The sequence below is a fragment of the Bison bison genome, unplaced genomic scaffold (genome assembly GCF_000754665.1).
Source record: "Bison bison bison isolate TAMUID 2011002044 unplaced genomic scaffold, Bison_UMD1.0 scf7180017864506, whole genome shotgun sequence".
NCBI classification, from domain to species: Eukaryota; Metazoa; Chordata; class Mammalia; order Artiodactyla; family Bovidae; genus Bison; species Bison bison.
The window spans coordinates 84,069-135,656 of NW_011495063.1; the positions used below are offsets into that span (position 1 = coordinate 84,069).

Sequence of the window (51,588 nt, forward strand, 5' to 3'; positions counted from 1 at the left end):
TGAAGCCTGGCTTAGGGAATTTTGAGCATTACTTTACTAACATGTGAGATGAGTGCAATTGTGTGGTAGTTTGAGCATTCTTTGGCATTGCCTTTCTTTGGGATTGGAATGCAAACTGACCTTTTCTAGTCTTGTGGCCATTGCTGAGTTTTCCAAATTTGCTGGCATAATCAGTGTAGCACTTTTGCTGGAGCAGCCGTGAAGAGATACCCCACGTCCAAGGTAAAAGAATCCCAAGTATGACGGTAGGTGTTGCAAGAGGTTATCATAGGGCAGACACACTGAAGTCATAATCACAGAAAACTAGTCAATCTGATCACATGGACCACAGCTTTGTCTAAATCAATGAAACTAAACCATACCATGTTGGGCCACCCAAGATGGGTGGGTCATGGTGGAGAGGTCTAACAGAATATGGTCCCCTGGAGAAGGGAATGGCAAACCACTTCAGTATTCTTGCCTTGAGAACCCCATGAACAGTGTGAAAAGGCAAAATGAGAAGGTACTGAAAGAGGAACTCCCCAGGTCGGTACGTGCCCAATATGCTACTGGACGTCAGTGGAGAAATAATTCCAGAAAGAATGAAAGAATGGAGCCAAAGCAAAAACAATACCCAGTTGTGGATGTGACTGGTGATAGAAGCAAGGTCCGATGCTGTAAAGAGCAATATTGCATAGGAACCTGGAATGTTAGGTCCATGAATCAAGGCAAATTGGAAGTGGTCAAACAGGAGATGGCAAGAGTGAACATCAACATTTTAGCAATTAGTGAACTAAAATGATCTGGAATGGGGAAATTTAACTCAGATGACCCTTATATCTACTACTGTGGGCAGGAATCCCTTAGAAGAAATGGAGTAGCCATCATGTTCAACAAAAGAGTCCAAAATGCAGTACTTGGATGCAATGTCAAAAACGACAGAATTATCTCTGTTCATTTCCAAGGCAAACCTTATTCAGTATCACAGTAATCCAAGCCTATGTCCCAACCAGTAACACTGAAGAAGCTAAAGTTGAATGTTTCTATGAAGACCTACAAGATCTTTTAGAGCTAATACCCCAAAAAAGATGTCCTTTTCATTATAGGGGACTGGAATGCAAAAGTATGAAGTCAAGAAACACTTGGGATAACAGGCAAATTTTGCCTTGGAATATGGAATGAAGCAGGGCAAAAGCTAATAGAGTTTTGCCAAGAGAATGCACTGGTCATAGCAAATACACTCTTCCAAGAACACAAGAGAAGACTCTATACATGGACATCACCAGATGGTCAACACCAAAATCAGACTAGGTGTAAAGTTAGATTATTTATTTTTCTCGTTTCTTGAAGTAAGCTTGTATTGCTAACCCTTCCCCTTAGCCCTGCTTTTATTGAATCCTATAGGTTTGGGTTGTCTTGTTTTCATTTTCATTTATTTCTATGGATATTTTAATTTCTTTTTTGATTTCTTCTGTCATTTGTTTGTTATTCAGAAGTGTGTTGTTTAGAGTCTATATGTTTGTATTTTTAATAGTTTTTTTTTTCCTATAGTTGACATCTAATCTTACTGCATTGTGATCAGAAATGATGCTTGAAATGTATTCATTTTTTTTCTTTTTTTAAATTTACCAAGGCTAGATTTATGGCCCAGGGTGTCATCTATACTGGAGAATGTTCCGTGTGCACTTGAAAAATAGGTGAAATTCATTCTTTTGGGGTGAAATGACCTATAGATATCAATTAGGTCTAACTGGTCCATTGTATCATTTAAAGTTTGTGTTTCCTTGATAATTTTCTGTTTAGTTGATCTATCATAGGTGTGAATGGGGTATTAAAGTCTTCCACTATAATTGTGTTACTGTTAATTTCTCCTTTCATACTTGTCAGCATTAGCTTTACATATTGCGGTGCTCCTACGTTGGTTGCATATATATTTATAATTGTTATATCTTCTTCTTTTATTGATCCCTTGATCATTATGTAGTGTCCTTCTTTGTCTCTTTAATTGCCTTAATTTCAAAGTCTATTTTATCTGATATGAGCATCGCCCCGCCTCTTTTCTTTTGGTCTCCATTGGTGTGGAATATCTTTTTCCAGCCCTTCACTTTCAGTCTGTATGTGTCCCCTGTTTTGAGGTGGGTCTCTTGTAGACAGCATATATTGGAGTCTTCTTTGTATCTATTCAGCCAGTCTTTGTCTTTTGGTTGGGGCATTCAACCCATTTACATTTAGGGTAATTATTGATAAGTATGCTCCCATTGCCATTTACTTTGTTGTTCTGGATTTGAGTTTATAAGCCTTTTCTGTGTTTCTTGCTTAGAGAAGATCCTTTAGCATCTGTTGAAGAGCTGGTTTTGTGGTGCTGAATTCCCTCAGCTTTTGTTTGTCTGTAAAGCTTTTGATTTCTCCTTCATATTTGAATGAGATCTTTGCTGGATATAATAATCTGGGTTGTAGGTTTTTCTCTTTCATCACTTTAAGTATGTCCTGCCATTCCCTTCTGGCCTAAAGAGTTTCTATTGAAAGATCAGCAGTTATCCTTATGAGGATCCCCTTGTGTGTTATTTGTTGGTTTTCCCTTGCTGCTGTTAATATTTTCTCCTTGTGTTTGATCTTCGTTAATTTGATTAATATGTGTCTTGGGGTGTTTCGCCTTGGGTTTATCCTGTTTGGGACCCTTGGGGTTTCTTGGACTTGGGTGGCCATTTCCTTCCCCATTTTAGGGAAGTTTTCAACTATTATCTCCTTAACTATTTTCTCATGGCCTTTCTTTCTGTCTTCTTCTTCTGGGACTCCTATGATTCGAATGTTGGGGCATTTAACATTGTCCCAGAGGTCTCTGAGGTTGTCCTCATTTCTTTTAATTCCTTTTTCTTTTTTCTTCTCTGCTTCATTTATTTCCACCATTTCTATTTCTGTCTTCCACCTCACTTATCCTATCTTCTGCCTCAGCTATTCTACTGTTGATTTCCTCCAGAATGCTTTTGATCTCAGTTATTGCATTAATCATTATTGATTGACTTTTTTTTTTTTCTTCTAGGTCCTGGTTAAACATTTTTTGCATCTTCTCAATCCCTGTCTCTAGTCTTTTTACCTGTAACCCCATTTTGTTTTCAAGATTTTGGATCATCTTTACTATCATTATTCTGAATTATTTTTCAGGTAGACTACCTATCTCCTCCTCTTTTGTTTAGTTTGGTGGGCATTTATCATGTTCCTTTACATGCTGAATATTTCTCTGCCTTTTCATTTTGTTTCGATTGCTATATTTGGGGTGGCCTCTCTGTATGCTGGAAATTTGTGATTCCTCTTTATTGTGGAGGTTGCTCCCTGTGGGTGGGGTTGGACTAGTGGCTTGTCAAGGTTTCCTGGTTAGGGAAGCTTGCATCAGTGTTCTGGTAGGTGGAGCTGGATCTCTTCTCTCTGGAGTGAAATGAAATGTCCAGTAGTGAGTTTTGAGGTGTCTATGGGTTTGGTGTGACTTTCGGCAGCCTGTATTTTAATGCTCTGTTCCTGCAGGGCTATGTTCCTGGATTGCTGGAGAATTAGTGTGGTATATCTTGCTCTGGAACTTGTTGGCTCTTGGGTGGAGCTTGGTTTAAGTGTAGGTATGGAGGCTTTTGGATGAGCTCTTGTCGATTAATGTTCCCTGGAGTAAGGAGTTCTCTGGTGTTCTCAAGTTTGAATTTAAGCGTCCTGACTCTGGCTTTCAGTCTTATTCTTAAAGTAACCTCAAGACTTCTCCATCCATACAGCACTGATGATAAAACATCTAGGTTAATGGTGAAAAGATTCTCCACAGTGACTGATACCCATTGAGGTTCACAGAGTTACATACAGAAGAGAAGAGGGAGGAGGAAGATGGAGGTGACCAGGAAGAGAACAGGGGAAATCAAAAGGGGAGAGAGAAATCTAGCCAGTAATCGATTTCCTATGTGCTCTCCACAGTCTTGAACACCCAGAGAGGTTCACGGTGTAACATAGAGAGGAGAAGAGGGAGAAGGGAGATACAGGTGACCAGGAAGAGAATAGGGGCAGTCAAAAGGGGAGAGACCAATCTAACTAGTAATCAGTACCCTAATTGTTATCCACAGCCTGGAACACCCAGAGAGAGTCACAGAGTTAAGTAGAGAAGAGGAGGAGAGAGGAGATAGAGGTGACCTATCTCTATTAGGGGGGAGAAAAGCGAGAGTCAAAAGGGGAGAGAGCGATCAAACCAATAATCACACCCCTAAGTAAAAATGGGTACTGAAGATTAGATTCTTAAAGGTACAAAATTGATAATACATACCAAAAAGCAAAAATTAAAAATCTAGAGGTTAAATTCTCAAAAATACAATATTAAAATTACAAAACAAAATCGATCACAAAAATTATAAAAAATATATATGTGAAATTTGCTTTAAAAATAGGGTCTTTTTTTGCAAGGTAATTGTTCAGGTCAGTTCAGTTCAGTCGCTCAGTCCTGTCCGACTCTGTGACCCCATGAATCACAGCATGCCAGGCCTCCTTGTCCATCACCAACTCCTGGAGTTAACCCAGACTCAGTCCATCGGGTCAGTGATGCCATCCACCCATCTCATCCTCTGTCGTCCCCTTCTCCTCCTGCCCCCAATCCCTCCCAGCATCAGAGTCTTTTCCAGTGAGTCAACTCTTCGCATGAGGTGGCCAAAGTATTGGAGTTTCAGCTTTAGCATCATTCCTTCCAAAGAAATCCCAGGGCTGATCTCCTTCAGAATGGACTGGCTGGATCTCCTTGCAGTCCAAGGGACTCTCAAGAGTCTTCTCCAACACCACAGTTCAAAAGTATCAATTCTTCAGCGCTCAGCCTTCTTCACAGTACAACTCTCACATCCATACATGACCACAGGAAAAACCATAGCCTTCACTAGACGGACCTTTGTTGACAGTAATGTCTCTGCTTTTGAATATGCTATCTAGGTTGGTCATAACTTTCCTTCCAAGGAGTAAGCGTCTTTTAATTTCATGGCTGCAGTCATCATCTGCAGTGATTTTGGAGCCCCCCAAAATAAAGTCTGACACTGTTTCCACTGTTTCCCCATCTATTTCCCATGAAGTGATGGGCCCAGATGCCATGATCTTTGCTTTCTGAATGTTGAGCTTTAAGCCAACTTTTTCACTCTCCACTTTCATTTTCATCAAGAGGCTTTTGAGTTCCTCTTCACTTTCGGCCATAAGGGTGGTGTCATCTGCATATCTGAAGTTATTGATATTTCTCCTGGAAGTCTTGATTCCAGCTTGTGCTTCTTCCAGTCCAGCGTTTCTCATGATGTAGTCTGCATATAAGTTAAATAAGCAGGGTGACAATATACAGCCTTGACGTACTCCTTTTCCTATTTGGAACCAGTCTGTTGTTCCATGTCCAGTTCTAACTGTTGCTTCTTGACCTGCATACAGATATCTCAAGAGGCAGATCAGGTGGTCTGATATTCCCATCTCTTTCAGAATTATCCACAGTTTATCGTGATCCACACAGTCAAAGGCTTTGGCATAGTCAATAAAGAAGAAATAGATGTTTTTCTGGAACTCTCTTCCTTTTTCCATGACCCAGCGGATGTTGGCAATTTGATCTCTGCTTCCTCTGCCTTTTCTAGAACCAGCTTGAACATCAGGAAGTTCACAGTTCACGTATTGCTGAAACCTGGCTTGGAGAATTTTGAGCATTACTTTACTAGCATGTGAGATGAGTGCAATTGTGCGGTAGTCTCAGCATTCTTTGGCATTGCCTTTCTTTGGGATTGGAATGAAAACTGACCTTTTCCAGTCCTGTGACCACTGCTGAGTTTTCCAAATTTGCTGGCATATAGAGTGCAGCATTTTCACAGCATCATCTTTCAGGATTTGAAATAGCTCACCTGGAATTCCATCACCTCCACTAGCTTTGTTCATACTGATGCTTTCTAAGGCCCATTTGACTTCACATTCCAGGACGTCTGGCTGTAGGTCAGTGATCACACCATCGTGATTATCTGGGTCGTGAAGATCTTTTTTGTACAGTTCTTCTGTGTATTCTTGCCACCTCTTCTTAATATCTTCTGCTTCTGCTAGGTCCATACCATTTCTGTCCTTTATCCAGCCCATCTTTGCATGAAATGTCCCCTTGGTATCTCTAATTTTCTTGAAAATATCTCTAGTCTTTCCCATTCTCTTGTTTTCCTCTATTTCTTTACATTGATCGCTGATAAAGTGATCTTATCTCTTCTTGCTCTTCTTTGGAACTCTGCATTTGGATGCTTATATCTTTTCTTTTCTCCTTTGCTTTTCGCTTCTCTTCTTTTCACAGCTATTTGTAAGGCCTCCCCAGACAGCCATTTTGCTGTTTTGCATTTCTTTTCCATGGGGATGGTCTTGATCCCTGTCTCCTGTACAATGTCACGAACCTCATTCCATAGTTCATCAGGCACTCTATCTATCAGATCTAGGCCCTTAAATCTATTTCTCCCTTCCACTGTATAATCATAAGGGATTTTATTTAGGTCATACCTGAATGGTCTAGTGGTTTTTCCTACTTTCTTCAATTTAAGTCTGAATTTGGTAATAAGTTCATGATCTGAGCCACAGTCAGCTCCTGGTCTTGTTTCTGTTGACTGTATAGAGCTTCTCCATCTTTGGCTGCAAAGAATATAATCAATCTGATTTCAGTGTTGACCATCTGGTGATGTCCATGTGTAGAGTCTTCTCTTGTGTTGTTGGAAGAGGGTGTTTGCTATGACCAGTGCGTTTTCTTGGCAAAATTCTATTAGTCTTTGCCCGGCTTCTTTCCGTATTCCAAGGCCAAATTTGCCTGTTACTCCAGGTGTTTCTTGACTTCCAATTTTGCATTCCAGTCCCCTATCATAGTAATAGTAGGTTATAACAATGAAAATTAAAGGAGTAATAAAGAACTTAAAAATAAAAAATTTAAAAAATGATAATAATAAAAATGTATCTAGGAATTTCTCTGGAGCTATAGAGGGCAGTGCGAGGTCAGTTCAGTTTCAGATAGTTCCTTGTTCTAGCTTATACTTCTTCTCAAGGTCTATAGGTCCCTTCCAGTGCTTAGTCAATGCTAACTACAGTGTTTTAATCCGTTGCACTTGTCACTTCCAGAGCAGCTCCCTCTTCTTTGTTTATTTTGTCTTCCTCTGTTTGCAAGTCTCTTTAGTGCCTAATTTCTGCCCTGATACAAGGGGGCAAAGGTGGTCATTTATTTAGGCTCACTTGTCCAGTTGTGCTGTGCGGAGGGAGGAACACTGCAAACAAATATCACTGGCGTGTGTGGGGAGTGCTCACAGTGTAGGGACCACACTGGGTTTGCCCCAGCTCATGGCACCTGTGTTTTCCTGGTCTACGCTGCTCAGGCTCCAGGTTGCTCTGAAGGGGAACTGTCCGAAGCGGGCCCTGGTTTGCATGCACGTCCCAGGTCTAAGCTGCTCAAGTTCAGGTTCTTGCGTACTCCACAAAGGCACAGACTGGTTGGGCCTGCGTTTTGTGCCCTTCCCAGGTCCAGGAGCTCAGGCGACCAGGTGCTTGGCAGGCGCACTACCCTAGGTGTGTGCATCTCATCACCTCCCCAGTCCCAGCTGCCCAGTTTCCTGGGTGCACCACAAGAGCGCCATCTCAGCTGTGCCATGTGTCTCCTCTGGGGCGGTGATCTCAGGCTGCGACCCTCCTTGCAGATGGCAACCGTCCAGGATCCCAGGAAGATGTGGTTAGCAACTGGGAGCCTGCTCACAGTTTGGTGGAGGATGCCGTCTCTGGGCCCGAGATTTTCTCTCGCCTTCTGTCTCTGGCTGTCACCCACCTGCCTCTGTACTACATCTGGCAGGGGGATGGGCCAGGCCGCAGCCAGCTAGCTTTCCTTTGGTATTTGCTCAATCCTTTGTTCTGTGAGCCAGCCAGGCTGTACCTTAGGTTAGAGCTTTTTGCGGGAAAGTTCTCTCTTTCTCTCTCTCTCTCTTTTTTCTCTCTGGCTATCCAGCAGTTTGGATTGCTATCTAACAGTTGGCTCCTTCATATTGTCCTCAGGGCATTCAGGCCTGGTGCTTACCCTAAGTATGCACCCCACACCTACCCTGCTCGCTGGTGGCAGACAGGAGTGTCTGGACTATTTCTCCTCTGGGAGTTGTGGTTAAGGGATATATTCTGTAGGCTTTGTGTTTGTTTGTTTGTTTTTCTTCCCTCCCGGTTATGTTGCCCTCTGAGATTCCAAAACTCCCCACAGACCCACTGGTGAGAGGGTTTCCTGGTGTTTGGAAACTTCTCCTCCTTCATAACTCCCTCCCCGGGACGGGTCTCTGTCCCTAACTCTTTTGTCTCTCTTTTTGTCTTTTATATTTTGTCCTACCTCCTTTCGAAGAGAATGGGCTGCCTTTCTGGGTGCCTGGTGTCCTTTGCCAGCATTCAAAAGTTGTTTTGTGGAAGTTGTTCAACATTCAAATGATCTTTTGATGAATTCATGGGGGAGAAAATGGTCTCCCCGTCCTATTCCTCTGCTATCTTAGGACAGCCCCCATGTCTTTTTCAATTATGGTTTTCTCAGGGTGTATTCCCAGTAGTTGGATTGCTGAGTCAGTGGTAAAGAACCTGTCTGCCTGCCAATGTAGGAAACAGATGTAGGTTAAATCCCTGAGTCTGTGAGATACCCTGGAGGAGGACATAGCAACCCATTCCAGTGTTCTTGCCTGGCGAATCCCATGGACAGAGGGACCTGATGGGCCACAGTTCATAGGGTCACAGAGAGTCAGACACAACTGAAGTGACTTAGCATGCATGCATCCACAAGGGTTTTTTCCCCCAGTTTTTAAAGAAATCTCCGTACTGTTCTCCATAGTGGCTATATCAATTTATGTTGCCACCAACTGTGCAAGAGGTTTTCCTTTTCTCCACATCCTCTCCAGCAATTATTGTTTGTAGATTTTGATTATGGCCGTTCTGATTGGTGTGAGGTGATACCTCACTGTAGTTTTGATGTGCATATCTCTAATAATGAGCTATGTTGAGTATTTTTTTCATGTGTTTATTGGCCATCTGTATGTCTTCTTTGGAAGAATGTCTGCTTAGGTCCCCTGCACATTTTTTGGTTGGGTTGTCTATTTTTCTGACAGTGAGATGCATGAACTGCTTGTGCATTTTGAAGAGTAATCTTTTGTCAGCTGTCTCATTTGCAATATTATTTCTCATTCTGAGGGTTGTCTTTTAATTTTGTTTATCATTTTCTTTGCTGTTCAAAAGCTTTTAGGCTTAATTAAATCCCATTAAAAATTTTTTGTTTTTATTTCCATTACTCTAGGAGGTGGGTCAAAGAAGATCTTGCTGTGAATTTATGTCAAAGTGTTCTGCCTGCGTTTTCCTAGTTTTATAGTTTCTGACCTTAAATTTAGGTCTTTAATTTGATTTTATTTTTGTGTATGGTGCTAGGAAGTGTTCCCATTTCATTTTTACATGTAGCTGTCCAGTTTTCCCAGTACCAGTTATTGAAGAAACTGTCTTTCCTCCATTGTAGAATATATTCTTGTCTCTTTTGTCAAAGATAAGATGCCCATAGGTGTGTCAGTTTATCTCTGGGTTTTCTATCTTGATCCATTGATCTATATTTCTGGTTTTGTGCCAGTACCATACTGTCTTGATCACTGTGACTTTGTAGTATGTTATGAAGGGAGGAAGGTTGATTCCTCCAGTTCTACTTTTCTTTCTCGAGATTGCTTTGGCTGTTTGAGGTCTTTTGTGTTTCCATAAAATTGTGAAATTTTTTGCTCTGGTTCTGTGAAAAATATCATTGGTAATTTGACAGACTTCATTGACTCTATAGACTGATTTAGGTAGTACATTAATTTTCACAATATTGATTCTTCCAATCCAAGAACATGATATATCTCTTCATCTGCTTTGTGTCATCTTTCATCAATATCTTATAGTTTTCTGCATACAGGTCTTTTGTCTCCTTAGGTAGGTTTATTCCTAGCTATTTTATTCTTTTTGTTGTAATGGTGAGTGGGATTTTCCCTTAATTTTTCTTTCTGATTTTTTGTTATTAGTGTATAGATGCAAGGGATTCCTGTGCGTTGATTTTGTATCCTGTGACTTTACTAAATTCATTGATTAGCTCTAGTAATTTTCTGATGGTATCTTTAGGGTTTCTTATGTACAGTATAGTATTTGCAAAGAGTGAGAGTTTTACTCCTTTTCCAATGTAGATCCATTTTATTTCTTTTTCTTCTCTGATTGCTGTGTTTAGGACTTCCAAAACTTTGTTGAATAATAGTGGTGAAAGTGGCTACTAATTGTAATTGTCTTCTCTTGTTCCTGATCTTAGAAGAAATGTTTTCAGTTTTTTACTATTGAAAATAATCTTTGCTGCTTTTTACACATTACTTTTAAAAGAACTTTATGAAGTCATTTTAACAGACAAAAGCAAATCAAAGGGAAAATCCATTATCCCCCCACAACCACCAAAAAAGAAAAGAAAAACCTTCAACACTAAAATAATAAATGCATATGTATTATTAGATATTTCAGACATAACAGAAGCATTTGGGAAAGTCCCCAGTTTCCAAAGTTGTTTACTAGTAAGCAAACCCTGCTGGATCTTCCCCATCGGCTCCTTCAGATCCCTACTCCATCCCTCTGCAAGTTTCTCTGGACCCCTCCCTGAAGGTTGGCTTTTGTGGGCTACATCAGGGGCTCCCTGGTTACCTGGTGTTTACTTGGGAACTGTCAGGGGAGGCACTAGCTGAGAGGGAAGAAGGGAGGGGAAAATTACATTCATGGGACTAAGACATACAAACCACTAGACAAAACAGAGAAGCATATATATACAAGAATATATTGTATAGTAATATATGAAGACTTAAGAAATCAGGATGGTGAAACTGGGTACTGTGATGTCAATACTCATGACAATGAGAACTACCACCTCACTGACATAGATGCTGGTATAAGAGAGTTGGAGGAGTGGGAGGATGTCACACAGGTAATGGTTGATGACATTCACATTGCAGAAGGTTAGTCTAAGCATGCACCCTGTGTGGGCAGATGCTCCAGCAAACCCCATCACATATGCAGCCAAAGAGAGCACCAAACAGACCTGATGGGACATGGAGACCTTATACAACAAGGGGTTACAGATGGTCACATAGTGATCATAGGCCACTGAGGTCAGCATATAGCACTCAGAGATGACAAAAAAGAAAAAGAAAAACAGCTGAGTCATGCACCCCACATACAAGGTGGTATTCTCACTGAATACAAAGTTCATCAGCATCTTGGGGGTGAAAACAGAAGAGTAACAGAGATCAATGAAGGACAGGTTGAAGAGGAAATAGTACATGGGGGTGTGGAGGTGAGAATTTAGACCAATAAGAATGATCAAGCCCAGGTTGCCCACCATGGTGACAACAAAGATCACTAGAAACAGGTGAAAGAGGGGTTGCTGGAGCTCTGGACAGTCTGTTAATCCAGCAAGAATAAATTCAGTCAATGTCGATGGACGTGAATCTGAGTGAACTCCGGGAGTTGGTGTTGGACAGGGAGGCCTGGCATGCTGTGATTCATGGGGTCACAGAGTTGGACATAACTGAGTGACTGAACTGAACTGAACTGAAGGAGTCCTTTACAGCCAGCTTTCTATTCTTAACTTTGGAAACCTGTGAGAACAGAAGAAAATTTCATTAGTAGGGAACACAGCTCTGTCCTTACAAACTAACTTTTATATGAGCTTTATTTATGAGAAAGAGTCTCAGACTGGCAGAAATCATGTAAGTCCTCCTCTGCTTCATAGTGTCTGAAGGCACACACATTTCAACATTTAAATCACTGTCTTTTTATTAAATTTATTTTTCATTGAAGGATAATTGCTTTACAGTATGGCATTGGTATCTACCGAACATCAACATGAATCAGCCATAGGTTTACCCATGTCCCCTCCCATGTCTTTTGTTTTCATGAGTTGTATGGGACAAATCATAGCTCTAACTTTACTAAAAGATAGAGGGATGGGATAGCTGAGGAACAAACCTACCTGTTGATGAGTTTCAGTAGTAGAAATGTATCCCCATCACTGCAACCAACTCATCTGACCAGTCACTTTTTCATTTCTACTCAAGTTTCCATCACTCTACTACATATCTCAGTTTCCCTATGATGACCTTCAAGAAAGAGAGAACTCATATAGAGCAGAGGTCACATTGATATTTTGCTTCCTGGAAGGAAGTTGTTAACAATCCATAGGTGTTGAGGTCCTTTAATGGACTGGAACCTGGTTGTCCGGAGTTGACAATAAGAAAGTAAAGGAGAGAAAGAGGCTGATATTCCTTGGTTTATGCAGAAAGCCAATAAAGCCCCTGGCACAGGGCTTGCTCTGTTCACGGAGGCCTCAGGCACCCTCTCGATGGGGTGAAGGCACAGAGCACCTTCTCGAGAGGGTCTTAGAAGCCCGGGCAGGAAAGTGAACTCAGAGGGCCTCTGCACTCTAAAGAAATAGCCTGAGAGAGAGAGAGAAAGAAAGAAAGACACGGGGACCAGAGCTCTGATGGAGCAAAGGTGTTTTAATCAACATGGTGTGGGCATATATACTGTAGTTATTTTCAGCAAAGATAAAGGTTAAAATTCCAGACTTACAAAACACAGGCGATCCATATTAAAGAGAGAGAGAGTTGTAAACGATGACTTTTACTGTATGGTTCACACGCAGGAAGAGGTACTTATCACTGTATAGAAAAACTAATGGAGGAAATGCCTGGATTCCTCAGTCCCAGGAGAGGCTTGCCTCTCTTCTTAATTCCTGAATATTCAGGAATTGATAAGGAACAGAGAATTTCTGACAGATCCAAAACAGCACACAGGAAGCCTCCTGTTAAAAGCTTCCTGACATATAGGATTTACAGACATTCTGCTACAAGATTCCATGAAATCAGTAATTGGTAACAGGTCTGGAGGAGAGCCTTGGTGGCCTAAACTTTATACTTAACCATATACTCCATTGCTTCTACACATTCTTCTGCTATATTCCATCCTAGAAGAACAGAAGATGAATAAAACAAGGTGGATATACTTTACCATGTTTTGTAGGATGGCATGAAAGAGAAATAAATTCATTTGGGTGCTAATTAAATTAGCTGTTAAATTAGTAAAAACATACCAAGCTGTATTCTTATAATGACATGTAAAGTTGTATAATACATGTATTTCAACAAAAGAATTTTAGGAGAAAAACAGATATTTTCTTCCTCTGATATTGCTATGCTCTGGATTTGTCACTTGGAACTGCTATAGTTCCCCTGCTACCAGAACGGGGACAAGGCCAACACAGAGGATATGCTCAGAATACAAGCAGTCAAGTTAGAGATCCAGACCTTGGAGTTTCTTGTTATTCAATAGAAATGTTTTTCCTCATTTTTTAGCGATGAGGGAAAAAGAAACCTGGTTAACTCACATTCCTTCCATTGAGGGAACTCAGTGCTGAGGGAGCTTCATATGTGTTTCACCTCCACTCTTCTGGAAGAGCTGGCTTTGGAAATATCAACACTGAACAGATGCAGTCACAGAATCTTCTCCCTGTGTTGGCAAAAGAGTCAGAGCACTGATATGACAGTCTGAATTACAGGAGTTAGTCTAAGGTTCAGGTTAAAGTTGTACCTATAAATCTATTAGGAGACTGTAAAGGGAAACCATAGACTTGGCAGGTACACCACCATATTATAGAGCACATGGCATTTGCTTAAGGCTTGGAATTTTTTTATACCTGATTAGAAATCCAGGCATAAGTCTCCCTTAAGACTTTTCCAACAGGATAAGCTCTGCAGGCAAGAAATTGGTGTCTGTTTTCACATCCTAATCATTTCCTTCAGGGAATGTACATTCCTGAGGCATAGAAAAAGATCCTTTCTGTTCTTCATAAAAATGAAAATAATTAATGTCACTGAGAATTTCATTAACTGTCATTCCAGATAACATATTAATTTTTGTAAAAATTTATAAACACTTCAGTAAAGGTTATTTATTTTGCTTTATGAAATAGTTTGAGTATCTTTAAATATTTATGAACATTTTATAGACATATAGAGAAAGGATATTTTATTGCTTTTAAACATTATTGTTTCAGTAAAATGCTATTAGGTATAATTCTAATCCAATATTCCATTAAATTTTTCTTTGGGCTGTTCTGACTCAATATGTCTTTGCTTTTAATAAATTAAGTCTATAAGAAAATCAGGGGCTTCCCTGGTAGCTCAGCTGGTAAAGAATCTGCCCGCAATGAAGGAGACCCCGGTTCAATTCCTAGGTCGGAAAGATCCTCTGGAGAAGGGATAGGCTACCCCCTCCAGTATTCTTGGACTTCCTTGGTGGCTCAGACAGTAAGGAATACATCTGCAATGTGAGAGATCTGGGTTCAGTCCCTGAGTTGGGAAGATCCCCTGGAGGAGGGCATGGCAACCCACTCCAGTATTCTTGCTTGATGAATCCCCATGGACAGAGCAGCCTGGCAGTCCATGAGGTTGCAAAGAGTTGGACATGACTGAGTGACTAAGCATAGAGCACATAAGAAAATCACTGTTCTTAGACTTCTATTTCAAGAAAATAAGACTTTAGAATTCCTCAGTTCAGTTCAGTTCAGTTCAGTCACTCAGGCGTATCTGACTATAATTCCTAGATATGTATTAATTTGTACTTGTGCTTACGAGATTTCAACTAACATTTATTTTGAAATAAGTATAGATTCACATGGAATTGCTAAAATAATGCGTAGAGTCCCTTGAACTCCATCTAGCTTCCTATCATGATGACATCTTTCACAATTACTGTGTAACAGTAAAACCAGGAAATTGACACTGGTTTAGTAATGGTAACAAGACTTCAAGACTACAGACAGTGAGATTTTAGCAGCCTTATAGGCACCGAGTGTTTGCATTGTGTGTGTGTACATGTGTGTAGATCTGTGCAATTTGATCCTTTGTATATATTCATGTAGCAACACCATGACTGGATACAGAATTGTTTCACTACCTTTAGAAATTCTTATACTACTCTTTTATAGTCACACCCATCCCCTTCCACATTCATCTGTTTTCTCCATCTCTATCTCTTTCATCTCCACCTCCATAGTCAAGTCATTTGAAGGATAATAAATGAAATCAAATAATATGGAATCTCTGAGACTGGCTTTTTTCAATAGTCATGATGCCTTTAATGTTCATCACATTTGTTACATGTGTCAATAGCCATTTCCTTTACTGTTAAGTAGCATTCCATTGTTTACAATTTAAGTTTATTCCATCTTTAGTAGTAATTTAAATATTACTCTATTCTTGTATTTATACAAAAGTAAATCTGTTTTATTTATGGAAAATATTTCAGGGGCAGGGAATAAAAATCACAGTTAAAGCTGATTCTTCTTTGAATCCTCTTTAAACCAACCTATGTCAAGGCTCTCATTCTTCCTACTCTAAGAATAAAGACTGAGACATCCAGATTTTTAGTAGATTTTTAATAATTGGTCAAATACAAAGGGAAAGCAAGGAATGCCCTACCACTACACTTTGTGAGAGTGTACAGCATCATTACCAGTCATAAGCAAATTCGTCAGGAAAAGGCATTTGGTTATAACAAAATTTCTATTATCTAAATTTATTATCATTCATTCAATCTCAGTACACATGTGATAGCTTCAGAATTGAAAGTCAATACCAGTGTGAGAAACACATTTACCTTCTGGAGTACAGTGCTTATATACAGTTTTTTTTTTTAAACTCTTTCTCCTTATAATGTACAGTCAAATAAGTAAGTGACACCATCAAAGAAAGAATTTACAAATACACAAAAAGGAAAGTCTATAATGAATTCTGTGGTGCTAGATTAGAGTTGGAAATAGCATGTTTGTATTAAATATGTATTAAGATTCATTGTTATTCAGTCACTAAGTCATACCTGACTCTTTGCAACCCCAAAGACTTGCAGCACACCATAGGAGCCACAGTTTTAGGGGACTGCCACACTTTCTTGGATTTTACCTCCAAAACACCCCAGCAGTTTCTCACAGTGAAGATCTGAGAAAAAACCACCTTGGCTGTCACAGGGAAGGGAAAGAGTGATATTTGTAATAATTACTAGTAACAAATAGTACTAATTATTGATAACAAATACTACTAATTATTAGTAACAAATAGTACTAACAAATAGTAACAAATTCCACTTAGAACACCATTTTCCTCAAAGTCTTTATTTGGTGCAACTTGGACATCTTTGTTCCTCAAACTGTAGATGAAAGGATTCACCATTGGCTCCACAATGGTGTAAAAAACTGTGGACACTTTATCTTCATCCAGAGACCCAGAAGGAAAAGTTTTGAGATACATGAATGCTGCTGATCCAAAGAAAAGAGAAATCATGATTATGTGGGAGCTTCAGGTACTGAAGGCTTTGGACCTGCACTCTGCAGAATGGATGTGGAGGATGTTGGAGAGGATCATGGTATAAGAAACAGATGGTGACCCTGGGAACTATGATATTGACACCCACCACAATGAAAACCACCAGCTCATTGATGGAGGTGCTTGTGCAGGAGAGCTGGAGGAGAGGAGGAATGTTGCAGCATGGACCCAGTGTGGGCCATGACACCCACAAGCCCCATTGCATATACACTCACCGTCAGCAAGAGGCAGACTTGACGGGGCATGGAGACCTTGTAGAGCAGGGGCTTACAGATGGCCATGTATCGGTCATAGGCCATTGATGTCAAAACACAGCACTCATCAATAACAAAGAAGGAGAAGAAGCAGACAGGAGTCATGCACTCTGCATAAGAGGGGATGTTCTGGCTTACAAAACTCATCAGCATTTTAGGGGTAATGACAGAGGAGTGGCAGAGATCAATGAAGGAAAGGTTGAAGAGAAAGTAGTACATGGGAGTGTGCAGGGGAGGGTTCAGACCGATAAGAATAATCAAGCCAACGTTCCCCACCACAGTGACCACATAAACTGCTAAGAAAATGAAAAAGAGAGGCAGCTGGAATTCGGGCTGCTGTGTTAAACCCAGCAGGATAAACTCAGTCACTGAAGATTCGTTCCCTGGGGCCATTCTTCCCTAGGACATAACTGTGGGAACAGGACAGAGTGTAATGTTAAAATGAGCACCCCACTCTCTCCACCCAACCCCACTCTAATGAGAGAGACCCAGAATGTGAGAAGGAACCCCGACCCACCCGTCTGTGCCTTTGTTTTCTCTTCTGTATAAACGCTGAGGGAATATTTAAAGATGTGTATCAAAAACCTAACGGGCAAGTTCTACAGGGTTAAGATTCAGTGACCCCGAATCTCATGACAACAGCATCTCTGCTCTACTTCTGCCCTGACCATTTACCAGGCCCACCCAATGATCAGTGGTAAGCTCAGCAGAGAGAAGGCACATCATTTCAGAGTCCTTGGCTTCTATAGATGAGGTTTGGAAGATGAGTAACGGGACAGATAAAATTCAACACTCACCCTTCAGCACAGAGACTTCAATGTTGGGACTTGCTACCTCTGCTTCCTTATTCTTAAAGAAAAGCAAGTGGTTATGATGAATTTTAGAGATGAACAGACCGGAACAGAGATTCTTCTTCTTTGCTATTTTTTGTTGTGAGTGCATTTTGGACTGAGAGAGTCAGAGCATAGACCTCGGTATGCCAGGCTCTGAGGTGCCGTGAGTTACAGGTCATAATTTCTGATGGTGGCTCTGCCAGAGTGTCCTCTCCAGACTATGGGGTGGAAGTAACATCTGCTGGTGCCCAGGGAGCCACCTGCTAATATGACTCAGAGGTTATTGAATTGGGAAATCCTAGGGACCTGATTAAAACTTAGAAGTCTTAGGTTTTCATTGTGTCTTCCCCAGAGATCATGATTTGTAGTAAAGAGAAATTACCTACACTGCATTTAAGCTGAGTTCACTATAACAATGATGTTTTGGAAGTAATCCATTTTGCATACATTTTGGTTTGTTGCCAAATGGGGCAGATCCTCAAATAGAAAAGCAGGTGACCTTTCCTGAATACGCAGCACCTACTCCTCTATGAAATATGAGCCACTTATTTATTTAGTTTGTTTTCCCACAACACATGCATTCATATGGTCACTTGCATTTGAATCTAAGTTCCATAAAGGCAGAGATTTTGTCTATTTTGTTCAGTGTTATTTTTGTAGCAACTTAGAGTAACACCTGGTATATGCAGTAGGTATTGAATAAATATTTGCTTAATAAACACTTTATTGGAATGAGAATGAGAAGCCCTTTTTCCTATGTTTCTTGGGACCAATTTTAAATATTACAATAGAATTGTTACCCCACAGACAAAAGCTTATATAGCTTTAAGTCAGTGTTTTTCTTTGTAGACCTGAGTGTGGTGCAGGAAAAGCATCATTAAGATATGCCTAGCTGTTTCAGTAGCATGGCCCTACCCTTTTGTGGGTTTCTGATAGGTGTTATTTCAGGTACTGAGGAATTATTAGGGGACAATCCTATGCCTTCTAGGAGCTTACGGTTTAAGAAAAGTACACATATAAAAAGAAACAGTTTAGTATTTGTTACAAATAAGACTGAGCATGGAAGAAATGATGCTTTCAAGCTGTGGTGCTGTAGAGGACTCTTGAGAGTCCCCTGGACTGCAAGGAGATCAAACCAGTCAATTTTAAAGGAATTCAACCCTGAAAATTCATTGGAAGAACGGATGCTGAAGCTGAAGCTCAATACTTTGGCTACCTGACGCGAAGAACCAACTCATTGGAAAACACCATGATTCTGGGAAAGATTTAAGGCAAAAGGATAAGGGGGCAGCAGAGGATGAGATAGTTAGATAGCATCACTGACTCAATGGACATAAGTTCAAGCAAACTCTGGGAGATAGTGAAGTACAGGGATACTGGTATACTGCAGTCTATGGGGTCCCAAAGAGTAGGACACAACTTAGCAACTGAACAAACAGTAACACAGGTAATTATCATATTGAAAACATTCTCTGATACAGCTGGTCTAGTCCTAAATACCCAAGAGAAACTCTAGCTCATGGGCAGAGGGAACTGTGTATAAGAATATTCATAGCAGCACTATTTGTAACAGAATAAAGAAAACAGGGCTGCCCTGGTGGCTCAGTGGTAAAGAATTTGCCTGCCAATGCAGGAAACATGGGTTTGATCCCTGGGTCAAGAAGATCCCTTAGAAAAGGGAATGGCAACCTGGGAAATCCCATGGCCAGAGGAGACTGGTGGGCTACAGTCCATGGGGTCACAAAAGAGCCACATACAACTTTGTGACAAAACAACAACAAAAGAAAACTGCTAGCTTTTCATCAACTGGAAAATGAGTATTTCACATTGTACCTCTAAAGGGGAAAACTTAGCAGTAGTTTGAATGAATGAAGTAGAACAAAATTTATCAATAAATCACAAAACCATAGAGTTGAGTGAAAAAAGTGAGTTGTTAAAAATAATCCATGCAGTATGACATTTAATGATCTTTGAACCCCGGGATAGCTACTCTCTACAAATTTACAGATGCATAAAGTTGTAAGAAAAATGACATGAATGTAAAATTATCAACAATGCATCATTAAACGTGTTTTGCAGTGAAACAAATGAGGGAATTGAGATTAGAAAAAGAACTAGGGGAATATCAGTTATACCTATAATGTGAAAGTTGGGTGATGTATATACAGGTGTTTATCATGTTGTTTTGTATTTTTTCTGAAGGGTTGAAATATTTTACAATAAAGTCAATGAGACTAAAGGTAGTGCACATTACTCTAAATTATTGATAGAGTTAATAATATAGCAAGTATCAGTTATATGATGATATTTATTATATTAATAACATGTTATTAAATGGTGAGAACAAATAAAAGCTGGTCAGGGTAAAAAAAAAAAAATTGAGGCTTCTGGATCTTCTTATAGACCCCAACCCAGTTTTAGTCATTTATATAATGCCAAACTAGACCATACAGCTGGACCTACACACACCACATATGCACAAGCTTTTGCCATCAAGATGAACATATACTGAAAAATAAATTGTCAAATCACAGAGCCCAGGTTACACGACGTGCTTGGATGTTCAGTCTTTCTGGAGAATCTTCTTTCATGTGGGCAGAGTGTAATCGAACAATACTACGAGGCATTGCAGTACCTGCTGGTAACGAAACAACTTTGATAGAAACCCCATGTTGCTCCATAACTTGACTTTTTCTGGCAGATCTGGGGATCAGGCTGCCAGAACCATCAATGGGCTGCTTGTACTGTAAGAGAGAGAGGAATCCTGGGAAAAAGAGAAGCCAGGGAAGGGTGATGAAGGAACAATAGAAAAGTCACAGAAACACTTCCCTCCCTATGGGCCATGAGGCCCAGATCTAAAGCCTAATGGTTCCTTTTGAACTGCCCCAAGCCATTCAGGAGGGGGATGCTTTAGCAGGAGAGTTTAGAAGTGTATGCAGAATAGCTTAAACACAGCCCAACTACAGTCCATGGGGTCACTAAGAGCCGGACTCGACTGAGCACACATGCACAAGATTGGGGCTTCCCTGACGGCTCAACAGGTAAAGAATCTACCTGCAATGCAGGAGATGCAGTAGACTTGTGTTCAGTCCCTCGGTTGGGAAGATCCCATGGAGGAGGAAATGGCAACCCACTACAGTATTCTTGCCTAGAAATCTCATGGCCAGAGGAACCTGGCAGTCATGGGGTCATGGAAGAGTCAGACACGACTGAGTGACTGAGCACACACACAGGCAGTGCTCAACACAATTGAGAATTCTTTCTGACAGAGGACAGATGTGCTTCTGAGTTAGGGAGTTTAATTCCAAGGGAAATTTTAAAGGCTTCTTATAAGAGTCTCTGGTGTTTGTAGGTGGTCACTGTGCATCAGACACTGTTTCTCTGTGACCTCAGGCTGTCCTGGCAGGACACTATGCCCCAGGGTCACTGCCTCCACATGAATGAACATTCCCTATCAGTTACTCTCTTTAGTCTTGAAGTTAGCTGTTATCTCCACTCTGAATGGGGCAGGTATGAAAGAAAAGGTGGAAAGGAAGGGTTCCCTTGCAGGCAAGCGTATCGAAAATCTCACTCAGCCCACATCCTTTCAGGAACCATCCTCAGAGCGAGTCTAACTCCCCCAGTAGCCGTTTAAAATGCAAAGGTTGGTAACTTTCCCTCTATCTTTTTTCCCATCCTCTCACTCTTGCACCTATCAGAGATGGATTGGTTCTTAGCTCTCATCAAGGGCCCTGAAGACACTCACCAGAGATGAATAAGAATAAAACATTTAAGTACGCAGTGAAAATGATCCAGCTGATCTTGTAACTTGAGTAGTACACGGATTCTCCTTGACGTAGCATGTGGTGATACAGTAGGAGTGCACCGAGCAGAAGGATGCCTGATGTCCAGACAAAAGGGGAAAGAAAAGTCCCTTCTGATGGACCCTGGCTCCCGTACTTAAGTCTTAATCCAAGATATGCTTGACTTCCCAACCCCTAACATGCACAACTGCATCTTGTCCAAAGGTCAATGCCACTTGAGTGGTGGATAATATTTGGCAGCTGCATATCTAAGCCAAAGAACTGGGAGGGCTGAGTTAGTCAGAGACCACAGCCTGGACCTACAAACCAAGTATGCCTCCAATCCTATGTTAGGGAAGACAAGTATGCCTCCAATCCTATGTTAGGGAAAACAGGAAATTACTTGTGAAAGAAGACAGGGAGTTACCTGTGAGGAAAGCAAGGCAGGCAGTCATAATGAGAGTATATTTGGTTTGAGGAATCATATAGGTGAATTCAAAACCCAGGAGCAAGTTATGCATGAAGGAAAGGCTGAGCACCACAATCAGAATGTTCCTGATCACTTCCAGGCCATCTGTTGAAAAGAAGAAGCTGTATTGAGAGGAGGACAGATGTTTCTTCTGGCTCATTTCTACCTGGGGCACACAAATCTCTAGGTAAACAAGAATGAGGTGAAACATTTGATTAAATAATAAAGAGCAAAGATGGGGCAAGAAAGATGTAGGGGTCTTAAGCTAAATGGGAGACGGAACCAAAAGAAACTTCTCTATCTTTGTATCTTGTAAACTTCTTTCTCTTCTATTTTTTCAAAATGTATTTCTTGCTAAACATTCTTGTCTTCTTCTAGTGGCAATGTAACATGTTTTCTTTGCTGCCAGTCACCTTTCTTTTATATCCTCACATTCTAGATGTGCTAGATACCCTGTTGCTACTGTCAGGGCTTCTCAGAGATCCATCAGTTAAGTCTGTGAGCTTCTAAGCCTTTCTCCAAAACATGCTAATACTGAGCTTTGCGGAGAAGGCAATGGCACCCCACTCCAGTACTCTTGCCTGGAAAATCCCATGGACAGAGGAGCCTGGTAGGCTGCAGTCCATGGGGTCGCAAAGAGTCGGACACGACTGAGCAACTTCACTTTCACTTTTCACTTTGCACTTTCATGCATTGGAGAAGGAAATGGCAACCCACTCCAGTGTTCTTGCCTGGAGAATCCCAGGGACAGCGGAGCCTGGTGGGCTACTGTCTATGGGGTCGCACAGAATCGGACACGACTGAAGCGACTTAGCAGCAGCAGCAACTGAGCTTTTGGGGTAGGCCTTGACTGTTGATTATGGAAGTAGGCACACTGCAACCACAGGCAGTTGCACTAGAGGATAATGCTGAGATGAACAGAAGTCAAGGAAGGATGAACCCTCATTCTCTACCCATCTCTTTCCATATAATAGCACTGACCTGATGGCCACAGGGGAGTACAACATATCCACGGACTGTGGGTTATTGTAGGTTTTTGGGGTCCCAACTTCAGTTCAGCCCATTCTTCTATGATGATTCCTACTGCCAAGAAGACTAAGATCCAGGAGGAGAAGAACATGTTCGTGGCCTCGACCTTTCTGACTAGTATGTGCACCATTGAGATTGGAGATTTTAAGCAGAGACCATCACCAATATCTCACGTGCTTCTTCTTAGATATGATTAGTCACAAGAAAGAGGGCAAAATTCTAGCTTTTAGTGATTCCTAACACGTTGGCAGTGGCAGAAGCTGAAGTAACTTACGAAACAAATGATAAATCCCACTGTTCCCCACTCCTCCACTTAGGCTAGTCTGTCGTCATGGCTCCCAACTGCTATGGAATCATCTTGGCCTGACCCTTGACCCTGAGACCTGCTGCTATGGAAGCACCTAGGTCCTAGAGGCCTTGAAAGAGGATCCAGATACAGAAGGAGGTATGATGTCACACATAGAGAACACTATCAGATATAGGAGCAACTAGCAGTCCTGAAAGAAGTTAGACGTGTATGATGGAAGACATTAGATTGATGAACATTAGATAGGGATCAATGAAATGCACAAGGTATTTGGATCACTATGTCAGCTAGCTAACATCACAAAAGAGAATGCCCACTCATAATTTGGGGTGTTTTGACGATAGGTGAGGGATTAGTGAGATACAGGTCAGAGAAGAAATCATATACGTAGTTAGGGAAAACAGGAGTCAAAATGCCATTAAATAAGATGTAAACCATGGGAGCAAGCACAAGCATGCTTATGAGAAATAATTTAGTAAGTACTGGTTTTGTTTAAGTTTAAAGTACTCCTTAAACTTATGGTGAGATGAACAGGGCATATGATAGAATTACTCTTGAAACCTAATTGTAAGTTAAGGGTTATCAACCTAGGAAAGGCAGTTGAAACATGAATGTGCATATCACCATGAGACAAAATCACACACAAGGTGACAAGAGGCAGCGAAGGAAATTCTGATTAACATCATCATTTATGAAAAGGAGAAAAGAAGGAGAGGTCAGAGCAAGGCTATGTGTGTGTACATGCGTGCTAAGTCGCTTTAGTTGTGTCCGACTCTTTGTGATCCTGTGGAATGTAGCCCGCCAGGCTCCTCTGTCCATAGGATTCTCCAGGCAAGAATACTGGAGTAGGTTGCCATGTTCTCCTCCAGGGGATCTTCCCCACCCTGGGTCGAGCTCCTGTCTCTATGTCTCCTGCATTGGCAGGCAGGTTCTTTACCACAAGCGCCAGCTACAAGAATACAAATGCTGCTGAATAATTAAAGAAGCTTGAGTTTTGAGGAGACATTAGATTCCTAATGCAGAGAAATCTAATTAGGTGGAAGCTGAACATTTGTCACTTGATTTGATGATTAGAATGTCACTGGTGGTTTTGGGCATGGCATTCTCTGCAGAACAATGGGAGAAGTGAAAGTAGAAGGGAGATTGTTGGCTTTTACATTTTTTTTTAAATAGTCATCTAGATTAAAGAAATAACAATAACTGGAAAAAGAAAATCAGAATTTTAGTTTCAAAAGGGAAGTACGCGATTTTGAAAAAGTAGAGACTGATGGGATAGTTCCTGTGTACCCTTTACCCTGCTTCAATGCTCATCCCTGAGTTATTCTGAAACAAACCCAGAGAAATTCATCCTTAAATATTTGTTGGTGTCACTAAAAGATGAGGAGTAATTTCTCCTCCTGGATTTACTTATTCTCCCTCTTTGTTTTCTTAATCTGGTTTATAGAAGGTTATCAATTCGTTGATATTTTCAAGATCCCTTTATATATTTATCATATGAAAATATTATTTTAAATAGATTTTACTACTTTAAATTTTTACCTCATTATTTCTCTTTCCAATTAATTTTTTAATCTCTCAAATTTCTAAAAACAGTTAAAACTTCTTTAATATGCCAGGATTTAAGGTGACCCATGTTTATCTGTGCACAGAGTTTGCTATATCTCACATACTTTTTCCTACTAAACAAGTTTAAAAATAATATTTTAAAGAGCAGTTATGTTTTTCCAGAAAAATTGAGCAGAAGAAAAAAACTGAGCAGAAGATTCAGAGATGTTTTCATATACTCCCTGTATATCCCACACAGGGACAGCCTTCCCTGTTCTCAACATTCCCACCAAAGTAGTACATTTGTTACATTTATAAACCTACAATTACATATTATTATCATCCATAGTCCATGGTTTATGCTAGGGTTCACTCTTGGCTTATGTCTCATATATTTTCACATTAGACAGATCTTAATGTTAATTTTGACTCACCATTTAAATCTATTTGGGACTGTGTTCACACATATAAATGTTTCCCACTGGAATGTAAAGAGTATCTTTACATTCCAGTGAAATTATAATATTGTAGCATTCATGATTTCAAGATTAACTAGTAAATAATTGAACATAGTCCCATCTGGGACAATTAAAACTTTTCCTGAGACTTACCTGGTGGCACAGTGATTAAGAATCCACCTGCTGATGCAGGGGACATGGGTTTGATCCCTGATCTGGGAAGATCCCACATGCTGAGGAGCAACTGAGCCTGTGAACCACAACTACTGAGGCTGCCCTGGAGAGCCTGTGAGCTGCAACTACTGAGCCAGTGCAGCACAACCACTGAAGCCCGTGTACCCGGAGCGCTTGCTCTGAAACAAGAGAAGCCATTTCAATGAGATGCTCGTCCGCTGCAAGGAAGAGTAGCCCCCACTTGCCGCAACTAGAGGAAGCCTGCATGCAGCAAGGAAGACCCAGCACAGCCATAAATAAAGTAAATGGATTATTTTTAAGAAAGAAAGAAAGGAACCAGCTCCTCTCACACACCTGAGGGCAGGAATGAATGCAGGTTCTCAGCAGAGCAGGAAGATCAGTGCCCAGACCACCTGGGCCTCTCTTCTCTGTCCTCTGCATCCCTCACCCCCACCTCCCTGGAGCCCAGCTCCTCTCCCTCTTCCCCTCAAAAAGCAGAATCTTTTACTAAACACCAGGAACTCTGGAGACCAAAAAGAAAAATGGAATAATTATTCATCTAAAGCAGTGTCTGTGTCACTTATGCACTTGATTAGGTGCCTCTGTGATCCAGTTTCAAGACGAGAATACCCACTAAGACTCCATCCCCTGGATTGCGGTATCATGGACAAGTCTGGGACTGTGTTGTTTCTGAGTCTCTCTCCTGGATATTTGTTTTCCTTTATTTCTAAATGAAAGTGTGATAGCTACCTCCCTCTACTCTACTTGGAATACCCTTCAGCTTGGGAGTGAGAGACTGTAGGCTAATACTCCTCACTATCTAAGACCTGGATGGTCTGATTCCTGCCTGTGGGATATGTATTCTAGGCAACACTTTATCATGATCCCTGGAGCTGAAACAGCTCTTCCTGACATCTTGAAGAGAAAGGCACAGAGGGCCAGCCCGAACTTTGGGGCACACATACATGGGCAGAAGATCCCCTTCTGCCTGTTGAAAGTTAGCGAAGGTGATGATTGCAGTGTTTATGGGGGGGAGTCTCTATAAAGCACGTCTATGGTCTATGTCTGTTCTTCCACTCAGATACTTTTCACGTTATTTGGCTTCCCCATCCCCTTCTTCATCAGATGTCTTTCTGAGGTGTGGACTTTCACCTTCAGGACAGAGTCATGTGCAGAACTGGGCAGTGGCATTTCGCTACATTCTAGTCCAGGATTTCTTGATTACGTACCTCCCTGGAATGCTACTGAAATAAAAAAAATTCATTTTCCAACCCCAGACTTGCATAATCAGACAACCTGGGGTTAGAGGGAGCCACTTTAGCTCTATTTCCCTCTGACAGGTAGAAACCTGAGGACAGTATGAAGCTCTCACTGAGAATGGACTCTGAACCATTTCCTTTTGCATTTTTACAGTATTTGAAGTATCTAAAAACCCGTATTTGATTTTGGTAGAAATCTCTACAAGATGTTGCCACACATTACCATTTGTTGGATAAAGTAAAGGAAAGTAAAGTAAAAAGTCACTCAGTTGTGTCCGACTCTTTGCGACCCCGTGGTCTATAGCCTATCAGGCTCCCCCGTCCCTGGGATTCTCCAGGCAAGAACACTGGAGTGGGTTGCCATTTTCTTCTCCAATGTATGAAAGTGAAAAGTGAAAGTGAAGTCTCTCAGTTGTGTCCGACTCTTAGTGACCCCATGGACTGCAGCCTACCAGGCTCCTCCATCCATGGGATTTTCCAGGCAAAAGTACTGGAGTGGGGTGCCACTGTCTTCTCCAATTGTTGGATAAACACCCAGCAAAGCACAACAGTCATGCAGACCATGTGTGAGAATGTGTCTTCACTCCACCAACCAAGGCTCCCTTCAGACTAAAGCAGCCATGTCTGGTGGAGCAGCAGCAAGCCCAGGGTGCCCATGGGGGCTCCCAGGCACTGTGGGTGGTGGTGGAGTGGGCACTCTCCCTGGTGGCTTGTACTTAGGACAGTGAGAGCAGGGTTTGAAGGGAGCAGCAGTTCTTTCCAAACCTGAATGCCCCAACAGAAAGCTTCAGAAGGTCATAGATTAAAAAGAGCTAAAAAATTAAAAAACAAGATGAAAAGACAAAACTACCTCTCTAGTGTCCAGGCTTTTTAGTAGCTCACATGACTTTAAACATTCTCCTTTCCTGTACCTTGAGACAGCACTTAAATCATAGCTTTTGGATAAAGGAAAAGAGGAAGAAGAGAGATGGCAGCCAAATCATTCTGTGTGTTTATTTTTAATGCTTGTCTCTCTGTGTAACTTCTTGATCTCTAAGATTTATTCCATTCCAGAAGCTTTCCCCAAGGAAGCAAAGGAGAGTGACAGGTATAAAGTCAATAAAAGCTTCTATATTGGTATCCCCAAAGCAGCAGCCGAGTTAATTTTCACATGTTATTTCACATAATCCTAATAATCCAAATCCTATATTATTTTCTGTCTAAGGATTAAAGAAAAATATCTCCTAGAGGTACATATACCCTTTAGTATTTTTTTGGATGACTACACCATGCCAGTGGTGGAAAATAAATTATGTAATTATCTGTATGAGAATAAGATCAATGGTTTGCTGTGCCCCACAGAGAAGGATTTGATACATTTGAAATAATTTTTCTAAGTCAGAAAACATGTTAACAATTATGTATAGGGACTCAGCTCACTTTAATTCAACAAACATGAGTTAGCACAGAAAGCACGTCACCTAGATTATCTCCTTCCACATTGGGAGGGATACCTGGTGTAACTGTGAAGACAATGCTTTAGCTCCTTTAATTTTGACTTATCCTCATTACAAAATGCATATGAGATAGTTCAAATATTTGCCCTTGCCTTTGAATTACATTTAGTGTTTTTTGCAATCTGGTAGATGATTTTGTAGCAAATTGCAAATAAATTTTAGTTCCAAACAAACTACTTGTGTGGTGAGACAGTCACACACACACACAGTCACACACACAGAATCATAATAGTCTGAAATGAGATTTATTTAACTAAACATTATTCACGATATGTGTGATTCATGGGCTGGTAGAGGGCTTGTATAGGTATTGGGTATACCTGAAGTTTTGTGTTTAAAATACTTAACTCCAATTTTTTTTAATACATAAAATAAAAAATAAAATATTGGCTCCAATAGACCTTATGCAATAATTTTGCTAGAACACATATAAGGAGAACAGATGCTTATCTGTAATACTTTATTTTAAGGATAAGTGAGAATCCTGTGTCAAATATCTACTCTTCTAATACCATAAATCATACCTTTGAGGACTCGTTTCCTTTCATTGAGAGATGATCTCTGAGCAAAATTCAAGTATACAAAATAGTATTATGAACTAGATTCACATGCTGTACATTAGATTCCAGGACTTTATCTTATAATTGAAAGCTTTAAAAAATAGTCAGTATATAAGGTGGTGATGTGTTAGCTTGTTGTGATAATCATCTCACAATACATCAGATCATCAGTTGTACACTTTAAGTATGTGTGTGTGTGTGTGTGTGTGTGTACTCAATTGCCCAGTCATGTCCAACTCTCTGAGGTCCCATGGACCATAGCCCAACAGGCTCCTCTGTCCATAGAATTCTCCAGGCAAAAATACTGTAGTGCGTTGCCATTTCCTTCTCCAGGTGATCTTCCTAACCTGTAGACTGAACTCTTGACTCTTGCATTTCCTGCATTGGCAAGTGGATACTTTGAAACTAGGGCCACCTGGGAAGCTTACATTTTAAGTATACACAATATTTATTCGTCAGTTACACCTCAAAAATCTGAGGGGGGAAAACCCAATCTTACTTTGTGATTTTTCTTTCAGGAAATGAAAATCTTCTTGTATAAATTAGCATATCTTACCTCTTTTTCAGGGCATGAGTCTCTAAGTTGGAGAAAAACAAAATATTCTGATTGAATTAGGTATCTGGTGGTGATTAGCTTATCTTACATCTGAATATCCCCATGTATGCTTCAACCTAAGTGAATTTTCTGAAGACAGTTTAAAATCTACCCTTCCCTAAAGACTGCTGTTATTGCTATAGACAGTAGTGGTCTGTCTCATCTCTGAAACTCAACCAGTTCCTACTGCTTTTTATAATTACTTGCTGCTCCTCTCAGGGATGGGCTTGATATATTAGGAGTGATGGTTCTAAGCCAACGAGCACTGGATACAGTGCTTCACTCATTCAGCAGTTGGTCAGGATGAGGCATGTGTTGGCCAGTCCTCTCCTCACTAGACTGCAAGGTTGTGAAAGAATTGATGCTGCATCATCTTTCAGTGTGCTCATCTGTAGTAGACATCCTCAATACTTGTTTTGCCCATGTTTTGTGACTTGTGGGATCTTTGTTCCTCAACTGGGGATTGAAACCCAAAGCCATAGCAGTAAAAGCGCCAAGTCCTAGTCACTGAAATGTGAGAGAACTCCCTGCTGCTGCTGCTGCTAAGCCGTGTCCGACTCTGTGCGACCCCATAGACGGCAGCCACCAGGCTCCCCCATCTCTGGGATTCTCCAGGCAAGAACACTGGAGTGGGTTGCCATTTCCTTCTCCAATGCGTGAAAGTGAAAAGTGAAAGTGAAGTCGCTCAGTCATGCCCGACTCTTAGCGACCCCATGGATTGCAGCCTACCAGGCTCCTCCATCCATGGGATTTTCCAGGCAAGAGTACTGGAGTGGGGTGCCATTGCCTTCTCCGGACAGAACTCCCTAAAATATTTAATAAATAAATTTAAAAGATTCCATCATTTGTCACTTAAAGTTATATGACAAAATTTTTTCCATTCCTGGACATATATTCAGAAAAGACAAAAACTAATTTGAAAAGATACATGCACGCCATGTTCATAACAATATTATTAACAATAGCCAAGATATAGTTCAGTGGTAAAGAGTTCAAGAACCAAGCAGTAGACATGGGTTTGATATGGGTTTGATCCCTGGGTCAGGAAGATCCCCTGGAGGAAGAAACAACAACCTGCTCCAGAATTCTAGCCTGGGAAATCCCATGCACAGAGGAGCTTGGTGGGCTACAGTCCAAGGGATCACAAAAGAGTTGGACACAATTTAGTGACTAAATAACAATGACAAAAAGACATGGAAGCAACTTAAATGTCCATTTTCAGATGGATATATCAAGAAGATGTGATATATATATAACATATTCAATGGAATATTGCTCAGCCATTAAAAAAGAGTGAAAAAATGCCATTTGCAGCAACATGGATGATCCTAGAGATTATTACACTAAGTGAAATAAGTCAGATAGAGAAAGACAAAAATGATATCAGTTAATATGAAATCTAAAAAAACAATACAAATGAATTTATTTACAAAATAGAAATAGAGATAGAAAACAAACTTAAGGTTACCAAAGATTTGAAAAGGGAGGGAGGGATAGATTAGGTGTTTGGGATTAACAGAGACCCACTACTACATATAAAATAGATAAACACTTACCATATAACACAGGGAATTATATTCGATATTCAATATTTTGTAATGGTTTATAAAGGAAAAGAATCTAAAAGAGAATACATATATACAGACATATATATTACTGAGTAACTTTGCTACACTTGAAACTGATACACATTGTGAATCAACTATATGTCAATAAAAATTTTTAAAGGAAAAAGAGTAGCTTTAAATAATTTTTAAGTAGGGTAAATTTATGTAATATTTCAATTATTCCTATTTTTTTTTAATTAAAGCTTTATCCACATCTTATTTAAAAATATGACTGGAAATCTACCACTACAGTTTAAAATAATTCCTATGAGAATATTGCTCTCTTTTCTTTACATATTCTATTTCTTCATCATTGTGTTCTAAATATATATCTGATATGGGGCTATGATAATTACATTGTTCTGGAAATGTGATGATATTAGGCAGGTTTCTGAATGTAAAAATAATATTATAGGATATATTCTTACAAATATTCAGCCCACTAAACCCCAGATGTCAGAATCCCTTGAGGAACATTTGCTTTTATATTTCTAGGCATAAAATACTTGAACTGAGAACAGAAGTCACATTCATTCAAACGTGCTTTTTCTTAGCTTAAAGAAGAAAAGGAACAATCGACATCTTTGCTCTTAAAGTGATGAGAACAGGGAAAGAAAATGTACTCAGCTAGTTTCAGAGGAGGAAGGTGAGTTTCACAGTCACAATGTTCATGTTGTATAGGAATTAAAACAAACAGGTTCTAAATTAATTCCTGGTTTTCCTGTAAGCTAGAGGTTCTGATGTTTGCAGGCCATGAAGCCACAGGAGTTGAGAGAAGAGCCTGTGGAGACCTATCTTAGACTCAGATGTGTAGTGCTCACTTTGCTTACTTAAATATGTGTGAATTAGTCTGTGACATCACTGGCCTCTAAAACAAGAATTTTTTTTTTTTTTTTCTAATTTTATTTTATTTTTAAACTTTACATAATTGTATTAGTTTTGCCAAATATCAAAATGAATCCGCCACAGGTATACATGTGTTCCCCATCCCGAACCCTCCTCCCTCCTCCCTCCCCATACCATCCCTCTGGGCCATCCCAGTACACCAGCCCCAAGCATCCAGCGTCATGCATCGAACCTGGACTGGCAACTCGTTTCCTACATGATATTTTACATGTTTCATTGCCATTCTCCCAAATCTTCCCACCCTCTCCCTTTCCCACAGAGTCCATAAGACTGTTCAATACATCAGTGTCTCTTTTGCTGTCTCGTACACCGGGTTATTGTTACCATCTTTCTAAATTCCATATATATGCGTTAGTATACTGTATTTATGTAAAACAAGAATTTTAATACTGGAAATATTTTTATACACAATGGACACTGCACCAAATGTCTTATTTAATTTGCATGATAATTCTTAGAAGTATTTTTTCTTTTTTTTTTATTTCAGGTTAAAACATGATCTCAGAGAGCCTCTTTGATGGGTCAGATGTTACACTGTGTTAGCACTGGCAATGAAGCAAAATGTATTTGACTCGTGACTCAGTGCTCTTTCTGCCACTTTTATGTTAATGGTGCTCTTCTTTAAAAGGGGTCAGTTATTTGACTGTCAACTTTGATTTAAAAAAAAAAAATTATATTCTAGACCCATTTGTCCAATACTACAGCCACTAGCCTTGTATGGTCACTGAGCTTTTGAAATGTAGTGTGATTTGAGGTGTACTGTAAATATAAGCACATTATTAATTTCAAAGATTTGTACAAAAAAGCACAAATTAATTCATAGGGATTTTTACATCATCATATGTTAAAATGTAAGTTTTTGTATATACCAAATTAAATACAGTATTAAATTGATTTCAGAAAAAAAATGGGCTTCTACAACATTAATCACTCATGTGACTGTATTATCTTTCCTTTTTAAAATTTTTTTCTCTTTTTAATTTTTTGACTATGTGGCATGTGGGATCTTTTTTCCCCAACCAGTGTTCACATCTGTACCCTTTACACTGGAAGGGTAGTGTCTTAACAACTGGACCACCAGGAAAGACCCTGCATTATCTTTCTACTGAGAAATGCTGATCTAGACTTTACCTTTGAAAAAATACTTTCAATTCTCATAGTTTTAATAGTAGTAGGCAGTGCATGGAAATATTTAAAAACTTAGCTTTTAGATTGCTAAATTGTTTTTGAATTCCAAAATGCACCTAAGTGTAAGGCGAGTGCAGAGGAAAAGAGAGCAAGCTGGGAAGTCCAGCAAGGAAAGGGAAATTTATTAGAGGAAAACAAGACAGTGACTGGCCCTTAAGAATAACCAGCATCCTCCCCTTCTGACAAGGTCTTTCTTATACTGCACCAATGAAAAATTCTCTGAAGGGACTGTTAATTTTTAGCCTGTAGTTGAGACCTGTGGTCATGTAAGCAGAGGTCTGGAGTCTGGTGGTCTCATAGCTTTGAGTAGTAAACACCAGTGAGAAAACAAAATGTCACTTGGGCAATTTGGTCAGTCTCAAGGATCACTGTGATTTTATTCTTTGCAAGGTCAGCATAATGAGCCATCTTAACAATGAGACCCCATGTGGCCCTATCATTCCAAACTTCTTGATTTAGGATAAAGGCCAAAAGTCAATCTTCCATAATTGCTTCCTGTGGGACAGGGGCATCATGGGGGTGAGATAAGAAAAGGCTGGAATGTGGGTCAAGGGGATTTGTGTGGGGTTGAAGTTTCTGATAATCTGAGTGAGTCAGAAGTAGCTTGTGGATAGTTCGGTTGGTGAAGGTTTGTAAGGGGTGCTGAAGAAATTTTGAAAAAAGACACATTAAACATGGATCATAAGTTACAATAAGGGTAAGTAGAAGAAGAGGGCCTGGAAAAGGTAGGACCCAGAGTATCCAATTCCAATAGCTTAACCAGTTTTCCCATGAATTACTGAGGTGTTGAGGTATTCTAGAGGACCTGTCTGTCAAGTTTTTTGCTGCTACCTTTCAGTTCAGTTCAGTTGCTGAGTCGTGTCCAACTCTTTGTGACCCCATGGACTGCAGCATACCAGGCTTTCCTGTCCATCATCAACTCCCGGAGCCTACTCAAACTCCTGTCCATTGTGTCGGTGATGGCATCCAACCATCTCACCCTCTGTCATCCCTTTCTCTCCCCACCTTCAATCTCCCAGCATCAGGGTCTTTTCCAATGAGTCCATTTTTTGCATCAGGTGGCCAAAGTATTGGAGTTTCAGCTTCAGAATATCCAAGACTGATTCCTTTAGGATTGACTGGTTGGCTCTCCTTCCAGTCCAAGGGATTCTCAAGAATTTTCTCCAACACCACAGTTCAAAAGCATCAATTCTTCAGTGCTCAGCTTTTTTTTATAGTCCAACTCTCACATCCATACATGTCTACTGGAAAAACCAAAGCTTTGACTAGATGGAGCTTTGTTGGTAAAGTAATGTTTCTGCTTTCTAATATGCTAAGTTGGTCATAGCTTTTCCTTCAAGGGGCAAGCCTCTTTTAATTTCATGGCTGCAGTCACCATCTTCAGTGATTTTGGAGCCCCCAAAAATAAAGTCTGACACTGTTTCCACTGTTTCCCCATCTATTTCCCATGAGGTGATGGGACCAGATGCCATGATCTTAGTTTTCTGAATGTTGAGCTTTAAGCCAACTTTTTCACTCTCCTCTTTCACTTTTTAGTGAGGCTTTTTAGTTCCTCTTCACTTTCTGCCATAAGAGTGGCGTCATCTGCCTATCTGAGGTTATTGATATTTCTCCCAGCAATCTTGATTCCAGCTTGTGTTTCTTCCAGTCCAGCGTTTCTCATGATGTACTCTGCATATAAGTTAAATAAGCAGGGTGACAATATACAGCCTTGACGTACTCCTTTTCCTATTTGGAACCAGTCTGTTGTTCCATGTCCAGTTCTAACTGTTGCTTGGTGACCTGCATACAAATTTCTCAAGAGGCAGGTCAGGTGGTCTGGTATTCCCATCTCTTTCAGAATTTTTCACAGTTTATTGTGATCCACACAGTCAAAGCCTTTGGCATAATCAATAAAGCAGAAATAGATGTTTTTCTGGAACTCTCTTGCTTTTTTGATAATCCAGCAGATGTTGGCAATTTGATCTCTGGTTCCTCTGCCTTTTCTAAAACCAGCTTGAACATCTGGAAGTTCACGGTTCACGTATTGCTGAAGCCTGGCTTGGAGAATTTTTCTGCTGTGAGGAATTCTCTTCTGCTTGGAAGACCACTGCTGCCAGGGAATCTAGTTGGTTTTGGATAGTGATAAGGCTGGTAGTTTTTTTTTTTTTCTTCTAGGCTCTCAGTGAGGTCCTTAGAAAGTCTTTGAGAGTAGTTTAAGGAAATTGTGAGTCCTGTGGTCCTTGTCCCAATCCTAGCAACTATTCCTAAATCGATTAGTAAAGAAATGAATTGAATTGCCTGTCTAGTTCTATTATTGCTGCGGCCAGAGCACCAGGTAGTGATCGAAAGTGATTGACACACAATTTGGGAAAAAGAAACTAGAAACACAACTAAGGTTTTAAAGATGGAACTGGGGGATTCAGGACCTCTTGGATCAAGAGCCCTGTTCTCGGATCCACATTCCTGTTTTTAGTGTATTGGCAAACAGAAAGTATTTGTCGTGCTATGGTGAAGTCAGCCTCCTCTGTCCCCGGTCATGTCTCCCATTTTATTAGTTACTTCAAACTATCTTTATTATTTTCTTGTACAAAGGATATCACCTGGCTTGAGGTCACAGACCTGCATATGCCTTGGGAAAACATCCTGGTGTGTGCACAAGCAGCGTTCTGAACTTGAGCTGACCCAGGTCCACACTATGTTTTTCCTTAGTTTAGCAGGGCATGATGACCCCAACTAATCAACCTAATGTACTTTTATTTGGGTTATGCTGTATTGTTGTATTTTGCTTTTATTCTTTTCCCATGGTGATTTTCTCATGGCTTAGCCAGAGCAATAGGTGACTATTAACCCCTGCAGGTTTTGAGTTAATGAGACAGGGAGTGTCTGAATCTTAAGAGCAATAGGAAGATCTGGGGCCAGATATACCAGGGTGCATGTTCCTGTCCAGTTAGTGAGAAGACATAAATTATTAGTGATTCCACATAAGAAAAATATTCCAAGGGTAACAAGACAAAAGCTGAAATCAATAGCAAATAGGAGCCTTTCTGGGAACTTGTGAATAGCCTCTGAAAATGACAGTGAACTACACAGTGTAGCCTCTGCAAGAGGAGTATTTATGCCACAAGCAGAAGGGAGGCTCCCTGAGAAAGTAAGAGAATGTCCTGCAGTTCCTGAGACATGGTAGATGGATCATCCTGAAGGGAAGGAGAGGTATGAAATGTGATTACAGAGGTGTGGTGGTAGAGTTCCTAGTTGGAGGTAAGAATTGTTTGTAGAATTCTGTCTGGAAAAGCAGGAAGGAGCCTGTTGTTATGGACGAACATCAGAGATGGTGGGTCCTCCTCTAGCTGGTTCTTTATGAGTAGAAGTGAGATCTGTAAGAAGGGAGTTTAGTATCTTGTCAGGATTATGAATTTGATCAGTTGAATATAAATAGCACATATATGATATACAGAGAGATTCTCCTCCATATGTATGATAAAGAGAAGTGCTTATGTGAGTCCATTTACCTGTGGAAATGGGGAGTGCCCATCCTCTGGGTGAGAAGATGGATAAGCAAATCCAGCAATGATTGGCAGGGTTGAGTTTGAGGTACTGCATAAACAATGGGTCAGATTTAGAGTTCTGAATAGGTAGCAAGGTTTGGGGCAGGGTGAGTTATAGGGAGGGTATTAATGTGAAGTTTGGACTGTAAAAGAAGAGGGGGTAAAAGTAAAATCATAATGTGACGTCCCATGCTTAAGAGCAGAAAGTGATAAAAATAAGAATCCAGGTGTAGGAATCAATTTGGGTTGGTGTGGTGAGCTCTATGAAATCTCCCTGAAGACAAAGATTGTTTATGATGTAAAGGAATAAAGGGAGATCAATAACAGTAGTGTTTCCAGGAAAGGTAAGGGCTTGTGTTATTATGTGAAGGAAAGTGGATAATGAATTCATCTAGGCTGATCACAGTAAGAAGAGAACCATGACCCAAAAAACAAGAACTATGAAGGACCGATGCTGAAGCTGAAACTCCAATACTTTGGTCACCTGATTCGAAGAACTGACTGGAAAAGATCTGATGGAAAAGACCCTGATTCTGGGAAAGATTGAAGGTGGGAGGAGAGGGGGACAACAGAGGATGAGATGGTTGGATGGCATCACCGACTCAATGCACATGAGTTTGAGCAAGCTCTTGGAGTCGGTAATGGAAAGGGAAGCCTGGTGTGCTGAAGTCCCTGGGGTCACAAAGAGTTGGACACAACTGAGCAACTGAACTGAACTGAATGAAGAAGTAGGCAAAACAGAAGGAAATCTTTTGACTGATGGTCCACTATCAAGGGGAGACAAAGAGTAAACTCCTATTGTGAATAGGATAAGTAGGGGTAATCCTAGTCCAATTCGTAACCAATACATCTGTTTTTGTTTTACTTATCGATATTTGTTTTTGGCTGTTCTGTTCAGGAATTTGATCCAGTCGAAGCCTGGTGGGTCCCAGAACAGTGCTGGGTGTAGCAAGGAACGTCTGAGTGGGGAATGTTTCTTGGCAGAGATGGAGAGTCTCCTGGGGCCAGCTTTAATCTAGAGATATGAAACTGAGAGGAATGACCTGATAATTTAGCAGCTGTTAGTGTGGTTAGAACGACCTCAAAGGGACATTATTATGGTGTAAGATTTTAAGCAGGACTCGATCCCCAGGTATGATTGTTAAGTCAGCTGAATTCATTTGATGAGGCTTTAGGAGAGAGCAATCTGCATGTTCTCTCATGAAGTGTCTAATAAGGTTAAGGGTGGGAGGATAATCTCCCAACAAGGGACTGGCAGTAGGAAACTGACCTAAGAGAAAGGACATCCATGCTGCTGCTAAGTCGCTTCAGTCGTGTCTGACCCTGTGTGACCCCATAGACGGCAGCCCACCAAGCTCCCCCATCCTTGGGATTCTCCAGGCAAGAACACTGGAGTGGGTTGCCATTTCCTTCTCCAATGCATGAAAGTGAAAAGTGAAAGTGAAGTCGTTCAGTCGTGTCCGACTCTAAGCTACCCCATGGACTGCAGCCCACCAGGCTCCTCCATCCATGGGATTTGCCAGGCAAGAGTACTGGGGTGGGGTGCCATTGCCTTCTCCAAAGGGCATCCATACATGAGCTCAAAAGGACTGTGGAAAGATGGGGCTTGTGGAGTAGCCCTAATGTGAGCCTAAGCCATGGGAAGGAGTTTGGTCCATGGCCTTTGCAGTTCTAGAGAGATTTTGGTTAGGTACATTTAAGAATAGAATTTGCCTTTTCTACTTTTCCCAAGGATTGGGATCTGTAAGGAATATGTAATTTCCAAGTTATGTCAAGGGATTGGTCTACTTGTTGAATGATTTGGGAGATAAAAGCTGGCTCATTATCAGATTGGAGAGAGAGTGGGAGGCCAAAGCGAGGGATGATTTCTTGTATGAGAAACTGTCACCTCTGAGGCAGTTTCTGATCTCATAGGAAAAGCCTCAATCCACCCTGAAAAAGTGTCTACTAGAGTGAGCATGAGTTTTATTTTTCATTTTGGAGGCACATGAGTGAAGTCAATTTGCCAGTCCTCTCCTGGGATATGTCCTGGAGCCTCATGTGTTGGGCATGAGGGAGCAGGCTTGTTCCCTAGGGCTCCTTGTGGTGGGACTGAGGAGCGGATAATGCAAGAGTGAGTGATTTGTTGTAGGAGTGAAAGAAGGATAGGTGAAAAGAGGTTAAGAGATGATAAAGAGATTTAGTGCTTATGTGTAGGGCCTGATGAATCCCTGTGGTCTGAGACTGGGGAAGGACATAGCAACTCTGTTTTTTTAACCAGTCTCCTGTGGTTGTGCTCCCTCTTGTAATAATCATGGTTTTTCTTTGGGGAGGTAAAGGGGCTTTATGTTGGGAATTACTATATGTTGTTGAGCTAGTGATTGGAGTGAGGCCTGTTTTGTTTCTCTGTCTGTGGCTTAGTTGCCTCATGAAAAGAGGTCTGAGGCCAACTGGTGACCTCAGCAGTGTATGATGCCTACTTCAGTTGGCATGTTAGCTACTTTTAAAAGTTGGAGTATAAGCAGGGTGTTAGTTATGGGAAAGCCTTTAGTAGGTAGGCGCCCTCATTCTTTCCAGATGGCAGCATGTGAGTGTATGACGTGGAAAGTATATTTAAAATCAGTGTATATGTTTACTCTCTTGTTGGCTGAGAGAGTAAGGGCTCTAGTTAGTGCAATAAGTTCTGCATTTTGGGAAGAGTTTCCCGAGGGGAGACGTTGGGATTCAATAATTTTGGTGTTAGAGACAATTGCATATCCAGCTACTTTTTTTCCTTCTGATGTCATAGAAGAGCTGCCATCAATATACCAAGTAAAGTCAGGGTTATTTAAAGGGGTTGAGGAAATGTGGGAGAAATGGGGCATCAGGTCTTCTAATGCTCTTTGCAAGTATGGATGGGAGCACTCAGAAGAATTAGGGATAAGGGTGGCAGGGTTGAGAATAGGACAGCGTTCAAAGGAGAACTCAAGAGATTCAAGAGGGATGACATGAATCAGTTGGATGCATGAAGGAGATAGAAGGATCATGGATTTGTGAGAAGGTAAGTCCTTAAAGTCATGTGGTGAAAAATGACAGTGGGTGCTCCAAAAGTAGTTTTTTACTTTCCTGAGTGAGCAATGTAGCTGCTGCCAGAGCATGTAGGCAGGCTGGCCATCCTTGAACTGTGGTATCTAATTGCTTTGATAGATAAGCAACAAGGGTGAAGGTGGGACCCTGATTTTGTCCCAAAATCCTAGGGCAATTTTGTGTCTCTCAGTAGTGAAGAGTACAAAGGGGCAAGAAAGGTTAGGCAGTGTTAGAGCTGGGGCTGAGAGAATGGTTTGCTTAAGGGTGTTAAAGGCTGAACGGATATTTGATTTTAGCTCTAGGGGTTCTGAAAGACCTCCTTGGAAGGCTTGATATAGGGGTTGTGCCTAGAGGGTGAAATTAGGAATGTAGAGGTGTAGATATCCAGCTAACCCCAAGAAGGACAGGATCTCTGTTTTTGATGTAGGGAGTGGTAGGGTGGATATAAGGGACTTTCTACCGGTAGTAGTATACCTTTTTGTTGGTGTTAAAAGGACTCTGAGATGGGTGACTCTAGGAAGAGAGAGCTGAACCTTGGTGGGAGGTACTCTATAGTCTCGATCAACTAGAAAATTGAGGAGTTCTATAGTGTTTTGTTGAGAGTATGTAAGCAAATGACTACAAAGGAGGAGATCGTCCACATATTGGAGGACAGTACTCAGAGCAAGGCCAAGAGAGGTTAGGTCTGATGCTAGAGGTTGGTCAAAGAAATGAGGGTTATCACAAAAGCCTTTTGGGAGAACTGTCCATGTCAACTGTTGGGAGTGATGGTTGTCTGGATCAGACCAGGTAAAGGCAAAGAGGTTTTGAGAGTTTGGGTGTAAAGGGATAGTAAAGAAGGCATTGAGGTCTAGAACAGTGACATGGGTAGTGGAAGAGGGAATGAGAGAGAAAAGAGTATAGGGATTTGGAATTACTGGGTGTATGGGAATAACAGCCACATTGATAATTCTCAGGTCCTGGACCAGCTGATAGGGGCCATTTGGCTTTTTGATGGGTAGGATAAGGGTGTTTTGGGGAGAGTGAGTTGGCCATAAGAGGCCCTGGCATAGGAGTTTAGTGATGATAGGTTTTAACCCTTGCTGATGCTCTTGGGAGATGGGGTATTGTGGTTGACTGGGGGACTTAGAGGATTCTTTGAGATGGGTATGAATTGGAGCATGGTGAGAGGCAACAGATGGGTTACATGTATCCCCAGCTATGGAGTTCACAGACTAGGAGGGCAACGGGGCAGGGGAAGAGGAGGTGGGGTTGAGGAGCAGTAGCCAGGCTAGATCAGAGGGTGGGCTTGGGATAGTAATAGAGGCTTTAAGTTTTGAGACATGTTCTCTCCCAAGGACAGAAGTGGGGCATTTTGGGAGTATGAGAAAAGAATTGGAAAATGGGGTATCTTGAAGTATGCAAGGTAGAGGCAGTTATTTTTGGCATAGATATTAAACTGTCAATCCCCAAAACAGAGACCTGTGATACCTTGTTTTTTTCCAGAGCAGGCAAGCATAGCAGAGTAAGTGGCCACCCGTCAATGAGAAATAAGATTGACTTACCTGGCACTGTAAGATTTACCCTGGGCTCTGTAGAGGTGATGAGAGTCAGGTCCTGGGACTCTGGGCACCTTCAGTCTTCAGCAGTGAGTCTAAGGAGTCTGGGCAGAGCTAGATCAGAGGACTCCTGCTGGGGATCAGGAGGGCATGTCTGGATCCCTAGAGGGGGATTTGGGGAGTTGACCTTACAATGTCTCTTTATGGCACAGCTGGGACATAGATCTTGGCTTTAGGCAAGAGCCGGCCCAGTGCCCTTCTTTGCCACATTTGAAGCAGGGCCCAGGTGGCTTCCTTTCTTTGTTGGTTGATGGACGCTTGGAGCCATGTAATGCTCTGCTGTACTTAGTCACTCAGTCGTGTCTTACTCTTTGCAACCTCATGGACAGGAGCCCACCAGGCTCCTCTGTCCCTTGGGATTCTCCAGGCAAAAATACGGCAGTGAGTTGTCATGCCCTTCTCCAGAGGAATCTTCCCAACTCAGGGATCGAACCCAGTTCTCCTACACTGCAGGGAGATTCTTTATCAACTGAGCCACCAGGGAAGCCCAGTGCCATGTAGGGCACTGGCTAAAAGGTGGTATTTGGCCTGATCTCATTGGGCCTTTTCTAGCATTGCCAGCTCTTCCCCGTTATTGAAATTTTTAAAGGTTAAATTTAAAAGGTCTCATTGTGGGGTTTGAGGGCCTTCTTCTGCCTTTTTTAGTTCTTTCAGATATCTGGGGACAACTGTAAGATAAAATGGTTGTTAAGGACAATGGTGAACCATGAACTTCCAGATGTTCAAGCTGGATTTAGAAAAGGCAGAGGAACCAGAGATCAAATTGTCAACATCCGTTGGATCATCAAAAAAGAAAGACAGTTCCAGAATGATATCTACTTCTGCTTTATTGACTATGCCAAAGCCTTTGACTGTGTGGATCACAACAAACTGTGGAAAATTCTTCAAGAGATGGGAATACCAGGCCATCTCACCTGCCTCCTGAGAAATCTGTATGCAGGTTAGGAAGCAACAGTTAGAACTGGACATGCAACAACAGACTGGTTCCAAAAAGGGAAAGGAGTATGTCAAGGGTATATATTGTCACTCTGCTTATTTAACTTATATGCAGAGTACATCATGAGAATTGCTGGGCTGGATGAAGCACAAGCTGGAATCAAGACTGCTGTGAGAAATATCAATAACCTCAGATATGCAGATGGCCCTACCCTTATGGCAGATAGTGAAGAAGAACTAAATAGCCTCTTAATGAAAGTAAAAGAGGAGAGTGAAAAAGTTGGCTTAAAACTCAGCATTCAGAAAACTAAGATCATGGCATCTGGTCCCATTGCTTCACGGCAAATAGATGGGGAAACAATGGAAACAGTGACAAGCTTCATTTTTTCTTTTTTTGGCTCCAAAATCACTGCAGAAGGTGACTGCAGTCATGAAATTAAAAGATGCTTGCTCCTTGAAAGAAAAGTTGTAACCAACCTAGACAGCCTATTAAAAAGCAGAGACATTGCTTTGCCAACAAAGGTCCATCTAGTCAAAGCTATGGTTTTTCCAATAGTCATGTATGGATGTGAGAATTGGATTATAAAGAAAACTGAGCGCCAAAGAATTGATGCTTTTGAACTGTTTTGTTGGAGAAGACTCTTGAGAGTCCCTTGGACTGCAAGGAGATTCAACCAGTCCATCCTAAAGGAAATCAGTCCTGAATATTCATTGGAAGGACTGATGCTGAAGCTGAAACTCCAATACTTTGGACACCTGATGCAAAGAACTGACTCATTTGAAAAGACCCTGATGCTGGGTAAGATTGAAGGTGGGAGGAGAAGGAGATGACAGAGTATGAGATGGTTGGATGATATCACTGACTCAATGGACATGAGTTTGAGTAAACTCTGGGAGTTGGTGATGGACAGGAAGGTCTGGTGTGCTGCAGACAATGGGGTTGCAAAGAGTCGGACATGACTGAGCAACTGAACTGACTGCCTAAGGGCCCTCTGCAAAAGTGGGGTCTAATGTTGTATATTTTATAGGGCCCTCTTAAGTAACCTGGCTAGAAATTATGCCAGGTTTTCATCTAGTCTTTGAGTTATTTCCTGGAGCTTATCAGAGATTTGATGGCCTTTTGAAGGTCCACAATGAGGCACACAACCATATGATTACAGGCTGCTCATCCAGGTCTCCCTATCTGATAATCCCAGTTGCGATCTTCTCAGGAGACAGCTGTGGCCTCCACAGGTTTAGTGTTGTCTGTTCTGTGTATCTCATCAGCATGCGCCTGACAGGCTTGCCACAATCGTTCTCTCTTCTGGAAGAAGAGTGGAGGAAAGTATGATATAAATATCATGCCAGGTTAAGTCATAAGACTGGGTGAGATATTTGAATGCTTTTAGATAATTATCTGGGTCTGAGGAGAAGGAGCCAAGATGCTTTTCAATTTGAGATAGATTGGTGAGGGAGAATGGGACTTGAACCCAAACAATGCCTTCTGCTCCAGCTACTTCCAGTAAAGGGAGGAGTGGAGCAGGGAAAGGAGTGGGGTCCTGCAGTGAAAATTTTCTGTTTTAAAGTTGTTTGGGACTGGTATGGTGAGCGGATTTAGGGAGGTCAGGGTAAAGCCTTGGGACCCTCTGGGTAGAGGGTGGGGCTGAAGTCTCAGAACTTGCCTCCTACACAGGCAGAGGAGAAAGGCTGGGAGCAGTGGCCTGGGCTTGAGAAGGAGGGAGGGAGGAGGGGGCATAAGGTGGAGGTTGTGGAACTGGATCTGGAGAGTTTGCAAGGGGATTGGGAGTGATAAGGGGTGGGCTGTGTTTGGAAGAGTTGAAGGAAGAAGAAAACTCTGAACAGGAATCAGGAGACATTGTATTTGAAGGATGTGGCCCAGAGTGGGCTAAGAGTATTTGAGAAGTAGAACAAGATTCCCAGAGAGAGGGTCGAGAGTGAAGAGTGAAGAAAGCTTGGACATGAGGGGTTTCTAACCACTTGCCATTGTGGTGGCAGAAGTTATGGAGGTCCCATAAGGTATCATAATCGAGAGTTCCATTTTCTGGCCATTGGGATCTTTTACCAAGTCTTTATTGCAGGCAGATAGTGTTAGAAGAGTAAATAAGTCTTTTTGGTCTTATGTCCCCTTGGAAGCCTAAGGCTTTTAGGTTTCAGAGATGGCATCCTAGAGGAGTAGATTTTGAGGGCTGGGACTGAGAATTTCCCATTGGGGACAAATAGGTCAGTTAGACAAGGGTGACAGAAATTGAGGAGAACGGTCTAAGAGAACACACATTCTCATTCTCAGGACTTTCTCAGAGAGTAAAAATAGTCTGCTTTGAAATAGGCATCCCCTATTTCAAAGTCAGCTGAGGTACAAGGCCTAGGGCCTGAGGGCTGTGGGGATCCTTCGACCCAGTGCTAGGAGTTGGAAACAAGGCAAGAAAGAGAGGATCTGAGAGGATGGGATTTCACTCACCCTTGTAGCCAATGGATGAAATCTGGGCCCGTGTGTGGATGTCAGTCCAGCAAGGCAAGTGGAGAGTCCCATCCTGGAGCTCCTCTCAGTTTCTCAGCAATGTCCAAGGGAAGTGGACATTGAGAGGTGCTCTCATGAGAGGAACGCACCCAGTTGTGGTGGATCTTCCAAGAGAGCAAGCCAGGCAGTCCAGAAAGAACAGGGAAATTTATTAGAGGAAAATGAGAGGGTAACTGGCTCTTAAGGAGAACCAGTGTCCTCTCTTTCTGACAGAGTCTTTCTTATACTTGACCAATGAAAAATTCTCTGAAAGGATGGTTAATTTTTAGCCTGTAGTTGAGTCCTGTGGTCACATAACTGGAGACCTAGAACCTGGTGGTCTCCTAGTTTTGAGTAGGTAGGCGATGGCACCCCACTCCAGTACTCTTGCCTGGAAAATCCCACAGACAAAGGAGCCTGGTAGGCTGCAGTCCATGGGGTCGCAAATAGTCAGACATGACTGAGCGACTTCACTTTCACTTTTCACTTTCATGCATTGGAGAAGGAAATGGCAACCCACTCCAGTGTTCTTGCCTGGAGAATCCCAGGGACAGGGGAGCCTGCTGGGCTGCCGTCTGTGGGGTCGCACAGAGTCAGACACGACTCAAGCGATGCAGCAGCAGCAGCAGGCACCAAGGAGAAAACAGAATGTCGTTTGGGCAATTTGGTTAGTCTCAAGGATCACTGTGATTTTATCCTTTGTTTACGAGGTCAACATAATGAGCCATCTTAACAATGAAACCCCATGTAGGCCCTACCAATAGTGTGGTAAAACATTTCCTTTAAATAATGACTGCTTCATAAAATAGGTATTAAAAACAAACAAACAAACAAAAAAACAGTTTCACCTCTCTATGTTGTCAAAAATCAAGAAATAGCAAAATTAAACCCCCAAAATCGGTGAACTGTACTTATGAGAGTTTGTTGTGTATATGAGAATGGTTTACAAGGTGGGAACTTTTAAATGCAAAGACTGATATGGTCATGAATTTATAGGATTGCTGGTGAAATGGAAATGAGGAAGCTATGCAATCATTTCAATGATTGGTTATTACCACTCAGTTTCCAAATGGCAATCCTAGTCATGTCAGCTGTGTGTATGACTCTTTGTGACTCTATGTGACCCCGTGGTCTGTAGCCCACCAGAAACCTCTGTCCATGGTATTTCCCGCACAAGAATACTGGAGTGGGTTACCATTTCCTCCTCCAAGGGATTTTGCCAAACAAGGGATTGAACCTGTGTCTCTTGCATTGACAGGGAAATTCTTTTCCACTGAGCCACCTGGAAAGCCGTATAGCAGGGGATTGGTCACAATGAACATCTCAAGTGTCTGAGCAGGATCCTGTGGGATGTTCCTGGAACAGCCTTTACCCCAGACCCTCTGCCTGAGCTCCTTTTTGGACTATGTAGATAATAGTATTTGATGCAGATTTCCTGAGTTGCTTTTCACATGTGAACATCCACTACATCCCAAATGGAAGATGTTAGTTCAGTTCAGGCAGTTCAGTCGCACTTCAGTTCGTGTCCGACTCTTTGTGACCCCATAGACTACAGTAGGCCAGGCTTCCTTGTCCATCACCAACTCCTGGAGCTTACTCAAACTCATGTCCATTGAGTCGATGATGCCATCCAACCATATCATCCTCTGTTGCCCCCTTCTCCTCCTGCCTTCAATTTTCCCCAGCATCAGGGTCTTTTCCAATGAGGTCAGTTCTTTGCATCACTTGGCCAAAGTATTAGAGTTTAAGCTTCATCATCAATCCTTCCAATGAATATTCAGGACTGATTTCCTTTAGGATGGACTGGTTGGATCTCCTTGCAGTCCAAGGGACTCTCAAGAGTCTTTTCCAGCACCGCAGCTCAAAAGCATCAATTATTCAGAGCTCAGCTTTCTTTATAGTCCAACTCTCACATCCATATGAGAGGGTAACAGGCAGGTAGGCCAGGGGTCTCCAAACAGAGGAAATAGCCTGCAAGTGTCAGACATTTTTATCTCTCTTAAGCGGCAGGAGGAAACAAACTAGTGATATTTTTTTCCATCTCTATACAAATTTAAAAGGAGGTTTCTCTTAAAATACTGTGTTGCCATAATGACACCTGGTTTAACCTGAAGTTAACTATTCTCAAACCTGAAGATAACCAATGCCTTTTTCTTATGGAAATGTTTGTCTTAAGCTATGCTAATGTACTATACATTTATCTCAAACTCTGTCTTCAAGTCGGTTCTGCCTCTTGACTTGGAACCTACTTGACGAACCAGTATGTTATACTCAGATATTGTTCCCCTAACCTATGTAAATGAAACTATTTGTATGGTGGTCTGCCCTTCTTTAAGATTCAAGTTAATCATTTTATGGCCCAGGATAAACCATTTGGTGCCAAGATTATCCCAAAATGCATCTTATGGGCGAGGGGCCTGGTGCCATTCTGAATTTTAAGACATTCCTTTCTTTCATTAACAGACTGCTAGAAGGTACTCTTGCCTGGAAAATCCCACGGATGGAGGAGCCTGGTAGGCTGCTGTCCATGGGGTTGCTAGGAGTCAGACAGGACTGAGCAGCTTCACTTTGACTTTTCACTTTCATGCATTGGAGAAGGAAATGGCAACCCACTCCAGTGTTGTTGCCTGGAGAATCCCAGGGATGGGGGAGCCTGCTGGGCTGCCGTCTATGGGGTCGCACAGAGTCAGACACGGCTGAAGTGACTTAGCAGCACTGACTATATAACATCCAGCTGAAGACTAGCGGCGGGGGAGGGGGGGTACTCTTCTGCCCGCTTCTGATGCCTACTCAGAAGCTTTCTCTATCTCCTTTATACTTTAATAAAACTTTATTACACAAAAGCTCTGAGCGATCAGGCCTTGTCTCTGGCCCCGGATTGATTTCATCTCCTTCGGGGGCCAAGAATCCTGGTGTCTTTGTGTGATTCAACAACAACCTTTCACATACATGACTACTGGAAAAACCAAAGCTTTGACTAGATGGATCTTTGTTGGTAAAGTAATGTTTCTGCTTTCTAATATGCTATCTATGTTGGTCATAGCTTTTCTTCCAAGGAGCAAGAATCTTTTAATTTCATGGCTGCAGTCACCATCTGCAGTGATTTTAGATCCCTCCAAAATAAAGTTTTTCATTGCTTCCATTGTTTTCCCATCTATTTGCCATAAAGGGATGGGACTTGATGCCATGATCTTAGTTTTCCAAATTGTTGAGTTTTAAGCCAAATTTTTCACTCCCCTGTTTCAGTTTCATCAAGAAACTCTTTAGTTCTTCTTCACTTTCTGCCATAAAGGTGTTGTCATCTGCGTATCTGAGATCATTGATATTTTCCCAGCAATCTTGATTCCAGCTTGTGCTTCTTCCAACCGGGCATTTCACATGATGTGCTCCTCATATAAGTGAAATAAGTAGGATGACAATACACAGCCTTGACGTACTCCTTTCCCAATTTGGAACCAGTCTGTTGTTCCATGTCCAGCTTTAACTGTTACTTCTTGAACTGCATACAGATTTCTCAGGAGGCAGGTCAGGTTGTCTGGTATTCCAGTCTCTTGAAGAATTTTCTTTGGATCACAGATTGTTGTGTTCCACACAGACAAAGGCTTTGGTGTAGTCAATAAAGCAAAAGTAAATGTTTTTCTGGAACTCTCTTGCTTTTTTGATGATCCAGAAGATGTTGGCAATTTGACCTCTGGTTCCTCTTGCCTTTTCTAAATCCAGCTTGAACATCTGGAAGTTCACGGTTCATGCACTGTTGAGATCTGGCTTGGAGAATTTTGAGCACTACCTTGTTAGCATGTGAGATGAGTGCAATTGTGTGGTAGTTTGAGCATTCTTTAACATTGCGTTTCTTTGGGATTGTAATGAAAAGTGACCATTTCCAGTCCTGTGGCTACTGGTGAGTTTTCCAAATTTGCTGACAAACTGAATGCAACCTTTTCATAGCATCATCTTTTAGGATTTGAAATAGCTCAACTGGAATTCCTTCACCTCCACTAGCTTTGTTCATAGTGATGCTTCCTAAGACCCACTTGACTTTACATTCCAGGATGTCTGGCTCTATGTGAGTGGTCACACACTCTTGGTTATCTGGGTCATGATTATCTTTTTTGTGTAGTTCTTCTGTGTATTCTTGCCACCTCTTCTTAATATCTTCTGTTAGATCCATGCCATTTCTATCCTTTATTGTGCCCATCTTTGCATGACATTTTCCCTTGGTATCTCTAATTTTCTTGAAGGGATCTCTAGTCTTTCCCATTCTATTGCTTTCCTTTATTTCTTTGCACTGATCACTGAGGAAGGCTTTATTAGCTCTCCCTGCTATTCTTTGGAACTCTGCATTCAAATGGGTATATTTTTCCTTTTCTCCTTTGCCTTTCTCTTCTCTTCTTTTTTCAGCTATTTTTAAGGCCTCCTTAGACAACCATGTTTCCTTTTTACATTTCTTTTTCCTGGGGATGGTCTTTATCACAGCCTCCCGTACAATGCCATGAACCTCCATCCATAGTTCTTCAGGAACTCTGAGTATCAAATTTAATCCCTTGAACCTATTTGTCACTTTCACTGTATAATGCTAAGAGATTTGATTTAGGCCATACCTGAATGGTCTCATGGTTATCCCTACTTTCTTCGATTTAAGACTGAATTTAGTAATAAGGAGTTCATAATCTGAGCCACAGTCAGCTCCCAGTCTTATTTTTGCTGACTGTATAGAGCTGCTCCATCTTTGGCTGCATAGAATATAATCAATCTGATTTCAGTATTGACCATCTGGTAATGTCCATGTGTAGAGTCTTCTCTCGTGTTGTTGCAAGAGGGTATTTGCTATGACCAGTGTGTTCTCTTGGCAAAGCTCTGCTGGACTTTTCCCTACTTCATTTTGTACCCCAAGGCCAAATTTACCTGTTACTCCAGGTATGTCTTTATGTCCTACTTTTGCATTCCGGTCCCCTATAATGTAAAGGATGTGTTTTTTTGGTGTTAGTTTTAGAAGGTCTTACAGGTCTTCATAGAACCATTCAACTTCAGCTTCTTTAGCATTACTGGTTGGGGCATAGGCTTGGATTACTATGATATTGAATGGTCTGCCTTGAAAACAAACAGAGATCATTCTGTTGTTTTGAGGTTTCATCCAAGTACTGTATTTCAGACTCTTTTGTTTACTATGATGGATACTCCATTGTTTCTTTTGGATTCTTTCCCACAATACTGGATAAAATGGTCATCTGGGTTAAATTCACCCACTCCAGGCCATTTTACTTCACTGATTCCTAAAATGTTGATGTTCACTCTTGCCATCTCCTGTTTGACCTGTTTGTTGGGAACAAGATGGCGGAGTAGTAGGATGTGCACTCATCTTCTCCTGAAAGAACTCCAAAATTACAACTCGCTGCTGAGCAACTATTGACAGAATATTGGATCCAAAAAAAAGATACCCCACATCCAAGGGCAAAGGAGAAGCACCAGCAAGATGGTAGGAGGGGTGAAATCATATTTAGAATCAAATCCCATACCCACCAGGGATGCTTGGAGGGCTCAAACAAAATCTTGTCCACACCTGGACCCCATAGAGACTGAGTTTAAGTATCTCCTGCTGAGGTATGGGCCTGAAGTGGCCTGCTGCAGGGGCAGGGGCTCTGGGTGCATCAGACCTGTGTATGGCATAAGCCTTCTTGGAGGAGGTAACAATTAACCCCATCATAGAGCTTCCAGATTTATGCAGGACTGGGGGAACAGAATCTTAGAAGACACAAACAAAACTTTGTGTGCCCCAGGACCCAGGAGAAAGAAGTAGTCACCCCACAAGATACTGATCCAGACTTACTCGTGAGTGTCCAGGAGTCTCTGGTGGAAGCATAGTTAGTAGAGGTCGGCTTCGGGGTTGGGGGCACTGAATGCAGCAGTGCATAGGACCTTTTGAAGGAGGAACATTATCTAAATTACCTCACCATAGTTTGGCCTCAGGTTAAACAACAGGGATGGAACACAGCCCTGCCCATCAACAGAAAGTTGGATTAAAGATTTACTGAACATGACCCCATTATGGCTACTCCATTTCTTCTAAGGGATTCCTGCCCACAGTAGTAGATATAATGGAATCAGAGAACTAAAATGGACTGGAATGGGTGAATTTAACTCAAATGGCCATTATATCTACTACTGCAGTCAGGAATCCCTCAGAAGAAATGGAGTAGCCATGATGGTAAACATAAGAGTCTAAAATGCAGTACTAGGATGCAATTTTAAAAATGACAGAATGATCTCTGTTCGTTTCCAAGGCAAATGATTCAATATCACAGTAATCCAAGTCTATGCCCCAACTAGTAACACTGAAAAAGCTGAAGTTGAACGGTTCTATGAAGACCTACAAGACCTTTTATAGCACCCAAAGAAGATGTCCTTTTCATTATAGGGGACTGCAATGCAAAAGTAGGAACTCAAGTAACACCTGGAGTAGCAGGCAAATTTGGCCTTGGAATACAGAATGAAGCAGGGCAAAGGCTAATAGAGTTTTGTCAAGAGAACTCACTGGTCATAGCAAACACCCTCTTTCAACAACACAAGAGAAGACTCTATACATGGACATCACCAGATGGTCAACACCAAAATCAGATTGATTATATTCTTTTCAGCCAAAGATGGAGGAGATCTATACAGTCAGCAAAAACAAGACCGGGAGCTGACTGTGGGTCAGGTCATCAACTCCTTATTGCCAAATTCAGACTTAAACTGAAGAAAGTAGGGAAAACCACTAGACCATTCAGTTCAGTTCAGTTCAGTTGCTCAGTCATGTCCGACTCTTTGCGACCCCATGAATCTCAGCACGCCAGGCCTCCCTGTCCATCACCAACTCCCGGAGTTCACTCAAACTCATGTCCATCGAGTCAGTGATGCCATCCAGCCATCTCATCCTCTGTTGTCCCCTTCTCCTCCTGCCCCCAATCCCTCCCAGCATCAGAGTCTTTTCCAATGAGTCAACTCTTCGCATGAGGTGGCCAAAGTACTGGAGTTTCAGCTTTAACATCATTCCTTCCAAAGAAATCCCAGGGCTGATCTCCTTCAGAATGGACTGGTTGGATCTCCTTGGAGTCCAAGGGACTCTCAAGAGTCTTCTCCA

General features: G+C 41.5%; 1 protein-coding gene and 2 pseudogenes across 1 annotated transcript; all 3 read right to left on the reverse strand.

The window, feature by feature from the left end:
• Positions 1–10,768: 10,768 nt before the first annotated feature.
• On the reverse strand, positions 10,769–11,488 carry LOC104980719 (annotated as a pseudogene).
• A 4,633-nt stretch (positions 11,489–16,121) lies between these two features.
• LOC104980720 lies at positions 16,122–17,068 on the reverse strand (annotated as a pseudogene).
• Positions 17,069–19,783: 2,715 nt separating this feature from the next.
• Positions 19,784–23,122, reverse strand: TMEM225 (transmembrane protein 225). Its single transcript, XM_010829403.1, has 4 exons — positions 22,726–23,122; positions 21,703–21,849; positions 21,239–21,373; positions 19,784–20,257 (listed from the first exon to the last, which is right to left on the reverse strand). The coding sequence occupies exons 1-4, from the start codon at positions 22,901–22,903 to the stop codon at positions 20,022–20,024; spliced, it is 696 nt and encodes a 231-aa protein (XP_010827705.1). The 5' UTR covers positions 22,904–23,122; the 3' UTR covers positions 19,784–20,021.
• Positions 23,123–51,588: the final 28,466 nt, after the last annotated feature.

Coding starts and splice junctions, on each gene's coding strand:
- TMEM225 (XM_010829403.1), bottom strand. CDS start 22,903: ATGGTGCACATACTAGTCAGAAAGGTCGAGGCCACGAACATGTTCTTC. Junction 21,850..22,725: donor TACTCCCCTGTGGCCATCAG/GTCAGTGCTATT, acceptor TCTTTTCAACAG/ATGGCCTGGAAGTGATCAGG. Junction 21,374..21,702: donor CTGCCTTGCTTTCCTCACAG/GTAACTCCCTGT, acceptor TCTGGACATCAG/GCATCCTTCTGCTCGGTGCA.